General features: G+C 37.6%; 2 protein-coding genes across 3 annotated transcripts; one reads left to right on the top strand and one right to left on the bottom strand.

Moving 5' to 3' along the window:
• Nucleotides 1-37,428: 37,428 nt before the first annotated feature.
• On the bottom strand, nucleotides 37,429-42,452 carry LOC133834850 (2,3-bisphosphoglycerate-independent phosphoglycerate mutase). 2 transcript variants are annotated; one of them, XM_062264618.1, is made up of 10 exons: nucleotides 42,301-42,452; nucleotides 41,939-42,135; nucleotides 41,557-41,684; nucleotides 41,226-41,376; nucleotides 40,893-41,096; nucleotides 39,366-39,790; nucleotides 38,633-38,825; nucleotides 38,451-38,546; nucleotides 38,148-38,303; nucleotides 37,429-37,827 (listed from the first exon to the last, which is right to left on the bottom strand). In XM_062264618.1, exons 2-10 carry the CDS (start codon nucleotides 42,098-42,100, stop codon nucleotides 37,663-37,665), a joined length of 1,680 nt encoding a protein of 559 aa, XP_062120602.1. In that variant the 5' UTR covers nucleotides 42,101-42,135; nucleotides 42,301-42,452; the 3' UTR covers nucleotides 37,429-37,662. The 2 variants fall into 2 exon arrangements, with proteins under 2 accessions (XP_062120602.1, XP_062120603.1); XM_062264619.1 differs by having other exon boundaries at nucleotides 42,297-42,425.
• Nucleotides 42,453-51,666: 9,214 nt separating this feature from the next.
• Nucleotides 51,667-55,609, top strand: LOC133779166 (uncharacterized). Its single transcript, XM_062219158.1, has 2 exons — nucleotides 51,667-51,706; nucleotides 54,555-55,609. Exons 1-2 carry the CDS (start codon nucleotides 51,667-51,669, stop codon nucleotides 55,607-55,609), a joined length of 1,095 nt encoding a protein of 364 aa, XP_062075142.1.
• The last annotated feature ends 16,480 nt before the right edge of the window (nucleotides 55,610-72,089 follow it).

The following is a 72,089-nucleotide window of genomic DNA, read 5'->3' as shown; positions in this document are numbered from 1 at the left end:
CCAGCAGCTTTGAAATCGTTAAAGGACTTAGTCAAGGCTGTTTACTCAATTCAAATTAGGCTGAAAAAGTGTAATTACGTGTATAATATTTCAGCGTATGCCGATATATCACAGCTCTAGGGGGTGATATATCGCCATACTGGGATACGAAAAACACTTAGCTTCGTACGACCATCTCAACGAGCCTCGGGAGCATCAGTACAGGCGATATATCAGCTGTGGTGCATAGTTTTCAAACGATTTTGAAATCGAGCGCATTTTAATCCTTAACCTCTTGATAAGTCCAGAATCTTTCTGACCGAGTCTTCAGCCTCTGCTGAACGATTATTCAAATGTTTTTCAATTAAAAATCCATTATTTTATTCAATCTAAATAAAGATCTTTTCATTCTTGAACTCTATAAATAGGGCCTAGTACCCAGCCATTTCTTCATTCATCAAGCTGAGTTCAGAGTCTACAAGCTGCTAGGTTATTTTAGAGTGTTAAACACTTGTGTTGGGGTTATAAGCTTAATCATTATAAGCTTAATAAACACTTGGGAAGTAAGGTTTATAGTATATTTCGGTTTCGAGGTGTAGTTTGGTCATAGAAGCATTAAAGGTATTCCTATTCTTAGTTCCTTTCTATATTGTTTCCTTAAGATCTTATAGTTTTTCTCTACTCAAATCCTAACTCGTATTCTCTATTCTTGGTTAGGCATCTAAGATCTTGAACATAAGATTCTTGTTGGTAAGTGTCTTTTCGATGGTGTAGTTCGTTCTTTTCATCTCTTTTCCTTAGTATACTCACCTCTCTATTATGGTTTTTAGGAGTGTTCCAAAGTCCCGATCTTGTTCTCACATCCCGGTTTTCGGTAAGGAAAATAGGGTAGATTTGTATGCTTTTATGTTGTTCATATATGTTCATGTTATAAGTATGATATGTTTGTTTTTGAATTGCTTAGATAACAATCACATAATTTGTTTAGATAACAAATATATAACTTGTTTAGACAACAAGTCCCAATAGTAGATTCCTTGGGCATATGATTGTTTAGATAACAGCCCCATAAATTTATATGACTTGTTTAGATAACTAGCCCCGTAAATTTATGGGCATATGATTTCTTAGCTAGCAAGTCCCAAGAAGTATGATGGCCATTATAATAGATGTTGTATTTATATAGTTATATGATTATAGTTTACAGTTTATAGTTTATGCGTATGTATATGTTTCATGCTTGTAGTAGATTTTCCTTGCTGGGCATTAGGCTCATTCCTTTGTGTTTTATATGTGCAGGAAAATAGTTTTGGCGGCGGGAAGGTTCTTGGCAGCTTGGGGATGTGTATTGAGGCAGGATGGAATCGGTGGATTGCGTGTACGATTCTAGGATGAAGTTTTTAAGTCTTTTAGTTATGATTTCTATGTATTATTTTTCCATACTTAATGTTGTAAAAAATTTATTTAAATTATGTTTTGTTTTATTTTCAAAACAATGGGATCCCATATCCTAAGTGAAATATTTATGTATTTAAACCTTTATTTTACAGTTTTAAATAAAGTTATGGTGTTTTCATATGTACGTTTTGTTAAGATTAGTATAGTAGTTATTAATGGTCCAAGGTCTAGAATAGTTAGGTCGTTACAGAGGAAGGGCAGCAAGTTTTATTATTCAATTTTAGACTCAAGTTATTTCCTGGGAAGCTCAAGTCTAGGTGGTCTGGGTCGTTCACTATTACCAAGGTCTATCCTCATGGGGCTGTGGAATTGAGAGGAAATGAAGGAGGTGAATTCAAAACAATGGGCAAAGATTGAAACACTATTGGGGTGGTGAGGTTGAGCGCAGCAAGACTTCGCTCACCTTAGTTGATCCTTGAGAAATCATGTTCTTGAGTTGCTATGCTTAAAGTTACATTTGGAGAGCAGCTAAATTATACATATAATTATATAATATAATATATAGTGTTTCATTTCTTTTGTTCTTGTTTTTTTCACCTCTTGCCTTCATTGTCTATGTTGTGGATTTGAATAAATTCAAGTATGGGGTGGCTGTGAGGATTCAAGTATTCTATGGGTCAGTTGCAGTGTATTTGGACATGTTTCAGGTCGGGACTCAGTGATATTTATGGCTGGTTTGGGAATCATTTGATTTTGGAAGGTCTAGAAGTAATGCTGCAGAAATGCTGCAAAAATGCTGCAGAAATGCTGCAGCATTAGAGATAGGGAAATTCTGGGAAACTTTAAGCTCTGAGACTTTTTAAGAAAATCTGGGAAAATTTAGAAATTACCCCATAATAAAAAATTAATTCTTTTACATATACCTAGTTTCACCATCACTTCCAGACACAACCTGAAACCCACCTCTCAGCTGCACCTCACGGTCGAAGTCCATCACCCAAACCCCCAGCCATCTCATGCCTCCACAGTTCCCACCACCCCTCCCCAACCTAACCCAGTCGAACCCACGGCCATGCCTCCCAGCCACCACAACCCCAAGAAACCAAACCAGAGACCCCCACCCACCATAACCCCTCCCAACAACCCAGCCCCAATCTCCCCCACCACGACTTCCAGCCACCACGAACCCACAGCCCATCTGGTCTCACGACCCAAACCCCATCTCCATCTCACTAGCCCACGAACCCAAACCCTCGACCCCAACCTCCAAGCAGTGACCCAGCCACCACAGAACCCACGCACCACCTAGCACAGACGGCCAGCAACGCCCCACTCAAGCATCCACACCTATCCTTGTTCCAGTTTGCCCACCTCGAGAGACTCACGGCCTCCAGCTTCACCATATATATTTCAGGGTACTCTCTTGTATTTTGACTCACACTAGCCTTCTTGGCCGAATTTATTGTGAAATTTTCATGGAGTTTGGTACTTTGAGCTGCTGATCTTCTGTTATATTATCTTGTGATCTACTGTGAAGAATTTCTCTTTGTGGGGAGGAATTTATTTGGGTAGAGTCTACTTGAGATTATAGGCTGATTTATTACTGATTGGAACGTGGGGTTGAAATTTTGTGGCATTATTGGTAAAGTTCCATAGCTGTGGTGATAATTTCTTGGGGTTTTGTTGTGTTTCATTGTCGTTATCATGCCGAAAACTAAAGGTTCCAAGGCTCGACAGCCCAAGAAATTCCACTGTGATGAAGCTGAGCAACACTTCCATGATTTATTTGCCACTAAACAGTTGATGTGTGAAAGAGATTTTTGGGTTTCTAGCTCTAATTCAGAAGCCTTGCCGGATTATGTCGCCAATGTGATAGCTCAGAAAAATTAGACAGCTTTTTGTCAACAACAATCTAATCCCGATGAAGAAGTGGTTCGCGAGTTCTATGCTAGTCTTATTTCATCAGACCAGGTGACTGTTATGGTGCGCGAACAGCTTGTCCCGTTCTCTGCTACCGCCATTAACCAACTATTCAGATTAGAAGATATGGACGATGACTATTCAGCATTCTTAGATAACGAGGACCAAGGATTGAGATCCCAAGTACTGAAAGTCATCGCTGCTCCTGGCAGCAAGTGAAAAACTCTTCAAGAAGGAGCTCATAAGTGCAAGCATGGAAATTTGATCCCCGTTGCTGCGGTATGGTTCTATTTCATTCGGTACAGCTTCATGCCTACAACCCATACCACCCACTTGTTGTTCCCGCGCTCTCTGCGCATACTTGAGCAACAAATCAGGGAGTGCTCTCAAAAACGTGCTGGAGAGTTATTCTTACCATGCTTGATCTCTAACTTATGTTTGGGAGCAGGGGTGCCCTTGTCTACTTCTGTTGGTCCCAGTCGCCGTAAAGACATTAGTCCTGCTTGCATTCAGAAATTCCTTCATCTGAGTAGTCACTCTACTTCAGCGCCAGCCTCCTCTAGTTCGGCCCCTAGTGTTAGTCCATCGAACACTCACGTGATGGACCTGCTGCATACAGTCTATGCCAATTAGCAGGCCTATTGGAAGTATGCTAAGGTGCGAGATGAATCCTTTTGGGATGCACTAGAGAGACAATTTCCTAACGCCTTGCGCACTTGGTTTCCATTCCCCGAGTACATTCTAGACCCTCTTGAAGAGTTTGGAAGTCAAGAGAGTGATGATTCTAATGAGGGAGCTGCTGTGGGCAGCGACTAGTGTGGGAGGGAGTTTCTCTTTACCCTTTTTTTTAATGCACTTTATGTTGTTTTGCTTTGTTTATTTTGATATTTTTTTCCATTTTTGTTTTGTTTATTGTCATTTTTGTTGTCAGTGTTTGGCAGCAATGAGGACATTGCTTTCCTCTAGGTTGGGGGGGGGGGGGGGAGTGTGTTTGATTTGCTGTTATTTGATTTACTCTCTATTATTTTCTTAATTTCTATGTGTGGTTTAAGTGTAGTTTGTCTAGAGTCTAGGGTTAAATGGAATCAATGAATGTAGTGTTGTGCCAAAGTTTGGGGGTTGCTCGATGATAAAAATTTTTAAAAAAATGATGTAATGTGGTAACTTTTGTGTGTAAATGAGCTATTAGTTCTTAAATTTTTTGATGCTAACTGAATTTTAGTGAGAGTGTGAATTCCATTTAATGCACATATTCAACCATGAAAACTCCAAATTCCTTAGAGAAGAACTAAGCATGCATGAAGGTTCAAGCTTTTAGAATTGGCTTAATAATTCTCTTGAGGCGAAATCCTAGGAGGCTTAGCAAGTTAGATAGGATTTAGGCATTTTCTTGGACCGTTTGAGCTTTTTGAGCCTACCCTATTGAAAATTATCCCTAGTTGAACCACTTTGAGCTTAATGGCCTAAACATTTTGTTGATGAACCGTGAAATTGAATAACACATCCCTTTGTGAATATCCTTTGTTTTTCTTCTCTTCCAAACTGTAAGCTTAGCTTGTCTTGGATATAATCTTGATTAAGTTTGTGGGAGTAAAGGAGTATATTTCTCTCTTGGGGTGTTCATAGTTAATATTCATACACATTTATATGCTCAAGTCTTTATAGTTATGATTTTGTTCTTTTTATTTTAGTGTATTTTTTGTTTTATTCATCAAAAAAAAAGAGAAGAAAAAGAAAAAAAATAATATATATTAGAAATATTCAAAAAAAAACAAAAGAAAAAGAAAGTTGTAAATAAATAAAAGTTTTTATAGTTGCATTTGTAATTGTATTAGTTGAGCATATACTTTGTGTTCAAAGTAAAAAAGAGTGGGACTTGTTGGGTGATTTTAAGGGCTCATTCTAATTGTGCATAAGGGTAAAAAGCGATGTGTTTAGGGGGTCCAAGGCAAGCTAGGTTGAAGGTTTTAGCTTAAAAATATTTACCTCCATCCATACCTTTAGCCTAGCCAATATTACAACCTAAGAAAGACCTATTGATCTAAATTACGTAGCCAACTACATTAGTGAAGAGGGGTTATTAAGTCCAACATATGAGGGCATGAAGAGAACCTTAGGGTTGTGGTTTAGCTTGATCTAGGGAATATGAGTTGATTGGAAAGAATTATTCACACACTCACGGGAATAGCATTCAAATCTTGATTTTGTTAGCATCTTAATACTTGTGGAATTTGGCTTGTGAGCACATTGGAGTTATCATTTGTATAATAAATTTGAGAACTTTGTCCCCCTACTTTGGCATGACCTTTGAAAGAATTGGTTCCATTTGTTTGTTGTGTTTTGTTCTATTGTTGTGTTTGCGTCCGTGTGAATTTTGTTTGTTTGTTGTGTTGTTTGGTTTGTGTTCTTAGGTTTCATTAGTGTCATCACTCGGGACGAGCAATGAAGTAAGTTTGGGGGTGTGATAACTCTAGGAATTAGAGTTATTTTTATGCTTTTAAACTTATAATTTTATCAAGAAAGAGTGGTTTAGGGTGTTTTGTAGTGTCTTTATTTTCGTTTTGTCAAATATTAAATAGAATAAGATAATATTAAATATTAGTATATTGCTGGAAAAATATACCCTACACTGTGAAATTTTGCCTTGGCAGGTGGTTGGTAGAATTTTGGTCATTTGGAAAGAAATTGAAGCCTTAAATGGTCTCAGCAGAAGGGCATGCTGCAGCATTGCAGCAACATTGCGTTTTGCCAGCCAATCTACTTGGATGACCCACGTGGAAGCTACTATTTAATTCTCTAGCTCACTTTGGGGATTATTTAAATTGGGCTGCATGATAAATAGATAAATGATGATTGGGCTTCATTTTTCCTTGGACCCATTTATGGTAAAGAGGACAAAAACAAAAATGAATTAAAAAGAAAAAGAGGCCCACGTGACCCAAGAAGGAGGAAGTGACCTAGAGAAAAGAGTTTTCTTCTTTTCCAATTTGGAGATATACGCCTGGAGAGAAAAGAAAGACCCAGCCGCATGTGCAAGAGAAAAAATACCCATTTTGGCAGCCATTAAAATAGGAAAGAAGGAAAAGAGAGAGGATTCTAAGGAAGAAGACAAAAAGAGAAGGCCTATTTGGGGGACACTCCACAATATTCTTGGCTTGTTTTTCTTCCCCTTCTCTCTTGGAACTTAATTCTTTCTTGCATTTTATTTTGATTTATGGATGATTATAAGTTGGGTTATTTTTTGTTTAAAGCTATGAACTAATTCTCTTAAAGTTAGGATAATTAAGCAACTTTGTTATGCAATTGTGGAACTTTGCTATTGATGCTTAATGCTAATTGAGGTTTATTCATTCAAGTAATTTTCATGCTTAATATTTACTATTTCTTGATCACCTTTAGTAAATGATTGAAATAGTTAAGATTGCTAAAAAAGAATTATAATTATTGGACAAAAGACTTGAATGGTGCAAGATTAATTTCTTTGATTTTAATTTTGTGAGGGTACAGACTTATATCTTTGCCTTGCATAATCTAATAGAATTGGTTCTTGATATGAAATTCTTGAAATTAAATTGGCTTAGACATAAGTAATTTAATTAGAGAGTTAGACTCATTTGACTTCGACAGAAACTTATGGACTTGATTAGAATTCTTGATTAGTAAGCTGTCAGTGTGCCACAGCATTTTCATAGCATTGTTTCCAGTAATTGCATAATAGGTGGAATTAATTATCCTAGCTTACCATTTCATTATCAACTAATTTTCATATTGCATCCCATTAATTTAGATTTTAAATTCAGCTGTTAGTTATTTTTAATTGCATATAAAAATCAACTTCCAATTCAATTTGAGTTTGGTTCTTTTATTTTTAATCATTTTGCTAGACTTTAATTTTACAATTTTTAGCTTAAAAAACAATCCTTGTGGATACGATATTGGGTTCTTATCACCTTATTACTTGTTGACAGTGTACCCTTGCACTTAGCATCTATTTTTCACAACACTTACAAGTTATCTTTGCCACCATCGTTGTCGGGAGTTCATGACGTACTCCATGGTTCTATGCTTCGGAAGTACATCTCAGATACAACTCATGTGCTGAGGTATGAGGAGTTGGAATTGCAGATAGATTTGTCTTATGTAGAACGACCGATTCAGATCTTGGACAGGAAAGATAAGGTTCTACGGAACAAGACGATTCCTCTAGTTAAAGTGTATAGAGAAATAGCAACGTCGAGGAAGCGACCTAGGAGCTTGAGTCAGCAATGCGGGATCAGTATCCCGAGTTATTCAGGTAAATTTTGAGGACGAAATTCTCAATAGGAGGGGATAGTTGTAACGAACCAAAATTTGCTACTAAGGCTTAAGGGCCTTGCTTAGCGTGCCGGGAGGGCATAATTAGTATATATTTATGATTTAATGTTTAAATGCATGATTATATTATTATATGTGAATAAATTATTAAATGCATGTTTATGAATATTAAATATGCATGTGGGCCCTGATTAGTTTAGAAAGGCATATTTGTACTTAGAACCCGTTGAGGGTATGATTTTGAGTTATGTGCGGTATTTCCGGCATGAGAAGATCCTGTCCCACGGTGTTAGCAGGGAGTTACGAAAGTGGTATTTAGTTGTGAAACTGGTAATTACTAGTAACCTAAGAATTAGTGTTGTTACTGAAATAATAAGTAAAAAGTGGTAGTTTTGCAAAGAGTAAAAAGGACTAGGTTGTCCTTGAGGTTTAGGAAGGAAATGTATTTGAAGGAGGGGTAGAAAGGTCATTTAGGTTTTAAATGAGATAAACCACAGCTGAGGTTGATCTTTACGTTCTAGATTTCTTAAGGGTTCCATGGTTGTGTTGGTTCAAGGTTTCAAGAAGGAGAGAGAACTAAAGTTTAGGCAGTTGGATTTTTGAGGAATTGGGAGTAGAATCAAGCTATGGAAGAGGATTTATAACTAGCAAGCCTTAGGAATTTTGAATTTGGGAGGAAGGTAAGAATTTCATTTTCTGGTTTTAGGTTTTCATTTGTTCTTGAGAGTTATGGATTCTGATTTTTGAATTTAGGTTTGGGATGAAGTTGTGAGGAACTTGAGCTTGGGAGTTTGGGTGCTAAAGCTTGGAGTGGCATTGGGGGCAGCCTAGGTTCGAATCCCTCTCCAAGGTAAGGATTTTTAGCCCTTGATTGCTCTAGTTTTTCAGTTACTGTTCTTGATTTTCAAGCTCAATTTTGATGTTTGTGTTTGGTGGGGTTCTTAGATAAGTTTTGATGTTGCTATGTTGTTTTGGGTGTGCTTTAGTGATTTATGGGCTCAATTTTGTGTTTGGTTGATGATTGGGGAGGATTTTTGGAGCTTTGGCTCGGGGAAGTTCGAAGAGAGAAACCCAGAAATTTGCATTTCTGGTACTAGCATTGTAGCGCTAGGTTGGGAGTGCTACAGCGCTAGGCTGTGTTTCTGGGGGGCTAGAGTCTCTGACCTTGGCACTGTAGTGCCCATCTGGTAGTGCTGTAGCGCTGCTCAGCTTTCAAAACCTGATTTTTGGGTACTTTTTAGGGTTGTTGTCCAAGGGCTTAGGGGTCGATTCCACCACCCCGTTTTGTGGAATTAGAGTTCTCGAGAGCTTGGAATTGGTCCTGAAAATGGTTTATGGAATTAAATTTTAATGAGGGTGCTACTTATGGTTTGTCATTAGGTGAGTACTTAGGCTTTGGGGCAAGAACGTACTTGAGGGGTCGTCTCTTGAAATCTAGTGCAAGTGTAAAAGGTCAGAAAACTGCACCCTTTTGTGTGGTTGTGATGGGACTAATGGCTACCTATATTTGAATGCAGATATTGTATGATTATGATATGCCATGTGAGCATGAAAGAAACGACCTAAGAGTGTCGAGATTGATATTTGCGCACAGGACGCGGCTCGGCCACTGAGAGCTGAGGTCAATTAAATAATCACTAAGCTCGACCTAAGTGAGTCGAAGTCAGTGGGTTAAATAGATAGTACCCTGAGTATTGTATAATAAATATGATATGTTTATTAATTTTAATATGATGTTTTTGGCTTGTTGAATACTGAGATGAATGGTTGTGAATCGTTGATTTCCATCACTGTCTAGGTGTCTGTTATAACATGCCAACTGCCTAGTTAACTGCCTGATAAGATCATTTGATTGTCTGTATTGCTTGTGCTATGCTTTATAGTTTTCTTGCTGGGCATTGGCTCACGGGTGCTATGTGGTGCAAGTAAAGGCAAGGGCAAGGTGGACCAATCCTGAGTTGGAGAGGTCTGGGGGCGCGATGTACATAGTCAGCTACTTGTTCGCCACGGCCGAGGGACAGTACAGGGATAGGAAAACCTAAAATGCGTATTTTTCCATTAGAGTGGCTTGTGATTGTATAGAACTTTTTAAAGTTTTTAAATTGTCCTTAAACCCTGTTTTTGGGATCCCATGTACCAAACGTTTAATTAAATGAAAATTTATCTATTTATGACAAAAATCTTTTAATCCTAACTTGATTATGACTTTAGGATCACATTTTCAACTAAATGACTTGATTAGCGAGTCTTTCACGATTAAAAACACATAGGGTAACTATCTTGATTATCCAGGACGTTACAGATGATTTCGACCCTAAGCTAACTCCCCAACACTTCAAGCTTCAAATCCTCAATTCCTAAGCCAATGCGTATTTATTCACATTATATCATAACTCAAGCAATCAAACATAGATACACATATATCATGATTAATCACATAATAATACAATTAAATCAATTATTGCCCTCTGGGCACGCTAATCAAGGCACCAAGCCCTATTAGCAAATTTGGGATGTTACAACTATCCCCTCCTTACATAAATTTTATCCTCGAAATTTACATGAATAGTTCGGGATGTCGATCCCGCATATCATATTCAAGCTCCCAAGTTGCCTCTTTCACTTTGTTGTTTCTCCACAGTATTTTCATTAAGGCAATGATCTTGTTCTGTGAGACTATCCTTCTGGTCTAGGATCTAAATCGGTTTCTCCTCATAAGACGAATCTTGATCCAACTCCAGGTTTTCATAACTCAGCACTTGTGCAGGATCTGATACATACTTCCAGAGCATAGACACATGGAATACGTTGTGAAGCCCTGATAAAGCTGGAGGCATAGCTAATATGTATGCCACCTCTCCAACTCGCTCCAGGATCTCAAATTGGCCAACAAACCTAGGACTTAACTTTTCTTTCACTCCTCTCAAAGGAGAAACTCTGAGAGACACATGATCACCAACTTGAAACTCTATACTCCTACGTTTCAAGTCAGAGCAAATCTTTTTTCTACTCTGCGAGGTGAGCATCTGAGCTCTAATCTTCTCAATTGCCTAGTTAGTCCTCTGAACGGTCTCAGGACCTAAGTACTTTCTCTCACCCGTCTCATCCCAATGAATGGGAAATTTGCACTTTCTCCCATACAACATTTCATACGAAGCCACTCCAATAGTCACCCGATAGCTGTTATTATAAGAAAAATCAATCAAAGGGAGATACTTACTCCAAGATCCCCCAAATTCCAACACACAAGGCTGCAACATATCCTACAGTATTTGAATCATCCTCTCAGAATATCCATTCGTCTGAGGATGATAAGCTGTATTGAATCTCAACTGCATGTCCATAGCCTTCTACATGCTTTCCCAAAACATAGAGGTGAAGGTGGGGTCCCTGTTGGACACTATTGATCTCGGAGCCCCATGGAGATGGACGATCTCCCTCTCATACAACTCAGCATACTGCTCCACCGTATAAGTTGTTCTATCAGGGAAAAAGTGGGTTGATTTGGTGTACCCATCCACAATAACCCACACAGAATCTTGTTGCCCAACTATAATGCCCTGGGTAGCCAAGACCATTAGTGTTGGACTTGCTAATCAAGTCATTTGGACATAAACGTGTTACTAAGGTTAATTAATGGATTAGGGTTAAAAGATTTTGATAGCAGAAAAAACTATTTTCATTAAAATGCTTGAGTCTGTACATGGGATCCCAAAAATAGTATTTACAAGGCAGTTACAACTCTCAAAATAAATACAACTTAAGCCAGCCTAAGCAGCCAAATCAGGTTTGACTCTAGTCCTTATTGATCCCTTGGCTATGGTGGTCGAGCAGTTATAAATGTACACATCGCCTGTAAAGCTCTCCAACTCATGGCTAGTCCAGCTTTCCCTTTCCATTACCTGCACCACATAGCACCCCTGAGCCAAGGCTCAGCAAGAAAACTTAATTCACAAATACAAACAAACAACAATATATAAATCGTACACTTAAATTGTTAAATTCAATAACAACATATCGTATGCAATAAGCTAGGAAATAATAATAATCTGCTCACTTCAACATATAATTCAATCACAACATTCAACACAGTTAGTTAAGAGCAAAAAACACTTCTATTTACTTAGTAACGTTCAGTCCCGACTCCCTTAGGCGAAGTCCTCTGGTTATATAGCTGACTCCGGCTCGCTTAGGCCAGGCTGCGTTCCACACGCTTAATGTCAGCCCCAGCTCCCTTAGGTCAGACGTTCAAATCAAACATAAACAAACAGATAGATTGCAGAACACCCAATAGGTTGCAACATAAACCAGCATGCCTATCAGATATTTTGAACTTTAAATATAATCACAATCAAACATATATATTTATCGATATTCGTTAACAAGGGTCCAAGCCATAATTACAACCCGGGTGTAGTTTTCTTACCTCGAGTCTCGAGCTGAAGTTGTAAGACGGTCGCAAGCACGATCCTCAATCCCGAGCCTTAGCGGTATAACCTAGTCACAACGCAATAATGGATAAACATCAAAACCGATTAAGAGCCTCAAATATATAATACTAGCCTTCAGGACCTCAAATTCTACTAAACCATGTAGTAGAATCCTTCCCAAGCACTTAGGTTTGAGTTCTCAAGCCTAAAAGCCTAGTTTGGCTATTTCTCTCAATTAGAGCCGCGACCCAGACTTTAAGGATCGATGACCTGTTCGATCAGTTGCAGGGAAAGACGATATTCTCGAAGATTGATCTTCGATCTGCTATCACCAGCTAAGGATCAAGGACGAGGATATATCGAAGATGGTCTTCCAAATGAGGTATGGGCATTATGAGTTCTTGGTCATGTTGTTTGGCTTGACCAAATCCCCAAAAACATTCATGGACTTGATGAACAGGGTGTTCAAGAACTTCTTGGATCAATTTGTGATTGTCTTCATCGATGACATATTGGTTTGCTCTAGTTCAGAGTCAGAACATGAACAGCATCTTCGTCAGGTATTGCAGAGATTGAGAGAGCGTCGGTTGTATGCCACGTTTAAGAATTTCGAGTTCTGGTTACCAGATGTGACATTCCTTGGACACATTGTTGGTGAAGATAGGATCAAGGTGGATCCAACTAAGGTAGAGGCAGTGAGAGATTGGCCGAGGCCAAGGAACGCCTCAGAAGTTAGGAGCTTCCTTGGATTAGCAGGGTACTACAGACGATTTGTGGAGAGTTCTCGAAGATTGCTGCACCAATGACAGAATTTACACGAAAGAATCTGAAGTTCACTTGGTCCGACAAGTGTGAGAATAACTTCCAGGAACTGAAGCGGCGACTGATTACTGCTCTTGGGGAAAGCCAGGTTATTGCGTGTTGATGCAGAATGAGAAGGTCATTGGGATATTGTGGTATATTGTGACACATCGAGATTGGGATTGGGATGCGTGTTGATGTAGAATGAGAAGGTTATTGCTTATGCGTCACGACAGCTGAAGGAGTATGAGCAGCGGTATCCTACCCATGATCTGGAGTTAGCAGCGGTGGTATTCGCACTGAAAGTTTGGCGACATTACCTGTATGATATACATTGATCATAAGAGCTTGAAGTATTTCTTCACCCAGAAGGACTTGAATATGAGGCAGAGACATTGGCTGGAGTTGGTAAAGGACTATGATTATGATATCATTTACCACCAGGGGAAAGCCAATGTGGTGTCAGATGCATTTTTGGAGGGGCCCAAGATAGTTATTTAGCTCTGCACGAATATCAAAGGAGTTGGCAGAGGAGATGGCTAGAGCGAGGATAGAGCTGGTGGTGGGCCGGTTGGCCAATATCGCTTTGCAGTTGACCCTTCTAGAGAGGATAAGAGAAGGTCAATTGGAAGATGTACAGTTGCAGGAGGTTATAGGGAATGTCCTAGCTGGAATGGCTAAGTACTATTCCATTTCAGAGACTGGTATACTACGTTATAAGGGTAGGATTTGTGTCTCGAAAAATGTGGGTATTAGACGAGAGATACTAGATGAATCTCATACTACACCAAACTCACTCCATCCAGGCAACACGAAGATGTATCAGGATCTAGGGACATTATATTGGTAGCTTAGGATGAAGAAGGATGTAGTGGAGTACACGGCTAAGTGTTTGACTTGTCAGCTGATGAAGGCTGAGCATCAATGACAAGCGGGGTCGCTACAGCCTTTGGGTATTCCCGAATGGAAATGGGAAGACATTACTATGGATTTTGTGGGAGGTTTACCCAGGACAGTGGGGCTACATGACTCGGTGTGGGTGATAGTAGACAGATACACCAAGTCAGCTCACTTTCTACCAGTGAAGATGACCAATACTATGGATCAATATGCGGAGCTGTATGTGAGGGCAATGGTATGCCTCCATGAGGTTCCCAAGTCTATAGTATCATATCGAGATCCCATATTTACCTCCAAGTTTTGGGGTGGTTTTCAGAAGGCTATGAGGACTTAGTTGAAGTTCAATACAGCCTTTCATCCTCAGACAGATGGACAGTCTGAGAGGACCATTCAGGTATTGGAAGACATGCTTAGAGCATGTGTGTTGCATTTTGAGGGGTCTTGGAGTAAGTACCTCCCGTTGATTGAGTTTTCATATAACAACAGTTATCAATCAACAATTGGAGTAGCTCCATACCAAATGTTATATGGAAGAAGGTGTAGATCACCCATTCAATTGGATGAGATGGGTGAGAGGAAGTATTTGGGACTAGAGTTGGTTCAGAAGACTAATGAAGCTATTGAGAAGATCCAAGCTCGAATGTTCACTTCACAGAGAAAATAGAAGAGCTACACTGATCCTAAGCTTAAGGATGTGGAGTTACAGGTGGGAGACCACGTGTTTCTGCGAGTGTCACCACTGCGAGGGGTGAGGAGGTTTGGGAAAAGGGAAAGCTGAGCCCTAGATTCATAGGACCTTTTGAGATCCTGGAGAGGATCAGGCTAGTGGCCTACAGGTTGGCACTGCCACCATCAATATCAGGGGTTCTCGACTTATTCTACATTTATATGCTTTAGAAGTACATCTCAGATACGACTCATGTGTTGAGGTATGAGGATTTGGAGTTATAGACAGATTTGTCTTATGAGGAGCGACAAGTTCAGGTCCTAGACAAGAAAGACAAGGTTCTACGGAACAAGACGATTCCTCTAGTCAAAGTGTTATGGAGGAATAGCAAGGTCGAGGAAGTGACCTGGGAGCTTGAGTCAGCTATGCGAGATCAGTATCCCGAGTTATTCAGGTAAATTTCGAGGAAGAAATTCTCAATAGGAGAGGATAGTTGTAACGACCCAAAATTGCTACTAGGGCTTAAGGTCTTGATTAGCGTGCCAGGAGGGTATAAATGGTTTATATGTATATTTAATGGGTTAAATGCATGACTATGTGGCATGCATGATTAATATGATTATATGAATATATTATATGCATGTTTATGAGTATTAGATATGCATGTGGGCCCTTTATAGTTTATAAGGGCATATTTGTAATTTTAGCCCGTTGAGGGCATAAATGTGATTTTATGTGATATATGGTTGAGACCACATTATTATGTGGATATATTTGCAGTTTATGGCTTGAGACGGTCCCAGTGAGCGAACTAGTGAAATAGTCACAGTGGGGTTTAATACCCAGTTCGGGGGGAGGCTAGGGGTATTTTTGAGAATTTAGAGAATATTTTGGGATTTATTAGATATTGAATAAGTATTTGGTAATTAATTGGACACAACATAATTAATTGGTAAATATTTGGAACACTTGAGGAATTAACGGGAACTGGGGGAAAAGACAATTTTACCCTTAGAGCAATTAAAGGTTCAGGGGCATTTTGGTCCACTTTGGTTAAGGGAAATAGTTAGTTATACCTTAGGCAAAACTAGAACCCACCAAAAAGCACTAGTGGAATCTCAACACTCATTCTCTCCCTCTCTTTAACATTCACTCCCTCTTGTAATTGAAGCTTTTGTTGCTGAAGAAAAGGCCTGGGGTTTAGAGCTTGAGGATTGAAAATTGAGGCTAGATGGAGGCAAGGAACAGCTAGGGGATCCAAGCTACAATTGAGGTAAGAACCATGTCTTGTTTTGTTGGGAATTCAGGTTGTTGGGGTGAATTGATCTAGGTTCTTGAGAGATAGGTAATTGGTGATTTGGGATTGTAAATTCATAAGGGTTTTTAGTGTGTTTTATGTTTAAAAGATGAGATTAAGAGTCTTACACTCGTAGCTGAGCTTGATTTTGGGTTAGAGTGTTTATTAAATGTCAATTTTGGAGCTAGGAATTGGGGAAAATTGAGGGAGACCCAGGGAATTCTAAGTTCGTAGGGGCGCGCTATGACCTAACACATGGGCGTTGTGACCCACATGCCCAGAATGCCCTGGGAGGGCTCTCTGTCTTGAAGGAGCGCTGCGGCCCTAAGGGGCAAGTCGCGACCCGCCTCCCTCAGATGCATCAGGTTGTGTCTTTGTTTTGAGGGCGCATCGCGACCCTTAGGGCCAGGTCGTGGCCCACCTAGGGAACTTTGGCATAGGTTGGTTTTTAGGATTAGGAAGGCTGGGGGTTCAGACCTAAGCACTCGGGACGATTTCTACTACCCGGTTTAGTAGAAGTCGAGGTCCCGGAGGCTAGCTATTGTTTCCTAAGTATTTATTTGGATTAGAAATTGATGATCACCCATTGACACTGTGACTAGGTTTATCACCAAGGCTCGGGACTAAGGACCGTGCTCGAGACCGTTCAGTATTTTGCACTCGGGATTCAAGGTAAGAAAACTGCACCCTTGTATGGTTGTGTTGGGACTGAAATTCCCTGTATCTGGATATATGTGTTGTGTAATTGTATTATTATTATGTGAAAGTACGTGTAACGCCATGGATAGCCAAGACCGCTACACTGTGTACTTATATAGGTGCAGGACTTGCTAATCAAGTCATTTAGTGAAAAATGTGATACTGAAACCACTAATGAACTAGGGTTAAAAGGTTTTGGTCTCAAAAGGGTACATTTCATATAACAAAACATTTTTACACATGGGATCCCAAAAAGAAATAGCATTCAAAGGTCAGTTTACAAAATTTCCAAAGTGTAAACAACCATTAGCCATTCTAAGGCAAAACAGACGCTTCTAGTTCTCTTGTTCCTGTCTTCCCCCCCCCCCCCCCCAACCGTGGCAGCTGAGCACCTGATCATGTACATTCTGCTCTCGGAGCTCTCCAAATCAAGGTTGATCAAGTTTGCCCTTGCCTTTACCTACACCACGAAGCACCCATGAGCCAAGGCCCAGCAAGAAAACATATCATATTACCAAGCAAGCAATAATAAAATTTGGATAACCCTTTAAGCATGTTCATACACTTAGCATATCACAATAATCACAGAGCATGAAGTTTCAACCAAAGAATCAGCTAATCATCACCCATCTATACAGCATAACAATCCACCAATCAATAATAACAAACAAATCACATAATAATCAGGGTTGACACCTTAGGTCGTACCCCCTATTTACCCCAATGACTTCGGCTCGCTTAAACTGAGCTCAGTGCATAATAAGTTGTCCTCAACTACCAGTGGTCGAGTCGCGCCCTGTGCGCTAGTGTAAACTTCGGCACTCTTAGGCCGTTGGTTTACTGTTTACATGGCATAATACCATCCTTTCAAAGCATACAAGATAGGGAACCCTTAGTCCCATTATAAATCCACAACCTAGTGCAGTTTTCTTACCTTTAGTTCTCAAGTGTACTGACTACGAGCGATGCCCCTTGAGCACGATCCGATCCCCGAGCCCTAGCTTAGCACCTAGTCACAACCAAGATAATGGATTCCATTAATATTCAAAAAAAAGGTTTCCAGGTATTGTTCTAGCTTCCGGGACATTGAATTCCACCAAACACGGTGGTGGAATCGATCCCGAGCACCCTAGGTTAGATTCCCGCGCTTAAAACCTTCATTTAGCCAAAAATGACGCGGCCCTAAAAACTGGCGTCGCGGCCCGCCCCCAAAAATAGAGGCTAGGCCTCTCTAATCACAGACACGCGCCGCGGCCCTACCCTGTGGCGTCGCGGCGCTTCCCTTCGGCAGAGCCTCCCTGGCTCTTCTTTGCTTCGTAGGGCCATGGCACTCAAGAACAGAGTCGCGGCCCAACCCCTCGTGCCCAGAAAAATCACCATTTTTAACATCCTAACCTTGCTCAAAACCACCCAAAACCATCCTAATTCCAATACCCACTGATCACAAAACTTCTAACATGATTCTAGCAACATAATCCAGCAAAAGCCTAGCTTTAAAACTCATTAAAATCCCATTTTAATTTCTAAAACCCAGGAGCTCAAGAACATAAAATCCAGCAATGGAACACCAGAATTCAGCCATTATTTCATGGATTCAAGCTTACCTCCTCAGCAGAACCACTTCTCTAAGAAAATTCTGAGCTAACTCCCAAGCTTTCCACCTTAATTCAACCTTGAAGTTAAGAACCTAAGAACCCTTAGATTTCAACCCATAAACCTCATAATCAACTAATCAAAAAAAAAAATTTAGTGCTTACCTTAGTTTATGGTTGAATTCCCTTGTTGAAACTGAGCTATTTCCTCAAAACTCTAGCTCAAATCATAAAGTTTCCAGATGAGTTTCTTAGATTCTAATGGTTTTCCTTGAAAAAAGAAGAAGATAGAAGGAGAGGGAGAGAAAAGAGTCGGTTCCTCTATTTCCACCAAGTTCTGAGGTTTTTACTTAATCTATCCTTAGGTAATTAAGCCAATCCCGAGGCTCGGGGTGCCGGAAACGTCACCGAGGGCAAAATGGTAAAATTCCCCAATATTCCCGCCTAAGCTTCCTAACCTCAAATATATCTCCAATTATTTATTTTCATAACCCGATAACCCAAATAACCATCTAATACCCAAAATACCCCTTGACTTGCCCCAAGTCAAGTATTAAGCCCCGTTGTGACTTTTCCGCTAACCAGCTCCCCAGGATCGCCTCAAGTCGCATGTTGCAGATTTACCCACATAATAATGTGGTTTCACAAATATAACATTTAACCACATCTACATTCATATAATCATACAAGTATGCTTATCATATAATCACGCATTAAAATAATAAATTCACACGTAAACCAATTATGCCTTCATGGCACACTAATCAAGGCCCTTAAGCCATATTAGTGATTTTGGGTCGTTACAATACGACCTAAGGGTGTCGGGGCTGACGGACTAAATAAACCATGGACTCGGCCTAAGCGAGCCGGGGTTAGTTGAGTAAACAGAGGGCTTGGCCTAAGGGCACCGACCCTGAACACTTGTATTACTGGTTAAGATATATTATTGAAAGTACATATTTACTATTATTAGCTCAATGCTTATAATTTGTTGAATTTATGATGGATTGTTTTAAGATTGATTGGATGCTACTATTGTTTATGTATTTGTTGTTTATGGTTTTTTTGCTGGGCCTTGGCTCACAGGTGCTACGTGGTGCAGGTAAAGGCAAGGGAAAACTTGACCAACCATGAGTTGGAGAGCTCTGGGGGCGGAGTGTACATAGTCAGCTGCTCGTCCACCACAGCCGAGGAAAAATACAGGGACAGAGCCTTAAAATTTGTATTTTTCTATTAGAGTGGCTTTTGGTTGTATAAAACTTTTAAGAGTTGTAAATTGTCTCTTAAACCCTGTTTTTGGGATCCCATCTACCAAACATCTATTTTAATGGAAATTAACCATTTATGATCAAAATCTTTTAACTCTAACCTCATAGTTGACTTCAGAAACACATTATTTTTCAAACGACTTGATTAGCGAGTCTTGCACTATTTCAAAATACACAGTGTAATGGTCTTGGTTACCCAGGGTGTTACACCAAAAGTTCAGAGAATTAGTGTTCCTCTTTAGCTTTCCAAAGTTTCCTCAAGGAGAGTGATAGAGAGGGTAACGTGAGAGAGAGAGAGAACCCTTAGTGGTTTCTGGTGTTTCTGGTCACTTCCTGAAGTCTTTCCCAAGCTTATCTCTTAACACAAAAGACCAAAACTCCCCTAACTTATCCTTAGCCTCTTATTGCCTTTAAGGGCAAACCTTTCATTTACCACATTTCCCATTAATCCTCAAGTGGTCCTATAAATTCCCAATTAATTCAGAGGTGCCCAATTAATCACCAAATAATTACCCGTTACCCGGTAAATCCAAAATATACGCTAAGTTCCCAAAATACCCCTAGGCTCACCCTGAGTCGGGCATTTGACCCTGCTGTGGCTATTCCACTAATCCGCTCCCTAGGATTGGTTTGAGCTGAATATTGCAAATATATCCAGATAATAATGTGGTCTCAATCATTTAATGCATATATTCATATTTATATCCTCAACGGGTCAAAAATTATAAATATGCCCTTATTAAATGATTGAGACCACATTATTATCTGGATATATTTGCAATATTCAGCTCAAACCAATCCTAGGGAGCGGATTAGTGGAATAGCCACAGCAGGGTCAAATGCCCGACTCAGGGTGAGCCTAGGGGTATTTTGGGAACTTAGCGTATATTTTGGATTTACCGGGTAACGGGTAATTATTTGGTGATTAATTGGGCACCTCTGAATTAATTGGGAATTTATAGGACCACTTGAGGATTAATGGGAAATGTGGTAAATGAAAGGTTTGCCCTTAAAGGCAATAAGAGGCTAAGGATAAGTTAGGGGAGTTTTGGTCTTTTGTGTTAAGAGATAAGCTTGGGAAAGACTTCAGGAAGTGACCAGAAACACCAGAAACCACTAAGGGTTCTCTCTCTCTCTCACGTTACCCTCTCTATCACTCTCCTTGAGGAAACTTTGGAAAGCTAAAGAGGAACACTAATTCTCTGAACTTTTGGTGTAACACCCTGGGTAACCAAGACCATTACACTGTGTATTTTGAAATAGTGCAAGACTCGCTTAATTCTCATAAACATGCAACTATATTCATATTACCATATAAATCATGTATGCCACATAGTCACACATTTAATTAATTGATTTCACACACACACACATATCTATATATCCAATTATGCCCTCCCGGCACACTAATCAAGGCACTAAGCCTTATTAGCAATTTGGGACGTTACACCTACTATCCTCGAAAGTCCAACCACAAAGTCCATGGTAATATATTCTCACTTACACTATGGAATCCCTAAAGGTTGCAGCAATCTTGCTGGCCTTTGGTGTTCAGCCTTAATCTGCTGACAATTTAAACACTTGGCCACATAATCCACTACGTCCTTCTTCATTCCTGGCCACCAATACAAAGTCTGTAAATCTTGTCACATTTTCATCGTACCTAGATGTAAGGAATAGGGAGTGGTATCAAACTCATCTAGATTCTCTCGCATGATACCAGACTCCATCAGAATGAAAATCTGACCTTTATACCTCAGTAGATCTACCTCTGAAATAGAAAAGTCTTTAGACAGTCCAGCTAAGACATCCTCCATGTGTTTCCTCAACTGAGGATCCTCCTTCTGTGCTTCTCTAATTCTCTCAAGGAGTGTGGACTAAAAAGTGATGTTGGCTAGCTGACCAACTACCGGTTCAATTCCTGCTCTCGTCATCTCTTCAGCTAGTTTTTATGGCATTTTTCTTTAACTGAACAACTGACCTAGGCCCTTCCGACTCAATGTGTCGGCCACCACGTCGGCCTTTCCTGGATGGTATAGAATCTCACAATCGTATTCATTTACCAACTCCATCCAACGTCTTTGGCGCATATTTAAATCCTTTTGAGTGAAGAAATACTTCAAATGCTTATAGTCAGTGTATATTTCGCACCTTTCTCCATACAGGTAGTGCCTCCATACCTTCAATGCGAATACCACCACTGCTAGTTCCAGATCATGAGTGGGATACCTTTGTTCATACTCCTTCAGCTTTCTAGACCTGTAGGCTATCGCCTTCCCAGCTTGTACCAATACACAACCCAAACCCTACCTCAAAGCATCGCAGTAGACTACAAACTTTTCCCTATCTGATGGAAGACTCAATACCGGAGCGGTGACCAGTCGCCACTTCAACTCCTTGAAATTGCTCTCACATCTATCTCTCCAACACATACTTCGTCTTCTTACGTGTCAGCTCAGTCAGTGGTGTTATTATCCTAGAGAATCCTTCAACAAATTGTCGATAGTATCCTGCTAACCCCAAGAAGCTTCTAACCTCTGGTACACTACTCGGTGTCGAACAATCTCTCACTGCCTCTATCTTAGTTGGGTACTCCAAAATCCCCTCCTCACTCATGATATGACCCAGAAATGTTACTTGGGGTAACTAGAATTCACACTTATTGAACTTGGCGTAAAGCCTAGGCTCTCTCAGCCGCTGTAGTACCAAACGAAGATGTTGCCCATGTTCTACTTCAGATTGGGAGTACACCAATATATCATCAATGAATACGATCACAAACTTTACCAAATAATCCCTGAGGACCCTATTCATCAAATCCATGAAGGCAACTGGGGCACTGGTTAATCTAAAAGATATGACCAGGAATTCATAGTGTCCATACCGTACGGAATGCGATCTTTGGTATATCCTCCTCCTTAATCCTTAACTGATGGTAGCCTGACTGAAGGACTATCTTAGAGAATACCATCTTCCCTTGTAGCTGATTAAACAAATCATCGATCCTGGGCAATGGATACTTATTCTTAATAATCAACTTATTCAGCTCTCTGTAATTGATGCACATTCTTAAGGACCCATCCTTCTTCTTCACGAACAACACTGGAACACCCCACGGTGAAAAGCTAGGTCTAATGAATCCTAGATCTAGTATTTCCTACAATTGAATCATCAATTCCTTTAATTGTGCAGGCGCCATCCTATAAGGTGTCCTCTTTACTGGTCCTGCTCCTAGTGCCAACTCTATTACAAATTTGATTTCTTAGAGTGGTGGCAATCTTGGGAGGTCTACTGGAAATACATCAGGAAATTCACATACCAACTTAGTCTCACGCGGTTAAGCCGAAACGACCTTAGAGGCATCCACTATGTTCGCTAGGGATCCCATGCAACCTTCTTGCAATAGGTCTCTAGCCTTCAATGCACAGATCATAGGTACTCATGGTGTAACACCCCACGTCACTATGACTGCTTCCTGGAATGACGACCGGCCCTACAAAACAACACAAATCTTTTAAGCGTGCTTGACCTGGAGTAATCTCAAGATGGGTGACCTCCTGGGAAGTTTTCCCAAGAAGCGTGCGAGTGAGGACAAAGCACGCTGGAAAGACTCGTGTTGGTTTGTAGGGCTAGTCGCCATTCCAAGAAGCATTCATAGTGACGTAGGCGTTACACATGGTCCACTCACTGTCCCCACAAACACAAAGGGTTCGTCTCCTTCCATCTTGAAAGTCACCACCCTTCACTTGCAATCTATTGTCGCCTCATACTTTGCCAGACAATCCATCCCCAGAATCATATCAAAATAATCCATCACCAGTTTAATCAGATCCACAGACAACTCCCTACTATCTATCATCACTGGTAACCCATCTCCTAGAGACTACCAGTTCCCCAGTTGGCAATAAAGTCCTAAATCCTCTAGCATACAAATCACAAGGTCTACACAGAAGGTTTATCACTCTAGCATATACAAATGAATGAGTAGCTCCTGAATCAATCAATGCAGTAAACGAAGAACCAGCATTAGAAATCTGACCTGTCACGACCGAGGGACTAGCCTCAGCCTTGGTCTGGGTCAAGGTGAACACTCTGGCTGGAGTGAGGCTGTCGCTCCTCTTTGGTTCTTCTTTTCTGGCTTGTGGGCAGTCCTTCCTCAAGTTATCCATACTCCCACAGATGAATCATGCTCTGACTCTACACTCCCTCAGATGCCGTCACCTACACCATGGACACTCTGAGAAGCTTCTCTAGTTCTCTCCCCGGCCTTGACGGCCACCAAAGACACCATGTGGCCTTCTATCTGGACCAGGAGGAAAAAAAGAATATGGGGCCTTTCTCTTCTGTTCACTGGGGCCACTACCTCAACCAGTACCAGTGAAGGGAGGCACCGTCCTCTGAGCATCACGCCTTGTGGTGCCTTCCTTCCATATCTGATCTTCAGCACTATCCGCAGTAAGGGCTTTTTTCCACTACCTGAGCATAAGTGGTAGTCCTAGGATCCAGTGTTATCTTAACATCACGGGATATCATCACATTCAACACCTCGTACAAATCGATTTCTCCTTGCCATGTTAGTAGGCACCAAATCCGGTGCGAACTTAGCCAACCGGTCAAACTTCAAGGAATATTCTGTGACACTCATCCTATTCTGGGTAAAATTGGTGAATTCATCCACCTTTGCAGCTCAAAGTGCAACACTGTAGTACTTCTCATTAAAGATATCCCTGAACTCACCACAAGTCATAGTAGTCACATCTCTCCTCTGAGACACAACCTCCCACCAGATGTGGGCATATTCCCTTAACATATAGTTGGCACAAGCCACCCTCGCATTTCCTTACACCCTCATGAAATCCAGTATGGAATAAATCATGTTCATCCACTGCTCTGCCCACAATGGGTCTGGAGCACCCTTAAAGGTAGGAGGTTGCTACTTTCTAACCTCTCATACGTAGGCTCACATCTATTCTCCATCATAGGCTGGGCTGGCAGTGGTGTCACAGCCTCTGGGACTTGTAGTCCAACATCCCGAGGAGGATCCTGCTGTCTCAACTCTTGGAGTTCATCTTCAGTTTTCTGAAGTCTGGCTTGCATTTCTGCAAACATTTGCTGCCAATTTTGTGGGGCAGGTGTAGGGTCCTAACCCTGGTTGTTATCTTCAACCATATTGCTACGGAATCTAGTTGATCACCGAGGCATAACTTCACTATGCCTGCAATCAATGACGACGCACATCAAGCACGATAACAACATCCAAAGAAACCACCTCTCAATTAAACCAATAAAACACAAACAACAACCAACACAATGCATACACATCATAATCATATAACAATCAAAGAGGCCATGCTCTGGCATTATGTATATTTATCATGCTCTATCTATATTAATCAAGTAAATAGAGCAATTCAGATAAGTAATTAAACAAATAATTCACTTAATACCGACTAACTCTGAGTTGAGCTTGTGTTTGGCAACGAGTGTACATGTTCGGTCAATCGCCAGGAACTATAAATCTTGGCACGCTCTGATACTAAGTTGTAACTGAAGATTGCAACTGAAGACAATCTTACGAATCCGTTTACAAAGACACTACCATAAGCTACATTTGATAATCATATCAAGGAAATGGGATTAGTAGAATTAAGGCATTAGTTTCAATTAGTGCAAGTGAGAGTTTTTTGGGGTTTTATGCCCTAACTAAAACCCAAATTCTTTGTAATCTCATTTTATTATCAATAAAAGAATAGAAATCATTTTTTGACTTGGTCAATCGCTTTGCTCACATGTTTTATTTTCATGATTATTTGTTTAATATAAACTTCTATTAAATCCCGAGCATATAGCTAATCGTATTTATAGTGACGTAATCACAGTGGAATATAAATATGATTATATGTTCAAAATAAGTTAGTCCTAAGATTAGTCAGTGCACAGGATTTACACTGACTTGCCAATCTACGAAATGATCTACTTACACATTGTGGTGTTATGTTCTTTCCAGAACATTAGCAAAGTAGATAAGATCGGATGTATTTGTTACATCGGACTGGACCGATATTGACAGTTGATAAGATAAGTAAACATACTGTTATTATCTATTCTAATCATATCATATAGTTGACCATAGGTCATTTCAATCTCAATTATGAGTGGTTAGTATTCTAACTGATTGTATTATTTGAGTTCTTTGACTTGTTTGTTACCAGCTTACCCTACGGACTAGCCCATACTTAGATCTTGGGAACTCGGTAGTATAATTGAGCGGGACTGTTAATCATAAATATGAACATCTATACCTTCTGATGAAGAAGTGAAATGATAGTTTCCTTTAAGTTTGGTTCAAGGTGTTAAATGATAGAGATCTCATTTCAGTAATTAAATTAGTTTACTGAAATATCATTTACAAGGAACTAAGTGTTTTAATGATAAAATACAATGAGGGGTAAAACGATATTTTAGTCCCATCTCATTGTAGACCGTCTATAGAGGATTGAGTAACAATTATGGTTGTAACAATGGATAATTAATAGCGTATCTATATTTATTATAGAGCGTTCTATAAATTCAAGAATGCAATTCCGAGTCTATAGTGGAGTCACGAGGAATTAATAAGTTAGTAAATTTATTTGTTAGATTTATGATAACTTATTGGAGCTTGATTTCATAGGCCCATGATCCCCATTATACCTTGGATAAAATCATCTAAATAGTCTCAATTAATTGATTTAATTATCAATTAGAATTATCAAAGTTGACCAGGTTAATTTTGGATAGTTTCACAGAGTTATGTAATTTTGAGAAGAAAAGAAAATTATGACAGATTTATTAATTAAGATAAATTGGTATCTAAATTAATAAATAAGTTTAAATCAAGAATCAAATTATAAATAAATAATTTGATAAAATATTTAATTAATTAAATCAATAGAAAATAATGCAGGTCTTGATTTTAAGTCCAATGGGCTTATATTCAAATGAGAAATTTCACGAGCCTAAAGCCCGTGATAATTTCGACTTAGGGCTTTAAATTGGCTATTATTTTATTGATTTTTTTAATTAAATTAAAAGGCCTAATTGAGTCTATAAAAGGACTGCTAAGTGAGAGATGAAAACACAAGTTCTGATAAGTTCATAAGTTCAGAAGTCAGATATTCTAATAGGTTTTAGATTCTCTCTAAACACAAGTCATTTTCTAAGCCTCTTTGTTATTTTCTCTTCTTCTATCTGTATATATCTCATGTGTTGAGAACTACCCACTCTAGTCTAGGTGATTCTAAGGATACTTTGGAAGACTGTGAATAAAATAGAAGATCGGTTCAGTTTCTTGATAATACTCTGTGACAGAAAGGATACAAGGGTTAGAGAAACTGAAAGAATGACACATTCATTCCGTTGCGTATACTGTAAGTATTATTATCATTGTTTCTCTTTGAATTCAATTTTGGAAATATATTCTAGGTTATCTTATATTAATTTGTTTAATATTAGATCTATATGAAAATAAATAAAGATCATGTAAAAATTTCCCAAACAATAGCCATGAAGGATATGATAGGGTCATGCTCTCAAATTAAAATGAAAGTGTGAATCTTCTTCATTTTCATATATGATAAAATCGGTATATGTGTTAACGTGCGACAAAAGTGAATAGTTATATGATAAAAATATATATATAAGACTCATCAATTTCTATGACTTTTTTTGGACCCTTCGTTTACAGCCTAGAACTTAGTCATTCACTTGGTCACGTGTATTTACATATATATGTTCAACTAAAAAAAATATGTATGCATATAATGATGATACATATTTAATCGTGGCAGTGACACCTGAATCTACAAAGTTAAAATATATAAAAGTTATATATCTACATAATGTGTCACTTATATATTATGTATGTGTGCATATAAAATCAGGAAATGAGACTCCAAAGTTGCGAGCATAAATGGCCAAAACAAAAGAGAAAAAAATTGGAGACAATTTAAACAAAAATGGTGCATACAAAACGAAAAGATATGTGCTCTAAAAGAGAAGAATGCATATTTAATTTAATAATAGAAAATTTAAATATAAAACAGGAAGTGAATATTCCAATTGAAATTAAATATGACAAGAAATAGAAACAGTACTTAAAAATATAAGTCATCATATCTTTTTTTTTTTAAATGTTTCTCTCAAAAATTGGATTCTAGTCTACACTATAAAATTCAAATTACTTTCATGATGACGCAAAGTCTCAAGTAATTTTGAATTTTATTTCACAATTCTTATCAAAATAGAAGTGTAAGTCTAATATCTCCAAACTTATTCAAGTGAGAATAAAAATGAGTTTCAATTCAAAACAAACTCAAAGTCTCCAAAGAATACAAATATACAAAATTTATGAACTATGTTCGACTTGATTCCTATAAAGGAGACGTAGGCAACCTAATTGCTAAGGTTAGGTAGAGTAACAAGCTCTCCAAGTTTCTCAATGAGGTCATTTATCTCAAATTTCCCAAACCAAGTCATTCACCTCATGCCCCTACCTCAAATGGTGAGAATTTCCAAGTGAGTTAATTCTTCACAAAATTCTCACAGATTCAAAAATCAATGAACTACGTTTGACTTGATTCCATTAAAGGATACGTAGGCAACTTAGTCGCTAAAGCTAAGTGCAGTCACAAATACCACAAATTCTCAAAGTTCTCAAATATCAAACACAACTCTCAGAATTCCATAAAACATCATTTACCTCGGAACTTTTCCTAACTTTCAAAACATCAAATAATTCCATGATATGGTCATCTCATGTAATTTCATAAATTTCTAAAATTACCATGGATTCCTAAATGCTCATTCACCAGGATTATTCCACACACTTTCCAAAATATCACATCCAGAACTACAAGCGGCTTGATCCCTCAACTGGGGTATGTAGGCAGCTCAGTCAAGCAAATCTACTAAATTCAGCCACAATTCCAAATTCACTCGCATTTTCCCCACAACTACAGAAGTAATTAATCTCATTGCAATTGGAATCAAAAGGTGTTCCTTTAAACAAAGAGGATAGTAATTAAGAGGTTATTCTTATAATCTTGGATAGGTCGAACTCAAATTAATAAACTCTTATGCTATAAATTTGGCATAGGTGAAATTGTGTTTGACATTAATTTTAATATTTGAAATTTGAAATTTTTGTTTAAAACAAGTTTTTTTTATGTCTTGTCATTGACGGCTCACCCTTTTGTTATGTCTAATTTCCTATTTGTGAGGTTGATCTTACTAAGTGTTTCACTTACCTAGTTGTTTCATGTTGTAGGTAAGCTTAAGGGCAAAGTGGACCAGTGAGAGCTTGATTCTGCTTCGCGGGGATGTACATGTGGCTCGACCGTGGGGTGCTAGTCACTTTAAAATTCTGTCGTATTGTATTTTGGAACTTAACATAGCTCATTTTGAACATATAATTTAAGAGGTAAATATTATAAGTGTGTGCATACTTCTGTTTAAAAATATATATTTATATAGACTTTTAAGACATCTTTGAAGTTAAAATTAATGTAAATTTTAAATTCCACGTAAGTTTTGATAAATATTTTTGGTCATCACAACACAGGGGGTATAGAGCTTCTTATATGATATGTATTTCAATGAGAGAATAGTCTCTCTTTTCTATTCTGTTATTGAGATTAGACATAGAATAGAATGATACAGGGGACACAACCCTATTAGATAATTAGTGATTTCTAATTTTTCCCATTATAAAATTAAATATCCACTTTCAAGTTTCTACACATTAAATTCATGACACTGTAATACCCTATGATACTTAAAACATAATTGGTCACTTAATTTTGTATCACACTTTATAATAGAATTATAAACCATACATATGTACCCATAGAATAGGATTTTAATCCAACAATCTCCCACTTGGGAAACATATGTTTCCTTATAAATGTATAATCTTATGACCTCAAAATTTGCTATCATATAAAGGTGTTCTTTAATAATCTCTTCCATCAACCATATCCATATATGATCAAAGCGGTCATTGTCATATTAATCATGACTAAACCCATCAATTGTCACATATATAAATACAGTCAAATGACATAGATCAATCATGGATGGGATGCATAGCATGAAAATTACATGCAATGTGAACAAAAAACATGCCTATTTTCAACTGGTCCTCCTTAAACTTTAGTGAGGTTGGAATCAACCGTAACAAAAACAAAGGGAATAAACTGAATATTTTATTTATGTTCAGAAAATCACCAAATACATAAATGTTTGAAACAAACATAAAGCAAATAAAATACAAACTCCCACTAAATCATGATATCCTCAAACAATACAACATTCATATGGGCAACATGCGCATGAAAGACCTTGACTGGTGATTCCTTTGTGAGCGGATTCGCTATCATTGAGTGTGTCCCAATGTACTCTATGGATATTTGTCCACTCTACACTCTTTCTTTCACAACTAGGAACTTTATGTCAATATGCTTTGACTTGGGTGAGCTCCAATTGTTGTTGGAATACAACACTGCTGAATTATTGTCACAAAATAACTTGACTAGTCTTTCTACATTCTCCAAAATGCTTAGCCTAGTGACAAAGTTTCGTAGCCATACTCCATTATTCAATGCCTTATAGCATGCTACAAATTCTACTGGCATAGTGGAAGAAGCTACAAGTGTCTTTTTAACACTTTTCCATGATATAGCTCCTCCAACTAACAGGTGAATATAGCCTGACGTAGACTTTCTATTATCTTGGCACCCAATGAAATCAAAATCTGAATACCCTACGACCTCCAAATGATATGATTTCTTATATGTAAGCATGTAATCTTTTGTTCTCTGAAGATACCTCATAACCTTCTTGGCTGCTATCCAATGGGTTCATAGCAGTGTTGCTTAAACATTTTCCTAATATCCCAATAATGTATGCAATATCTGGATGCATACAAACTTGAGCAAACATCAGACTCAGTAGCTGATGCATAGGGAATCTTTTGCATTTCTTGAATTTCAAGGTTATTGTTAGGGCACTGACTGTTGGCAATATGGCTATACAAAAAACTTTAAATATTACAATTCAAAAGAATAAACCAAAGATGATCTACTCTTCAATGGAGGATAATACAAGGGAAATAACACAGTTAAGATCAAGTAGTATAGTCGACCTTTGAGTTGTATAATCTTAGTTACATAAAATCATAGGTTTATGATTTTATGTAAATCAATGGATGTTACAAAGACTTGATACAAATTGAGATTTTTTGTCCAAAAATCTTTATTCCTAGCCTCCCTTTTGAGATTACTTGAAACTACTACAATGGAATGAGATTGGGATTTACAAGCCTTGAATCTTCAAACAAGTCAAGCTTTCTTGATGAAGATCTTGGAGAAAGCTAGTAATCTTGAAAGTTGGAGAGAGAGAGAGAGAGGGTTTTTAGAGACAAAGAGGGAGGTGAGTCATCAATTCACCAATAAACTCAAATGACCCCTTTAAATAGTATAGGAACCCTCATTAGACTCAACCAATGAGAATAGAGTATTTTAATTTAAATTTTGGAGCCAAAAACACGTCACAGTACAGTCCTATATGAACTGCCCAGGCAACGCATCGCCTGCACCCAGGCTGATGCATCGCCACCATGAAGTCGCTTGCGTAGTGTTTTAAGAGACTGGCGACCCGCCACCTCCTAGAGACGATGCAACGCAGGTCCCACTGACTTGGCATCCCAAAACTTGCCCCAAAACATCTCCAAATGCCTCCAAACTTTTTGGGTACTCTTATATACTCCAAAGAAACACATTGGACCCAAAACGATAATTTATAGATGCATATACCAAAATTCAACTCATACATGTTGACTTTAGTGAAACCATTATGGCTTTTGTACCTCTTCGTACCTAACTAATTTCACTATATATTTAACCAATCATAACACTGACTATGACTAAATTTGTCTCCTTTAGCAACATGGGTATCACCTGTTCTACAATGTTGCATACCAAATATTTTGAGTACTTTATCGATATAGCTCTTTTGTGATAATCCAATAATACCTCAAGAACAATCTCGAGGTATCTAAATTCCTAATACAAAAGAGGTGTCCCCAAGATCTTTCATCTCAAAATGCTTAGATATAAATATCTTGGTTTCGTGCAATAAGCCTATATCATTAGTGGCAAGCAACATGTCATTGGCATATAAAACTAGGAATATAACCTTACTCCCACTAAACTTGTGATATGCACAATCATTTCAAAACAAAACGAGAAAATTACTTGATGAAATTTCTGATACCATTGACGAGAAGCCTGCTTAGACGGATTTTGTTAATTTGCAAACCATATTGTTTGGGTCTCCTGACATAAATTTTTCTGGTTGCACCATATAAATTGTCTCATCAATGTCACCATTAAGAAACATTGTCTTTACACCCATCTGATTTAGCTCAAGAACAAGATGAGCAACAAGTGCCATAATTGTCCTAAGAGTGTCTTTCGATGAAATTGGAGAGAAAGTCTTTGTATAATCCATGCCTTCTTTTAAGCATAGCCTTTAGCCACAAGACGTGCATTATACCTCTCCCCATTACCATTCGCATCCCTCTTGGTTTTAAATGTCCATTTACAACCAATTGATTTTGCACCTTCTGCTAATGGGACAAGTTCCCAAACTTTATTGTCTTGCATAGACTTGTACTCTTCTTCCATGGCATAAAACCACTTTTCAGAGTTAGAACTTCTCATGGCCTGATGAAAGTTGGTTGGATCATCTTCCATCATTCCATTGTCCTTCTCATGTTCTTGAATAAATACAACATAATTATCTGAAATAGTATTTCTTCTTTCTCTAAGGACCTTCTTAATGGCATTGGTTATTAAGGTTGTTGAGTTTGTCCTTCTAGAACAATTACCTCATCTTGAATTGGGGGTTGATCAACATTATCTTGTTGAAATTCACTTCTTGATCAATAACAGTCGTAGAAACCTGAACATTGTCAAAAGTGGCAGTAGGAACTGAGCCATCATATCTATCGTAGTACTCACCACCACGATAAGATCTAACGTTTTTAATCCTTTTGTTGAGTTGATTCTCAACTTCATATTTATAAGCTTTTTGAACACATCCAAAGACAGATTTCTCATGAATGAGATATAGGTACCCATAACGTGTGTAATCGTCTATGAATGATATGAAATATTGTTGATTATTCAAGGACGATGTAGGGAATGGCCCACAAATATCTATATGAATTAATTCTAAAGACATCTGAAGATTTATTAGCACCTAATCTCTTAGTTTTGGTTTGTTTTCCCCTAATACAATCTACACAGACCTCAAAGTCTGTGAAGTCAAGAGACTCTAAAATGTCATCGGACACAAGGCACTCAAATCTACCTTTTGAGATATGATGACCTAATCACTTATGTCATAATGACACAAAATTTTCCATATTTAATTTGCATTTAGTACCATGTGATTCCACATGCAAGGTTCATTATAGAATGCAATTGTTTATAGCAACTAAATGTTGTCATAAGTATTCAAGTAACCAGTTCCAACAACATTTGAATTTAAAGACAAACTAAACTTATTGTTTCCAAATGAACAACAATATCCAATTTTGTCCAACAAAGAAACATAAACTAAATATTTTCTAAAAGACGGTACAACAAAAGTGTCTTTCAAATCCAAATAAAAACCAGTCCCTAACAATAACCTGAAATTCCCAATTGCTTCTACTTTCGCCGATTGTCCATCACCCACGAAGATGAGTCTTTCACCATCACTTGGCTTTCGGTAGCTTAGGCAACCCTTTCTTTGCACGCCATGCATAATACTTGGTACCTTCTTTCTTCACATGTCCAGAGTTGCTAAAAAAGAAACAACCTTCTAAATTGTTGTTTCTTTTGAGTTGGACTCGTAGCAGCATCATTATCAAAATTTCTTTTCTTGCCCTTATGCTTAGGGGTAGTGGCCAAGTGAGCACTTTCAGTCTTTTCTTGTTTCAACCTTTCTTCCTCTTGAACATAGTGAGCAATGAGCTCATTGAGAGTCCATTCATCATTTTGACATATGTAACTAATTTTAAATTTGTTAAACTGTGCAGGAAGCCATATCAAAACCATAAGCATAAGCACATCATCAGAAAGTGTAATTTTGAGTGCCTTATGTCTTGAAATAATATGGTACATTTCCATAATGTACCCCCTTTACATTTCTTCGATCCTTATACTTCATAGACATCAAAGAGCCTAGAAGTGTAGCCATTTCATCTTTATCGTTTTTAGCAAAATGTTCCTTAATTTGTTAGAGAAAAATTTTCTTCTCCGTAATCCCTTCGGACTCTGTGCCCCAAAAGGCTTCTGGAATGTTGGGCTTCACAATCATTAGACTCATGTGATTTGAACGATCCCACCTCTCAAATTCCCTTTTATCCTCATGGGTGCTTTCTTTGGTGAAAGATGCATGTTGCTCATCCCTTAACGCAAGGTCTAAATCCATACAGCCAAGAACTATAAGTAAGTTCCTTTCTCATTAAGCATTGAAAATCGGTCCCATTAAGCATAGGAATAGAGTTAATATTAGCATATATTATGGCAACAAAAAATGAACTAGCTTAATATATAACAAGACAAACAAACCAAGCTCACATAAGAATTCATATAAAACAATAAATTCAAACAATGGTTAATTTCATCTCAAGATACCAAACAAAACATTAATATCAAGTCTTTGAATAGTAATATTAACCGTAAGCGGTACTCTTGTTGTAACAATCAAACATTGACAATAAATCATGCCAAACAATAATTCAATATTTGCACTACTGTATAATTGTCACACATTTATTATCAAAGGTGTGCATGAAATTCGGGTAGATATTAGCTTACCTTTGGGTTAAATAATGAACACAAGAATTACAAACACACAATAATCTTGATATTTTAAATAAATTAATCTACACAAAAGAGGTCACTTTGGTGACATCTTGTTTCAATTAATCTATTTAAAATAGGGTTTATACTTTTTTGGACCCTGTGTTTTTTTTCATTACCTGTTTGGACCATATTTTTTGACAAATTACTTTTTGGACCATATGTTTTGTAAAATGGTTAAAATAGAACCCTAAACCCGATTTTGTTCAATGTTTTCTCAACTAAAATTACAAATAATTTACCAAACTAACAATCCAGAACAAAAATAAAATCATTCTGCTTAAAAACTGTGTTGTTTATTCAATTTTTTCTTATCAAAATTGAGTTTAAGGTTCTATTTTAACTATTTTACAAAACATAGGGTCCAAAAAATAATTTGTCAAAACACAGGGTCCAAACAGGTAATGAGACAAAACACAGAGTCCAAAAATATATAAACCCTTTAAAATATTAGACATCCTTAAGAAAATCCAAAACAAAAATTTGAATTTAATTACTTCAAATGTATATTTAACAAACTGTATAATGTATATATATAATCACACATTCAAAATTTGTAACTTTCATATTCAATATATTATTTATAAAAGTCAAAATAGTTAACACAATTTAAATACTTAACCAAACTGCATATAACGTGTGATTGATTTCCTTATGTAATAATAATAATAATAATAATAATAATAATAAACTTTATTCGGCACCCAAGACTCAAAACTAGTCATACTGCATTATACAAACAACAAAAAAACTCTTCCACTGTTAATTACAAAATAAAAGGAAACTAAGTCTCACTGTTAATTACAAAAGAAAAGGAAACTAAGTCTCACAAATTCATCCGAATAAATAAATAAAGGCTTCAAAAGATTAACATATCAATAATCTTAAATGTTAAATACAATATTGTTAATGATATGAAGCAAAAATCATAGAATGAAGATAAAAAAAACCCTAATATTATTAAAAATAAAAATAAAAAAAAACTCTTTTGAACAAAATCATCAAATCTTCAATTAATCTAGCAAAGGTGGCTCTGATACCACTTGTTAGGATTATAAAACACTCAAGCAACATGTATAAATATCAGCATTTCAATATACAATCTCATATCATAAGCATGTTACTAAAAGTACTTTAATATAAAATCATAAATCATATTTTTATAGATCATTTGCTAAATCAAATAAGAATATGAACATAAGAGCCGAAGTACTAACCTGAAGTCGCTGTTGGAGATTGCATAGGAAATTAGATCATCTCATATGATATATATTTTTATGAGAGAAGAGTCTCTTTTTTCTTTTATGTTAACAGGATTACAGACAAAATAAAATGATATGTATTTACAGGAGACCACAACCCTAATAAATAATTAGTGATTTCTAATTTAGCCCATAATAAAATTAAAAATTTAATTTCCTGTTTCTACACATTAAATACTTTAATACCATATGATACTTATAACATAATTGGTCACTTAATTTTGTATCATACTTTATAATAACTTATACATTATACATATGTGTCCATAAAATAGGATTTAAATCCAACATTTTGGTCTAAAAAATGCAGGTGTGGCCTATTAGCACTTAGTGAACAAGATGTTGCAAAGAAAAGAGGACACAACATGGAGGTATACATGGAATATATGTTTGTTAACAGTTGATTGAGAAACAACCGGCAAATATGTTTCAAGTCTTTTGAAAATATTAGATGAAACTAAACCCACTCAAATGCACCTTAGAAGTGTCCTTGGGAAAAATATATGGGGCTTATGGTCAATTCGCATGGAATAAAGGATAATTTGTACAAGATAAAAGCACTGATTGAGAAGGGGCCTCCCAAAAACATGAAGGAAGCTCAAAAGCTTACAAGACAAGTAGCAACCTTAAATTGTTTCATCTCATGCTCAACAAACAAGTGATTACTATTTTTTGTCAAACTTTGAAAAAGGCAAGAAGTTCTTGTGGGACGAGAAATGTGACGAGACTTTTGCTTGTATGAAAGAGCATCTCAGTAAATCTCCATCACTCACTAAACTAAGAAGCATTGATAAACTCCAACTTTCTCTCGTTGTATTTGAGTTCTCACTAATTGTTGCGCTTGTGAAAGTTGAAGATAAAGTCTAGAAACCAGTGTATTACATTAGTAAACACCTAGTAGGCACAAAATTGAAGTACCTAGAAATGGAGTAGCTCGTCTATGCATTGATCGCAAGAGTTTCCATGTTTGGTAAGATTAAGGGCTATAAGGTTTCTCTTACACCTCCAAATCAAAAACCCTATTCAAATATTGACTTTGGGAAAATAGACAATAAAAGTCCTATCATATACCTAATAAAAAACAAACTCAAACAATGTAAAAAACTAAGAGATTTAGAAAATGAAAGAAAGAGAGATTCAAGATTATATTGGTACCAATAGAGATACCAAAAGAAAAGGCAAATGTGAGAGAAGAGAGCTGACCTATGAGTGAAATTACCAAAATAGAGTTCGCTAGCGAGATAGATCGAAAAGAGAAAATTGCTTATTTTAAAGAAGAGTTGTTTTAGGGGTACAACCCTTATTCTAGAGAAAGGTTCTACACATCCAAGAAAATACCATATTCATAATCTAATCCCTTCCAAAAATATATATATTTATATATATTCATACTCGAATCTTAGTAAAATTGAGTTGAAAGAAAAAATTGTCATGAATTCATTTATATTAGTGTGTTGTTCAACATCACTACAAATATTAAAGAGTTTATATTATTTTAGACCCTATAATTTATCTCATTACTTATTTGAACCATGTGCTTTAGTAAATTATTTTTTAATCTGTGTTTTGTAAAATGATTTAAATAAACCCCTAAACTCAATTTTAATTAACAAAAAATTAAATATAACAACACAATAGTTAGACAAAATAATGTTACTTTTGTTATAAGTTATTAGTTTGATAAATTATTTGTGATTTTAATTCAAAAAAACTTTAATTAACACTAGGTTTATGATTGTATTTAAACCATTTTACAAAATACGAAATACAAAATTTAATTTGTTAAAACACATTATCCAAACAAATAATAATACAAAATGTGTCCAAAAAAATATAATCCTAATATTTAATTATGTATATTCATTAAATATTTACCACGTCATATTAAAGGTGCATAAAACTTAACATATTCATTGGCAATTATAATATATAAATAAATCCATAAAATAACAAAACAAGGTGAACACATATCGGATTATATTTTATCTTTGTTCTGTCAGTCTCCAAAGACAGCTATGAGAAAGTAACATCATAACAGCAAATAATAAAAGTTTTCTCAACTTATTAAACCAGGCTAGCGTTTTCCATAATCCACAGCCTCCTATGTATGGCTTTAAATTGAGTCAAAATTTGGAAAAAATATTATTAAAACCTCGAGTCATTCTTTCTTTCTTTCTTGCCTTAGTTATCAACCACCTCAATCAAAGTGGGCTCGTAGTCGCTAGGTGCCTCAAATCCATGCAGATTCATGACAGTCGCAGCCACATTAGCTAGCCCCCCATCAGGAACATCATTGCGGAACCTAACACCAGGTGCTAGTCCTGGGCCTCCAATTGCAATTGGCACCTAAAGAAAGGAATTTTTAGAAATCATCAAAATCCTCCATAGCTATTTCGACATTCAGCAGACTACAATCTTAAATCCAACAAATTTAAAAATAATTGGAATTTAAGAAATACGGCTGAAGTCACCCAATACAAGATTTTACAATTTTACCCATGAAAACCATCCAAAAGCCACCTAATTGATCTTTTCAAGGTGCAGATTGAATTTTTACACCATAATGACTCAGCGTTGAAATAGTTTATGTGCACATATTTTCCATATGGCAATGAAAAAAATATATTATCTTTAGTAAACTTCAAAAAGAGTTAAAAAGAACTTACAGGTTCAAGGGTGTGAGAAGTGAGAATTTGGATTTTCCCATTCTTGTCAAGTTGAGGTTTCCCAGACTTATTTCTTTTCACCATGTCTTCAGCATTTCCGTGATCTGCAGTGACAACATAAATTCCACCAACTTGCTCTATTGCATCAAGGATAATCTGCAATCAAGCGTCATAATGTCAAATTTTATAATTGATAATAAATATGTAGATTATACATGTTTAGAATAGCCTTCAATCAGATCAAATTGTCAATTCAATTCTTTTTTAACATACTTCAACAATAAAAGTTTAAAGCTAATGTACCTTAACAGCCTCATCAGCAGCCTTGCAAGCCACAACTGTAGCCGCAATATCACCTGTATGTCCCACCATGTCACCATTTGGCAAGTTGACACGAACCTAATAAATCATGTGAAAGAAGGTACCGAATGAACATTAGTCCAATCTGAAGATTTGTTACGTGAAAGGCAGAAGATATAAAATACCTGTTGGAATTTCCGGCTAAGTATAGCATCCCTTGCCTTCTCAGCAATTTCCACAGCCTTCATGAGTGGTTGGACATTAAATGTGATTCCGCTATCACTTGGAATTTCAACATATTCTTCCATCTCAGGGTTAAAATATCCAGAGCGGTTTCCATTCCAGAAGAAAGTGACATGACCGAATTTAACAGTCTCACTGATCAGGGGAAAAATGGAAGGAAAGAGGTAAGTATTACAAGCAAGGCATAACTAAAAGTCCAGAGAAAAGGCTCAGAACGACAATCAACTTTGTAACTACACCCCAGGTTTGGTTGTCATCTTAAGATTATAAGTGTGCAAAACTTAAAGATTTGTAAAAACGTGGACAGACACATGCATAAACACACGTACCAAGGAAGTTGGATATAAGTGACAGTCGCATTAACAAATCTATTAGGGGAACCAGAAACAATAAACATTGGATTATATATTAAAGCAAATAATGAATCACAAACACAACCATCAAGTTAAGTTATCCTGCACTAGAAGACAGTTAATTTTCATAACCAAAAAAATAAGTCAAAGTTAACTGAAAATACCCCTTAAACTTCAAAATGATTTAAAGAATATCTTAGGAATTAACAGCCAAAAAATGACATTTAACCATAGTGAAACATCCCTGCTGCATGCGACGTGAAAATAATTAAATGGAAAATTGCTAACATATCTGAAGAACACATAAATGATGTGGACTAACCTGCAGGCAAAAGTGCGGACACCATTGTGCACTAGATATTCACCAGATGTTCTCTCTATTTCAGGAGGAGAAACAAGGTAATGGTTCGGAAGCTTCAGCTCACCATCATACTGAAGCATACCAGCATAACGAATTTTAGGGAACCTAACTCTATCAAATTTGTCAAAATCTTCATATTCAAGTGCCTTTGCAATCATAACCATCCGATCAGCTCGGAAGTTGAAAGTAACAACAGCATCACCATCCACTATTGGCCCTACAGGCTTTCCACTCTCATCAACAATTACAAAAGGGGGGAGGTACTGGTCACTGGTATTGGGCTCCTGTCTCAATTTCTTGACAGCTTCAAGAGCATTCGTGAATTTGTAAGGAGCTTCACCAAGAACTTGGGCATCCCACCCTCTTTTAACGACCTCCCAATCATTCTGCAGAATATTTAATCACCATTAGTACAGTAATTAACTTCATTAAAAAATTAGCGTCAGTAGAAACAATTGATCACTAAGGAGTTTGACTACAGAAGGTACAATTTTTCAAACACATGACATTATCATTTCTATGTCCTTAAGAAGAGAACACATAATTTCCATCTTATTTAGAAAATATTAATGGATGGGAGAGGAAAGTTATGCCTTCATTCATCTACCCACCAAGCTGAATTTGAGTCGAGTAATTAATTGATCCGGCTGCATATTACATACTAAACAACAATGGATATACACTATGTTTCAGCTACAAGCAACTTAACAGGGAGTATGGAAATTGCAAATCAACAAAAATTTTGTTGAATAGTATTAATAAAGAGATACATATAGTCAAATTACTAAACAAATAATGTAGAAGCATATACGTAATGGATATACATACTAGACAACAATGGATATACACTATGTTTCAGCTACAAGCAACTTAAAAGGGAGTATGGAAATTGCAAATCAACAGAAACTTTGTTGAATAGTATTAATAAAGAGATACATATAGTTACTAAACAAATAATGCAGAAGCATATACGTAATTTCTAAACCAATATTGCATGCTTCCATCTGTTTATTAACTTAATATGAATTTTGTAAGATACTTTGTTTGGACAACAAATTCAACACTATTGGAAGTTGATAATGTTAACTTCACTTATAAAATTGATGTGAACAGGGCCATCCAACTCCCTTCTCATCATGTCTAGGAAAATACATGCTGATATTTCAATTCAATGGAAACAATAATTTCAGCACTCATTTCATAGAGTGAAACAATAAACATTATCCCACCGACAGTACTAAGCATTGATAAGCAATTTTGCATGTGGACAAGAGAACTACAGAGTATAACAGTGATTGAGTACATGAGGTTCACTATTCATCACATACAATTTAAAAGACATTTATACCATGTATAGAAACAGAAGCCAAGAAAAATACATTGCAATATTATTATAACAAAACAAAGAGGCCAAATTCAAGGTAAGCACCATTAATTAGATCGCGGCTACTGCAGTTTAAAAGACATGAAAACTGTGATATATCATACCTCATAACGATCCATTGTGACATACATACGACCACCACCAGATGCAATCTGTGCATCAACACCTTTCTCACGTAGTTTTGCAAGGTCATCTTCAATAGTTTCCACAAATCCCACACTAGAACCATCCAAGACATCACGACCATCAGTAAGTATGTGGAGGCGAATTTTTTTTGCGCCATTCTCACTAGCACCTTTAAGCAGCAACTGCAAGAAAAGAAAAGAGAAAAATTGAATGGAAGGAAAGGGGAGGGAAGGGAAGAAAAGGGACAGTTATTCAACTTAAGGGAAATCCATGATAAAATAGAAAAGATTGTCCCCATTTAGCAAACCTACCTGCACTTGATCTAGCCTGGAATGAACTCCACCATCACTCAATAACCCAATGAGATGCAATGTGTTAGTTTCAAAAGATTCCTTGATATACTTAAAACCTTCTCCTTCATAAATCTTTCCGGTAGCAAGTGCAGAGTCGACGAGCTTTGCCCTTAATTTGGAAAAGAAAAATGTACGTATTTTTATTAAAAAGGCAAACATCTTAGATATAAAAAACCAAATACAAAAATACGATGTATTCTTGCTATGAGAAAGTGCTCTCATATATTCAGCATGCTTTAATAAACTCTTAAGACACAGAAAATTGGTCAAAAATAACAGAAATACTCACCCCTGAGCGAAAATTCGCCCAGCACCAAGTGCGTTATGACCAACTTCACTGTTGCCCATATCATCCTCGGTTGGGAGTCCTACTGCAGTACCATGAGCTCTGACTAACCTCCATCTTTCAGGAGCACCCTTATCCAAATCATGACCAGTAAAGATATTAGACAAAGCACACACCCACTAGTGTATAATCTAGCTTAGAATTTTCTCATTTATCACAACACGTATTTTAAAATTTCCCAGCTCATAAAACTACGAAAGAAGGTATAATACAATCTAGGAATTAACTAGAACCATCCCACATGCACGGATCCAGATCAATATACATATAAAAATAAAAACCCATTTGCATAAATCCATCCAAAAAGGAAAAGAAAGCTTAGTACCTTCTTGAGGGAATCCATGGTGGGCGTCTCGGCGACATGGATGCAGTTGTATTCATCAGGACTGGCTTCACCCCAGCCGTCCAAAACAACCATAGCCACGATCTTATCCTTAGAGAGCTTTGGATGATCCGTCAACTTGAAGTTAACGCCTGAACTCCCCATTCTCTTTACTTTCTGCTCGCTAACTCTAAAAATGACTGGAAAAAAAAACAAATATACATCGCTTGTTTCCAATCCACCAATAAGAAAGGAAAAAAACTTTTTTTTTAATACAGAAAATAAAGAATTTGAATGAAAAAATAAAATCAGATAGCGATAGAGACCGAAAACACCAAAAAAAAAAAAAAAAGAGACGTACTTACACAGTAAGAAGAAACCTCTGCAAGTTTCGAATCAATGGAAGAAAATGGAACAGACTCCTCCAGACTATCAACTACCCATGTAAATATATAGGCGACGGAAAGCAAAACTCTCCCATAGATTATCAGATCTCACGCCGTTGAATTGCCTTTCTTAGGGTACACGTGGCTTGTGCTTATTGCGTCTTTGTGGAGCCCGCTTTGTGATCTTGTGTTCCGGGTTCTACTGTATTAGAATGCACTTATCCAGTTACAACGTCGAACACTGGTATCGAGAATGGTCCAGGACGGTTGAGCCGCATGAGTCGAGCGATTCGGTACGCACGTGAATGTAGATTTTATTTAATTTTTAATATTTGTTTTAAAGAGCGAATTAAAAGTATTTCATTCGAATAAAAGTTTGCTCGCTAAAGAATATGCCGGGGATCTTTTGCTAAATTTCCTCCTAGTTAATTTTTTACTAGTGCCTTTAATTAAGATTGAGCATTGGTTGGCTAGGGCGGTTTTTTTTCTATTCTAAAATTTAAATTTCGGTTTTTGATTCGGATTGGTGCAATTCAAAAACTGACCGACCTACTTACAACACCAAAAAAATCGACTGATTTAGACCGCGGTTTGATCGGTTAAAACCACCTGAACCAAACTTGATTTTTTTTATTTATTTTTTTATTTTTTAAATAATTTTTAAGGAAATTTAATTTTAAAAAATATAGATTATTGGAATCCATTTTTTTAGCTTTTTTTTTAATATGAAATTGATTTATTTAATTTGTTAACTTACAGATTTTAACTTTATGATTTGAAAACATAAACACATGGTTACAATGTTATATCTACAAATTTGGAACCTAACCATATTCAGTCGGTTTCGGTTTGTACGGTCGGTTTGCGACCAACTTATAAACCGACCGATTTAATGTTGGTTTTTGCCAAGGCAGTTTCAGCAGTTTTCGGTTTCGTCAATTTCAATTTTTTCGGTGTTCGGGCAGTCGGCTTGAGCAGTTTATTCAGGTTTTTGAATTTGTTGCTCAGCCCTATCGTTCATTAGAAGGGTTTTCAATGCATCAATCCATAGTATGAAATGATATACTTTTAGGGCTAGGATTATATTGTATTGGATTGGACTATTAGTTAGGATTGAACTGGGCTAAACTAAATTATTTTCGTACTATATTGTATGAGACTAAATTATCTTAGTACTATATTGTATTGGCTTAGTATGGGACTAAATAATTTTTTTAATATATTTTTATATATGTAATAATATTTTAATACAAAAAATCATTATTTAAAATTTCACAAATATTGTATAAATTTTTTTAAATATAATATATAAATAAATAAAAAGGTGGCATCGTGGACTATTATAATATAACAGTCCCTAAATATTGAGACTAAATTGGTAGGTGGACATATTTGTCTAAAAACTTGGAATATGTCAAATGTAGAATTGTGTTTGGGAAATTTGAGTTTTTATGTTTAATGATGTGTACTATATCAAAAAATTGATAGGTCTTCTAATTATTTCAAAAAAATATCAAATCTTTTGACAATACCCAAAATACTCCTCCCATAATTTTTCTATCTACTTCCTCTTCTCTCCCTCAACCCATTCTTCTCAACTCTCTCTAGAAAAATATTCATGGGTAATGTAAAATATAAGAGAACTCAATGTAATAGCAAGTATTATTTACTTAGGGCGCTAAAATATTGCATTCGAACAAATCTGGGCATAATTTTTGAGTTTTTTTTGCGATTTTTTTTTTCAGATCTCAAACTTTGAAATCTGTAGAAAATCGACGTGTTTGATGGTGCTCGATGCCAACTCGATGGGGCCTTCAAAATCAAGATTTTCATGAAAAAATCGATGTTGCTCGATGGTGGTTCGATGGAGGTTCGATGGTGGTTCAATGGTGTTCGATGCGATTCTTGCAAGAAATGTAATTTTTCACTCGGGCATCCGTTTGGGGTGATTTTTTTTTTATTTTGGGTATTTTTTTCAAGATCTACACGTTTGAGATGTGTATATACACATTTTGGAAATATAAATCTTGAAAAAAAATGACAAATGCAAAACATACCTCATGTTCAAGATATATTTTGGTATGTTTTCAAGTTCTAAACTTTGAAAATGTGTATGTGAACATATAAAACATGTAGATCTCAAAAAAATACCCAAAATAAAAAAAAATCATCTCAAACGGACACCCGAGTGAAAAATTATGTCTCTTACAAGAATTGCATCGAACCACCATCGAGCAACCATCGAACCACCATCGAACCACCATGTGTAGATCTTGAAAAAATTATACACATCTCAAATGTGTAGATCTTGAAAAAATACCCGAAATAAAAAAAATCACCCCAAACGGACACCCGAGTGAAAAATTACGTATCTTGCAAGAATTGCATCGAACACAATCAAACCACCATCAAACCTTCATCGAACCACCATCGAGCAACATCGATTTTTTCATGAAAATCTTGATTTTGAAGGCCCCATCGAGCTGGCATCGAGCACCATTGAACCACGTCGATTTTCTGCAGATTTCAAAGTTTCAGATCTGAAAAAAAATCGCAATAAAAACCCAAAAATCATGCCCAGATATGTTCGAAATGCAGTATGTTAGTGTCCTAAGTGAGGAATACTTGCTGTTACATTGATTTCTATGATATTTTACCTTACCCATGAATTTTTTTTCTAGAGAAGGAGTTGAGAGGAATGGGTTGAAGGAGAGAAAGGGAAGAGAGAAGGGGAAGGGATGAGAAAAATTATGAGAGGGGTATTTTGGGTATTGTAAAAAAAATTAGCATTTTTTTGAAATGATTGAAATGCCTAGCATTTTTTTGATTATAACCCCTCATTAAGCATAAAAACTAAATTTTCCCTTGTGTTTTATTGTACAGTCCAAATCAGTTGTCCCTAGTAACAAAACAGGCCCTAAAGAGGTTTGAGATAAGTTGGCCCACTCTCATTTTATTTACATCTGATTGGTGCAAAAAGTTTTTCAACATTAATCTGACAAGCAGAAAGGAGAAGAGACATCTTGGGGCTAAAAATAACTAGTAATGCAGATGACTAGTAATACTTCTCTCTAAATACCTCAGATGGGGTACGCACCCTTTATGCATCTTCTCTCAATATGCAGATGACTGAAGCCATAAAAACATATCTGGGTTTACCTATGTTGGGAGGCAAAAATAAAAAAGTGTTATATAGTTTAATCAATGACAAAGTATGGATGTGATTACATACATGGGATTCAAAGCTCTTCTCTTAAGCTGGAAAAGAAATCTTTCTGAACGTAGTGGTGCAAGCTATGCCAACATACCTCACGTGTTGCTTTAGAATTTCAAACGGTTTGTGCTAAGAAAATGACAGATTAATAGCTCAATATCAGTGGGGATCTATAACTTCAATTAGGAAAATTCATTTAAGGGTATGGCATAAGATTTGTAGACCTAAGAGCGACGAAGGGTCAAGTTTTAGAAGTTTTTTCCAATATAACCAAGCCTTACTAGCAAAACAAGATTGGCATATATTGATGAATTCACTTCCCTTATTGCTCAAGTGATAAAGGGTAGATACTTCCAAAATTCAAGTATCCTAGATGCTAGAAAAGGTCAGCACCCATCATTGACTTGGGGCAGTATCTTGTGGGGAAGAGACCTATCAAGAAAGGGAAGGTGCATAGGTAATGGAGATGAAAAATCACCTTCAATGATCCTTGGATACCGAGACCTCCATCGTTTCTTCCAAGTTCAAACAACCTAATAGGAACACTAAGAGTATCTGACCTCATTCAATCACTTGGAACATTGTACATGACTTTAGTTCAGTAGTTATTTAACACGCTAGATGCCCAACATATTTTGTCAATACCATTATGCCCTCACAACAAGAAAAAAAGGATTTACTTCTGTTTTCGCTAAAATTCGCAATCGCAGTAGTTCGGAGCGAAGTAAAAAGTAGTTAAAAACTGAAATGAAAAATAGGCTTTTTACTTCGGTTATTATGTAAAAACCGAAGTAGAAAGTGGGGATTCTACTTCGGTTTTTACATAATAACCGAAGTAGAAAGTGGGGTACGCTTCCTTGCAGGACACTTTCTACTTCGGTTATTATGTAAAAACCGAAGTAGAATCCCCACTTTCTACTTCAGTTTTTACATAATAACCGAAGTGGGGATTCTACTTCAGTTTTTACATAATAACCGAAGTAGAAAGCCTCCCCCCCCCTCCCATTTTTTAATAATTATTTCTAATTATTTTTAAATGGCCCAATTCTATTTTTTTTTTTTTTTGCCCTAATTTTTTTTAAATAGTCTAATTATATGAATTTATAGTTATATATATTTTTATAATTGGAATTGGTTTATTTTCATTTAATTTGTAACAGAAATAAAAATCACAAAATTTATACACTTAGAATTAAAATTCTTATAAAATTAAATATTTATACATTCACATAATTGTTAAGTAGAATAATTGTTAGGAGTATGTCCTAAAAGCATGTAAAGACATTTGTTTTTTCTATGAATAAATAAATACAATGGTTTATTATTATTGTCATATTTAGATTGTTAAATTATTGTTTGAATAATTTTGTAAATATCAGAAAAATTCCATATTCATTATTGAGGATGTGATCTTGTATTAGTACGAGAGAATTAAGATTACATGAATGAATAAAAATAGTCAACAACAACAAATTAAAGTTATGGAATTCTTTAATTGGAGTTGTAATTCTGGTTTAATGAGTATCATAATGATACAAATAATCTAGATTCTGATTATTGATGTGGAAAGACATCTCGGTAAATGTGCTTTATATAATATGATTATATATGACATGGACCGATATGAATTAGAGTCTTTATCCAAAAACTATTTAATAATAAAGACTTGTAATTCATATCATAACTGATGATCATTTATAGATCAACCTAAATCCTTAGTGTTCATGAACTCCTATTCATGTTTATTAAATCTTTTGATTCATTCGTTAAGGTCTCTTCAAAGAATGAGGCTAATGACTTTTGTTTTGGAGATTTAATATCATGGATGGCTGGGAACATGTATCAACAATACAGAATCTAATCTTTCCTAACGGATCGTATATTAGTTCCCTTAAGGGTTAATTCTGGAACTGAATGATTTTGAGCTCAAATCTATAATTAGATTGTAGATTAATTATTCACTAGTGAATTAATGGTACTTAAGGAATAAGAAGTAAATTAGAAAGGTTAAATGGTAATTCTCCCATTCTAATTTATGAAATAATTAATTAAAGGGTTGAACTATTGTAAGATGGTTATATCAATGGACGACTTAAGAAAAAGATTTCTGTAAAAGTATATCTATAACATAAAGAGTGCAATTATGAATTTATAGTGGAGTAATATCATAATTAATAAATTAACTATTATAATTAAAGAGTTTAATTATTTAGTTTCAATTTATTGGAGCTTAATGTTATAGGTCCATGGTCCCCGAAATGGCTCAAACAATCACTGTCAAAGGCAAATACAAAAAATAGGCAAAAAGGACTTATGTGATAAGTAAAATATTTTTCTATGTATCAAACATAATTATTGTTTAATTATGTGTAATTAATTAATTAAGAATTAATTAATTATTTGATTTAACAAAAATATAATTAATTTTGAATTAATTTATTTTTGGGATTTTTGGTATTTAAATAATAATAAAAATTGGGAAAAATCACATGTCTGCACAGCCATGTGGTGCACGTGTGGCACAGTGCACAGGCACTGTGCTACATGCATAAGAGATGGACTGAGTCTCTTGATTCCACAATTTTAGTTATTTAAATATTAAATAAATAATGAGATATTTTAATATGATTAAAATATTATTATTTAAACAAAAATCTGATAACTGATCAGTTATTTTGAATTTGTTTAAAATAACAAATATTTTAATATATTGGATATTATTAAATATTGAATATCGGTTTTCACAGAACGTAATTTTTCAGGAATAGAAAAATATCTAGGATTCTCTCAGAGAAAAGAGAACAGTGACAAAAACAAAGGTCATTATTCTTCACAAAACCTAGGTCCAAAACTTTATCAGATCTCATGTGTTGAGAACATCTGATAAATAGTTATTGCCTATTATTTGTATAGCGAGCCCACACTCGTTCTTTGTGTGCCTGAGAACATTTTGGAAGATCTTGGTGTGAGATCTCAAGGATTCAGCCATACGAAAAGATAGCAGCAAGGAAGGACCTGAGATAATTTTTCTATTCTTGTCCTTGATTCAATATATATATGAGTGTGAAGAAGTAGATCTAGAAATCTTATGGGATTAATCTGACAATTTGATTGTTGTTCCACTGCGTATAATCTCTTATTTGATCAATAAAAACCAACAAATGGTACCAGAGCCATCCTCACATATATATGTATTGAATCTGTGTGGGTTTAATTTTATGCATTTATTTATTTTGATGAATGAATGGATGGCTTAATGTGATTGAATGCGTGAGAATGTTGAATCGTTAATTGTATGGTGTTTTTGGGTTAGGATTTGTTTATGATTAGATCATTGTGTAAGCCATTAAAGGGCATAGGATTTATGTAATTTTATTTGGTTTTCGACACCATAAAATTGTAATTCCGATCACACAAAAGTCAGAACGGAGCCTGGGATTCAGAACTCAGCCACCGCACCTCCGTGGCCAACCTCCGAGCCGCTGCCGGACATCGTACGGACAGCCGTACAGATGTGTCCATACGGATCCATACGGTCCAGCCCCGGCGGCCCCGTTTTGACGCCGTGTGTCCCCGCCTGACAGTCTAGAATTTTTTTTTATTTTTTTATTTTTTCTGAAATTAATCTATTATTTTTTTTTAAATTTTAAAATGTTTAAATATCCTATTTTTGAAATTTGATATTTAAATAATGAGATATTTTTGTTGTCTTAACAAACTTTTTTGAATATCTTATTTAAAATTTATTTTTTCAAAATAACAGATTTTAATTTAAATTCACTACAGTTTTAATTAAAAGTTGTTTTAATTAAAAAGAAAAACAAAAATAATGATTATTTAAAAGTTTGTTTTAATTAATCAAAATAATTTGAAAATTGTTTTCTTATTATTATTCTGGACCAACAATGCCACAAATCCTACCGACAGTAAAGTAAAGAAGCCCGATGGAGATCAAGGCAGTTTTATTTTATTTATTTTAATTTTATAAAGTGGTTGTAAAATTAGAAATACCCAAAAGCACCCGGTTCAACATTTATTGTTTATTTATTTATTTAAATAATTATATTTTAATGTGATTGATAACATGTTCATGCATTGTATGCCATACAAGAAAACCCACACAATTATAATCATGCATCTCATTAGTAGAAACATGATTATTATGATTGTCCTATATGTTTATATGAATTGTTTTGTGAAATCAATTGCATGTAAATTACTTAGTTTTATTTTGAAAACTTGGTAAAATATCACACCAAATTTTAAGTCTTTATGACTTAATTTCTTTATAAACCAACTTTATTTTAAAAGGTGTTTTTTTTAGTAAAGTTTAGATGAACATGATTGGTAATTTAAAATTGGATATGCACCTAGAAACTTGCTTTCTTTCCAATTTTAATTATGTTCATAAAGTTTAAAGAAACTGTAATTAATTAGGTTAAAAACACTTATTTCAAAATAGTGAGTGGGAGAGGGTTGATATCTCAAACATAACCCATGATCTCCATTATTAATACAACACTGTGAGATATGAATAGCGCCTCGCGACGACTTTGTTCTCGTCCCCCTAAGGAAGGTGTCTGGATATATCAATAGCAAGGTTATATTTCTTACATAGAGAGGAACTAATGATGTATTTTAGGCTTGACCGACCCTAAGGCAGCATGTCCTAAGTTAAGTCATGAACTCCGAAATAATGGGTTACACTCACAAAGTTATGATTAAGCTCGTGCAATGGATAATCATAACTTGACCAAACTAAGCGGTACTTTAATGTTTAAAAGAGAAAATAAAGAGTTATTTTAAGTATTAAACAATAAAGATAAGAATGTCTTATAAATTCTCTAAAATTAATTTGATCGACCCTAAGGCGGCACTTTAATTGTTAGAAAATTTTATCGTGAAAATTAATCTTTATTTTATGTGTTTTAATTGTGCTCATGCATCACGTTTAATTTCCGAAACTTTGATATTTATTTTTCTAAATATAATAATAATATTTATTTGTACTTATTGATTACCAGCAAAATGTCTATTGGTGAATCACACACCGATGCATTTCTCAAATCCTTGGTTTTTGAACCTGGAAATATGCAACACTGGTTTCGAGGCATGTTGACTATTTTTTCTTATAAAAAGATGATGTCAACTGTCTGTGAAAAACCTCCAACAGAACCACCTCTGGCTACTAGCTATGAAGCAGAAGAAAAATATGCAGATTGGATGAAATCCGATCGTATGGCACGTTATTGCATGCTTTCAACCATGCCTGACGAAACAAAGGAAAAATATATACACTATGACTTAGCCCATGAGATGTGGCGAGCAATGACAGAGGAAGTCTATGCTGAGAGTCATCGTTTATATCAAACGAAAAAGGTAAATAAGATTTACATATATTTTTCAACTTTGAATAATAGATTCAAAGATTATGAATATCAGATTCAAATTTTTGGATAGTAGATTCAAAAATATATGCCACTAATCTATTTTTCTTTTGTCTTTCCTTTTACAGAATCAGAACCCTGAAAAGGAGGAAGAGGCTGATGAGGATTTTGGTAGCAAGTAAGGAGCTAGAGAAGTTGGAGAGCAGTAGTTTTTATTTAGTAATTTTATTGTTAGTTGAACAATTTAAATTTCTTTATTTTGTTTTAGAAATTTTAGATTTCTTTAAACAAAGAAAACTACAGTCTAGAAATTTAGTTTATTGTTAATAATTTTGATTATTAATGTTTGGAAACTTATTTCTATTTTGCATAAACATTTATTTCTTTTATTAATAAAGTAGTTATTATTTTAAAGAAATTATCTATTTACTTGTTATGCAAATGCATTGGGATAAACAAAGTATACATACTCAAAATGAATGATAATTTTTTATAATTTTGAATTATTTAAAAACAACTAATCCTATATCTATTAAACTGATTCCGATAGTGAAACATCTGTGACGCTTGAGATTGGACCATATTGGTCTAGACAGAATAAATAGGCTTGTAAAGGATAGTCCTTTAAGAGAACCATTTATTGGATCTCTCCCTGTTTATAAATCCTATCTAGAAAACAAAATGACCAAGATACCTTTCTTTGCTAAATGTTCAAGAGCCACAGAACCCCTTCAGCTAGTACACATGGATGTTAGCAATCCACCTAATGTACAAGCAAGAGGAGGTTGTGAATATTTCGTCACTTTCATTGACGATTATTCTAGATATGATTACCTATACTTAATGCAAAGAAAATCTGAGACTTTTGGAAAGTTCAAAGAATTTCAAGCAAAGGCTAAAAAGCAATTAGGTAAATCACTAAAAAGCACTTCGATCTGATCGAGGAAGAGAGTACTTGGACTGTGAATTCAAGAACCATCAACGTGAGCATGGCATTCAATTCCAACTCACTACACCTGAAACAACACAGTAAAATGATGTTTCAGAAAGTTGGAATAGAACGTTATTAGATATGGTTAGATATATGATGAGTTTCTCATCATTACTATTGTCATTCTGGGGCTATGCGATTCAATGTGTTCCATGCATATTGAATTATGTTCCACCTAAGTCTATCCAAAAGACATCCATAGAATTATGGAATGGTTGTAAGCTTAGTTTACACCATTTTAGAATTTGGGGGTGTCATGCATACGTGCTCAAAAGGAAGACCGAGAAGATGGAAACACGCTGTGAAGTGTGTATGTTTGTGGGATATTCCAAAGAGACTGGAGGTGGAATTTTCTATAGTCCAAAAGAAAATAAAACATTTGTATTGACAAATGCAACTGTTCTTGAATATGACTATGTTAATAACCACAAACCTCGCAATAAGATTGTATTAGAGGAGATGGTCTCAAATAAAGTCGCAAAGTCACCAGTAATAACCAATGAAAAACGGCAAGAGGAAACTGCTAGTTCTAGTCAGAATAGTAGAGAACTTCATCGTAGTGGGAGGGTTAGTAAGTAACCCACGTACTGTGAAAACGAGGTTCAAATGCTTGTGTTTGACACAAACAAAGACGATCCATTGACATTTGAAAATGCAATGAATCATTCTGACAAGGAAAAATGGCAAGAAGCCATGAACCAAGAAATGGAATCGATGTATTCCAATTCTGTCTGGGTTCTTGAAGATCCACCTGAGAATAACAAACCCATTGGTTGCAAGTGTATATTCAAGAAGAAAAGAGGAGCGAATGGGAAAGTAGAGACTTTCAAAGCAAGGCTTGTAGCCAAAAGGTTACAAACAGAAAGAAGGGGTTGACTATGAAGAAACCTTTTCTCCATTAGCCATGCTAAAATCCATTTGTATACTCTTGTCCATAGCTGTGTGCATGGATTAAGAGATCTGGCAAATGGATGTCAAAGCAGCTTTTCTGAATGACTGCCTTGACAAAACCATTTACATGTCTCAACCAGAAGGGTTCGAATTAAAAGATCAAGGGCAAAAGGTTTGCAAGCTTCTTAGGTCCATTCATGGACTCAAACAAGCTTCTAGATCTTGGAATCTTATTTTTGATGACACAAGAAAAACATTTGGTTGTTGAACAAAATGTTGACGATCTTTGTGTCTATAAACAAATCAAAGATGGTATAGTAGTATTCCTCGTTCTTTATGTTGATGATATCCTACTCATTGAGAATGATGTAGAGACATTATCAAATGTAAAGAACTGGTTAGCTGAACAATTCCAAATGTAAGATTTGGGAGAAGCCAAGTATGTTCTGGGCATTAAGATTCTTAGAGATAGACAGAACAAAACTTTGGCACTGTCTCGAGCAACTTATATTGATAAGCTACTAGAATGCTTTAATATGCAAAACTCCAAGAAGGGTGATATGCCAACCCATTCTGGAGTATTCCTTTCCAAGGAGCAGTGTCCCAAGACACCTCAGGAAAAGGAAAACATGAGACAGTATCCCTATGCCTTAGCAGTAGGCAGTCTAATGTACACCATGTGTGTACAAGACCTGACATTTGTTATGCAGTAGGGATAGTCAGCCGTTATCAATCCAATCCTGGATTGAGTCATTGGATTGTAGTGAAGAATATTCTCAAGTATCTTAGAAATACTAGAGATTATATGCTTGTATATTCAGGTGGAGACCTAAACCCCACTGATTACACTGATTCTGATTTTAAATCAGAAAGAGATAGTCAGAAATTGACTTTTGGATCAGTGTTCATTCTTGGAGGAGGAGCATTAGTCTGGAAAAGCATTAAGCAAACCAGCATTGCAGACTCCACCATAGAAGCCGAGTATATAGCGGCTTGTGAAGCAGCTAAGGAGGCTCTGTGACTCAAAAGGTTTTACTCCGATCTGAAAGTTGTTCCAGAAGTGGAGAAACCACTTGTTCTTAACTGTGACAACAGTGGAGCAGTGGCTAATTCTAAAGAACCAAGAAGCCACAAAAGGGGAAAGCATATAGAACGCAAATACCACTAACTCAAAGAAATCGTACATAAAGGAGGTGTGTCCATTCTGAAGTCGTATCAGAACACAACCTCGCAGACCCGTTTACGAAGACGCTTCCAGCAAAGCAATTCGAGGGTCATGTACGTAATATGGGATTGAGATAAATGCCTCACTTGCTTTAAGTACAAGTGGGAGATTGTTAGGAGTATGTCCTAAAAGCATGTAAAGACATTTGTTTTTTCTATGAATAAATAAATACAATGGTTTATTATTATTGTCATATTTAGATTGTTAAATTATTATTTGAATAATTTTGTAAATATCAGAAAAATTCCATATTCATTATTGAGGATGTGATCTTGTATTAGTACGAGAGAATTAAGATCACATGAATAAAAATAGTCAACAACAACAAATTAAAGTTATGGAATTCTTTAATTGGAGTTGTAAGTACAGTTTACTGAGTATCATAATGATACAAATAATCTAGATTCAGATTATTGATGTGGAAAGACATCTCGGTAAATGTGCTTTATATAATATGATTATATATGACATGGACCGATATGAATTAGAGTCTTTATCCAAAAACCATTTAACATCTCGGTAAAGGTGCTTTATATAACATCTCTGCTCAGTCGCATTGGGCTAAGCTTAAGGACAAGCAGTCGATTAGTGAGGCAGCTAAGCTACACTATGAGGAGCCTATCGTTAAAGACGGGAAGAAGGTGGCTCAGCTTGATTTGAATGAGGTTGCTGCACAGGCTCAATCTTGGAATTCAGTTGTGATCTGTATGGTGATGGGAGCCAACCCCCCATTTGCAGTCTTTGAAGGGTTTGTGAAATGTGTATGGGGCCATTTGGGAATCGAGCGTATTGTGAGGATGCATATAGGCCTGACTATAGTAAAATTCAATGATGAGGCTACCAGGGACTTTATTCTAGAAACGGGCATGGTGCAATTTGACAAGAAACCGATGATTGTGAGACCTTGGACCCAAGATCTTGATACCATCAGATTGGTTCGGTCGGTTCCCTTATGGATCAGATTACCTAATCTTGGTCTTCAGTATTGGGGCCAAAAATGTCTCAGTGCATTGGTAAGTACTATAGGGAAACCTATAATGGTGGATAAATTCACTAAGGAGCGATCGATGATTAGATATGCGAGAATCCTAGTTGAAATGGAAATATCTGATAACTCGCCTTTTATCATATATTTTGTTAATGAAAGAGGTCAAGTTCAAGAGCAATTTTTTGAGTATGAGTGGCTGCCCATTAAATGCAATAACTGTAAAGGGTACGACCATAATATGGCTGAATGCAAGAAAACTGGTTCAAACAATTGGGTTAAGAAGGAGGTAGCTGCTCTGGGAAAGGATGGAGTTCCTACTGTTCCAGGTGTTATTGCAGCTGAAATAACCACAGGGAGTTCAGCCAAAGATCCTGATCCAGCTAAGGAAGACTTGGGGAAAAATGAAGTGGCTAGTATAGATCACAGTAAGGATACTGTTGGTGCTACTCAGGTTATGACTTTGTCTCCTAACTCTAATAATAAGGAGATTTGGGAAGTGCCCAAGAAGACAGGGAATTCACGAGGGAAAGGGAAGATGTATAGACCTGGGATAGATAAGAAGCAGAATGCATTTAAAGTTCTTCAAGAATAGGGGAAAGGTGGAACAAGTGGGAATTTAGAAGACTTGAATATAGATGGATTGCTCCAATTTACTTAGTTGGAATGTTAGGGGTATGAATAAAAGAGGGAAGCAATTAGCTATCTTGAATGTGTTAAGGATTAATAAAGTGGGTATTGGAGTTTTGTTGGAAAATAAGCTGAAGAAGGAAAAAATTGATGAAATGATGGTTAATTTGTATTGTGGGTGGGATTACTACAGCAGTAGGAACTCGGAAGGTAGGATTTTAGTGTTATGGAGGAAATCATATGCTAAGATTCAGGTGCTATTTGATCACTACCAAATGATACACTGTTCTATTAAATTCTTAGGCATGTCGATGGAGCATTTGGTTACATTTTTTTATGGTCTTAACACGGTTCAAGAGAGATCGGAGCTATGGAGGGGGCTATCTAGCATACATGTTATGCATAGACCTTGGTTGATTATGGGAGACTTTAATGCGGTGTTCAATTTTGATGATAGGGTAGGAGGGAGGCCTATTAGCACAGCTGAATTAGTTGATTCTAATGCCTGGCTTGCCATGTCTCATCTGGTTTCTATTAAGAGAATAGGATCCAATTTTACTTGGTCCAATAAACAAGATGGTGAGGATAGGATCTACTCAAGGATAGATCATGCCTTCATTAATGAAGACTGGATTGATGAGCTGCCTAATTCAATAGCAGAATTTCACTGGGAGACTTGTTCGGATCATTGCTTCTGCCTCATTAAATCTCTCAAGTTGGGATCGCTGGGTACAAAACCTTTCAGGTTCTTTAATTTTTGGACAACTCACAAGGGGTTTAAGGAGATGGTGCGAGAGAATTGGAATAAACCTTTGGTAACGAGGGGTTTGTTGGGTGTGACTAGGAAACTTCTCAGATTAAAGCATGTGTTGAAAATGTTCAATAGAAGGGAATTTGGAGATATTGAATAGAGATTTCACCAAGCTAAAGGTGATTATCAGCTGGCTCTCACTAGAGCTCAAGCTGCTCCGTCAGATTTGGTAGCTCAAGAGGCTGAAAAATCAGCAGCTCTTCTTTATCAAGAGAATGCTGAAAGGTACAGAAGTTTTTTAATACAAAGGAGCAAAATAACTTGGTTACAGAAGGGGGATGATAATAATGCTTATTTCCATGCTTGCATTAAAAAACGAAGGGAGGAGAATCGTATAGTCTCCTTTATGAACGAGCAAGGGGAAATAGTTGAAGATTATGGGGCAGTGGTTCAACATTTTTTGAATCATTTCCGTGGCTATATGGGCAGTGCTAGTTCAGCTAATGGATATTTTAATGCTAAGTGTATGGAGTATGGGTCTTATCTGAATATAGAACAGCAGCTGCAGTTGACTAGGAGTTTTGGAAAAACTGATGTTAAAAAGGCTCTCCTTAGTATTCCAGGTGTTAAAAGCCCAGGGCTGGATGGTTTTGGGGCTGAGTTTTTTAAAACTATGTGGCTGGATATTGGAGATGAAATTTGTAACGCCCTGGTTACCCCAGAACAGTTACGGTGAACAGTGAACCGAAAATTTGACTCGCTACCCGAGTCCTTTGGTTAAAAAACGTGATCTAGGTACTATTAACAGGTTAAGGTGGAAAACCAATGAAAAGGAAATGATACATTTCATTAAGTAAATAAACTGCTCATGAGCCTTTCAAAATGTTTACAAGTAGTTCGTAATACAAAAGAGTCGCTACAGTTTCAAATTTACAACCCCCGCCGGCCTAAGCGGCAAAAATAGGGTAAACCCTTAGTCCCTCCGAGAACTCATTGACTGTGGCGGTCAAGCGGCCCTGTATGTACATCACATCGCCCAAGCTCTCCACTCAAGGTTGGCCAAGCTTTTCCTTCCCTTTACCTGCACCACATAGCACCCATGAGCCAAGGCCCAGCAAGAAAACACCATAAAGCATGGTATAACATCAACAACGGCCATAATAGCCATACATGACTAACAGTCCAACAAATAGGTGACAATGGCCAAAAGTCACAATAGTGAGCATCGCTCCCTCTAGCCATGTGACGATAGGGTCACCAGGGCCTAACTGATAAGTGGTTCTTTCATAAGTTTGCTCAGGGCAGGTGTATGGTGATTAGTCACCAACATAACCTTCCTCACGACTCTAGAGTCGTAACTATGGACAACGTCCCTTAGCCATGTGACAAAGGGTCACCGGGGTCATATACCTTGGCTATAGTCATCTGGTCGTAGACCAGGCAAGCGCTTATAAGTTCTTCGACCCTAGGGTCGGTCTAGCATTAATGCCATAGAGCCATTCAATGCGAGATTCTCGACTTTAGAGTCGGTCCCTGACTAGTCAGTGTCTTAAACAGGTAATCAGCGTACACCGGCATTTAATATGCAATCCATGTCCACATATATTAACCAACATGCTCCAATATCAAACCATGCATGTCATATACCTATACAGGGTGCAACTGTATTCATACACTGTTTTCTTACCTCTGGTTCGAGTGAGAATAATTATATGAACGACCCCTGAGAACGATCAACCTTTAAATTCCTTGACGGTCACCTGGTCATAACCAAATTATAGGGTTTATCAATAAAAATGATAACCGAGGGTTCCCAAACCAAAACCCAGCCCCCGAGACATCAAATACTACCCAATCGGGTACTAGGTCTAACCCCGAGGCCTATGGTTTGAATCCCCAAGCTAAAAACCACATTTTGACAAAATTGGCCTTAAGGGCCGCGGCCCTTCCCTGCTGCGCCGCGGCGCGCCCTTCAGACAGAAGGGCTCCCTCCTGATAGACACCAAGGGCCGCAGCGCACCCCTGCTGCGCCGCGGCGCCCAGCCCAGACCAGCTAGAACGCCCACGCACGAACCAGATTTTCCCCTGTGCGATTCCCTCTCAAACCAGTCCTTCAAACCTTCATATAACCTCTTCCTAACCCACAATTAAACCCCCAAACAACACCCTTAGCTCACTCACATCAAACCCCAATCAAACTAACACTAAAACCCCCTTTGATTCTCACTTCCCATATCAAAAACTCTAAGGCTGAAACTAACAATCAAAACAGAGCATGTATAAAAACCAGTGGCTAAAGCTCACCTTGGAACCGGTTTTGGACCTCCCTCACCAGCTAAAACAAGTCTCCAATCCAGCCCTTAAGTTTCCCTAGCTTGAATCTCCACCAAGAACTCAAAACCCTCAAAGGAGAAGTGAAGAAGATGATGTACGGGGAAGGAAGAAGCAAACCCCTGTTTTTGTTCTGTTTATTTTACCACCTTCTACAGTCATAAAAGTCTCATATATCCACCCCTAAAATGACCAAATTTCCCTTGTGTCATCTAAAGCCTTCCAAGCTACTCTAGGGGTAAAGTTGGTACTTTTAGCTTAACCCGTTAATCATAATTAACGCTTCCCAATTCCCGCTAATCTCAATATCCTCAAACACCAATAATTCATATCCCGTTACCCTAAAATCCCCGGTAACGCCATAACCATAAATATCACCCCGAGACTTACCCCGAGCCCCGATCTCAAACCTGTTATGACCAAACCGTTAAATCACGTTTAAAGATCGTCTCATGTCGAAATACTCGAACCAATCCACATTATAATGTGGCCTCACAATATATCATTAACGCACATACAAATATACAATTATACCCTCAACGGGCCAAATTACCAAAACACCCCTGTAAACAAATGTGAACCCACATGCATGCATTTAACATCATATTATAATATAATTCTCATAAACATGCATAAACACATTTAATGGCATAATTAAACAGTTATGGCCCTCCCGGCCTACTAATCCAGCCATTAACCACAATAGGGAATCCGGGGCATTACAACTATCCCCTCCTTACAGAAATTTCGTCTTCGAAATTTACCTGAACAGCTCGGGATACTGACTCCGCATATCAGACTCCAGCTCCCAGGTCGCCTCCTCGACCTTGCTGTTCCTCCACAATACCTTAACCAAAGGTATTGTCTTGTTCCTGAGGACTTTATCCTTCTGATCAAGTATCTGAACAGGCTGTTCCTCAAAGGAGAGATCTGGCTCAAGCTCCAGATCTTCATAACTCAAAACATGTCTCTCATCAGATACATACCTCCGAAGAGCGGATACATGGAATACATTATGCATGGCCGACAACGCCGGAGGCAAAGCCAGCCTGTAAGCCACTTGACCAATCCTCTCCAGGATCTCAAATGGACCTACAAACCTGGGACTCAGCTTGCCTTTCTTCCCAAACCTTCTCACCCCTTTCCATGGCGAGACTCTAAGGAAGACATAGTCTCCTACCTGGAACTCCACGTTCCTGCGTTTGGGATCTGCATAGCTCTTCTGTCTACTCTGAGAAGTAAGCATCCAAGCTCTAATATTATCAATAGCCTCGCTGGTCCTTTGAACCGCCTCAGGACCTAAGTATCTCCTTTCACCTGTCTCATCCCAATGAATGGGAGATCTACACTTCCTACCATATAGCATCTCATAAGGTGCAACACCAATGGTAGAATGATAATTGTTATTATAGGAGAATTCTATCAACGGTAGATACTTACTCCATGACCCACCAAAATCCAGCACACATGCCCGCAGCATGTCCTCCAATATCTGGATCGTCCTCTCAGATTGCCCATCTGTCTGAGGATGATAAGCTGTACTGAACTTCAGTCGTGTACCCATGGCTGTCTGTAAACTCTTCCAAAACTTGGAAGTGAACGTAGGGTCCCGATCTGACACGATCGACCTAGGAGCTCCATGGAGGCGCACGATCTCTCTCTCACATAGAGATCTGCATACTGGTCAACAATATAAGTAGTCCTCACTGGCAGAAAATGAGCCGACTTGGTATAGCGATCCACTATCACCCAAATGGAATCATGCTGACCAACTGTCCTGGGCAAACCCACCACAAAGTCCATCGTGATGTCTTCCCACTTCCACTCTGGGATATCCAGAGGCTGCAGTAACCCTGCCGGCCTCTGATGCTCAGCCTTGACCTGTTGACATGTCAAGCACTTAGCCACATATTCTACTACATCTCTCTTCATCCCTGGCCACCAGTACAATGATCTTACATCCTGATACATCTTCGTGGTGCCTGGATGCAAAGAGTAAGGTGTAGTATGAGATTCATCCAGAATCTCCCGTCTCAATGCAGTGTCTAACGGAACACATATCCGTCCTTTGTATCTCAACAACCCCAAATCAGACACTGTATAATCCCTGGATGCTCCAGCCAAGACATCCTCTCTAATCTTGATCAGCTGTGGATCATTCGACTAACCCTCTTTAATCCTCTCTAGCAGCGTAGACTGTAGCATAATATTGGCCAACTGGCCCACCAGTAACTCTATACCAGCTCTGGTCATGTCATCAGCTAACTCTCTGGCTATCAGCCTAATACCATGAATCTGTCCCGGACCCTTCCGACTTAAAGCATCAGCTACCACGTTGGCTTTCCCTGGGTGATACAGAATCTCACAATCATAATCTTTCACTAATTCTAGCTAACGCCTTTGTCTCATGTTCAAGTCCTTTTGGGTGAAGAAATACTTCAGGCTCTTGTGGTCTGTATAAATCTCACACTTCTCTCCATAGAGATAGTGCCTCCATATCTTTAAAGCAAAAACCACCGCTGCCAACTCTAAGTCATGAGTAGGATACCTCTTCTCATACTCCTTCAACTGACAAGAAGCATAAGCTATAACTCTCTCTGATTGCATCAAAACACAGCCCAAACCCTGATGAGAAGCATCGCAGTATATCACAAACTTCTCTTGGTCTGTAGGAAGACTCAGAACTGGAGCTGTAATCAACCTCTGTTTCAACTCTTGGAAGCTGTTCTCACATTTGTCTGACCACACAAACTTCTGACCCTTGCGTGTCAGCTCAGTCAACGAAGTAGTAATCTTTGAGAACCCCTCCACAAAACGCCTGTAATACCCTGCTAATCCAAGGAAACTTCTAACCTCAGAAGCATTCTTTGGCCTTGGCCAATCTCTGACCGCTTCAATCTTTGATGGATCCACTTTAATCCCCTCCTTACTGACAATGTGCCCAAGGAAGGACACCTGAGACAACCAGAATTCACACTTCTTGAACTTTGCAAACAATCTGTGTTCTCTCAATCTCTGCAGAACCAACCTCAGATGATGCTCATGCTCTGACTCAGTCTGAGAATATACCAGAATATCATCGATAAAGACGATCACAAACTGGTCTAAATAATCCTTGAACACCCTGTTCATCATATCCATGAAAGCGGCAGGGGCATTAGTCAACCCAAACGACATAACTAGAAACTCATAATGCCCATACTTAGTGCGAAAAGCGGTCTTCGGTATGTCTCCCTCCTTGACCCTCAACTAATGATAACCAAAACGAAGGTCGATCTTAGAGAATACCGTCTTACCCTGTAATTGATCAAACAAATCGTCTATCCTTGGCAAAGGATACCGGTTCTTAATTGTCAGCTTATTCAGTTCTCTATAATCTATACACATCCTCAGAGAACCATCTTTCTTCTTCACAAACAGAACTGGCTCACCCCAAGGTGAAAAGCTAGGTCTAATAAAACCCAAATCCAACAGCTCTTGCAGCTGTACCTTTAATTCTTTCAACTCAGCTGGGGCCATTCTATATGGTGCTCTAGACACTGGCTCCGTCCCTGGGGCCAGTTCTATAATGAACTCAATCTCTCTGTGTGGTGGCAACCCTGGCAGATCTTCTGGAAACTCACATACAAGTCTAGTATCCTCTGGTCTCACTGGCACGACCTGGGTGGTATCCACCACACTGGCTAAGAATCCAATGCAACGCCTTTGCAATAAATCCCTAGCCCTCAATGCAGAAATCATAGGAATACGGGGTCCATGCACAGTACCAACAAATACAAAAGGATCCTCACCCTCAGGCTCAAAGGTGACCATCTTCCTTCTGCAGTCAATGGTTGCCCCATACTTGGCTAACCAGTCCATACCCAGTATCATATCGAAGTCAGTCATAACCAACTCTATAAGATCCACTGACAACTCTCTGCCCTCTACTATCACTGGCAAAGATTTGACCCACCTCCTGGATACAACCAACTCCCCAGTGGGTAACAAAGTACCAAACCCCACAGCATAGAAATCACAAGGCCTACACAATCTATCAATAACACTACTAGCAACAAAGGAATGTGTAGCACCAGCGTCAATCAATACATTATAAGCAGTTCCTGCACTAAGAAGCTGACCTGTAACAACTGAGGGGGAAGCCTCAGCTTCTGCCTGAGTCAATGCAAACACTCGCGCTGGGGCCGAGCTGTCTGCCCTCCTGGGTTCTTCCTTTCTTGCCTTAGGGCAATCCTTTTTGAGATGACCCACTGCTCCATAAGAGAAGCATGCCCTTGCTTTACACTCTCCCAAGTGATGCCTCTTGCATCTAGGACACTCGGGATAGGACTTCCAGGCTTCACTGCCCCCAGGACGACCTATTGTAATACCACGAGGTCTCCTGTCAGGACCTGGAACTGGGAAGGTATCAGGAACCTTCCTCTTCTAATCACTGGGGCCAACACCCCTACCAGAACCCATAAATGGAGGACCTGGCCTCCTGAAATCCCTTCTGGCTGCATTGTCACGCCAGATCTTAATCTCCGCAGTTTCAGCTGTAAGTGCCTTCTCCACCACCTGTGCATAAGTAGTCACTCCTGCCACATTGGTGATGCGTACATCTCGGGCTAACCTGGGCTGTAGCCCCTGTAAGAAACGCTCTCTCCTGGTCCCATCAGTGGCACCAACTCCTTGGAAAACTTTGCCAAACGGTCAAACTTTAGGGCATACTCAGTTACTGATAAGCTTCCCTGAATTAGCCTCATAAATTCATCAGCCTTCGCCGCTCTAATAGCGTCATTGTAATACTTTTCATTGAACAAGGTCTAAAATTCCTCCCAACTCAGGAAATTAACATCCTTGGTCTGGCCAACCACTTCCCACCAAATCCGGACATCTTCCCGAAACATATAGGCAGCGCAGGCCACCCTCTCAGTACCAACTACCTTCATAAAGTCAAGAACAGTGGTAATCATGCTCATCCATTGTTCAGCTTTGGTGGGATCAGCACTGCCTTCGAACATAAGAGGTTGCTGTTTCCTGAACCGCTCATAAAGAGGTTCCAATCTGTTTTCAACCCCAGGCAGTTGCCCAACAACTGGCACCGACATAGAAGGTGCCTCTGCAACACTGGCCACCACAGGCACTTGCTGCTGTCTTAGGAGACGAAGCTCCTCTCCCTGTTTTACCACTATAGCCTGCAAATCATTAAACATCTGCTGCCAGTTTGCAGGTGCTGGCTATGGAACCTGAGATTGGTCATTCACTTGACCCTAACTATTGTCATTATTCTGACCCTGACCACTCTGGCCAGCTGAGGTGCCTGCCTGTTCTGGGTTCATTCTGCCACTGATACCTTACTGAAACAACAATCAACACGGCCAGTCAGGTAGTAATAACTAAACCTCTTGCCGCCTTACGGTCCAAGAACAAATAGATAATAATCATATTCCACAATCATTCAATATTCACAATCAGATACATGTTCATGGTATTCTGCACTCAGCATGTATCACATAATAACTCATAAACAACCATACTAATAAGCAGGTGCCAGCAATCTCAGTACTAATTAGTACACATTTGCTGAAGATATGATATTTCAGGGCACAGGCTCAACACAGTATCTCATGCACATAGGTAAAGCATATATATTACATTTAAACAATTATACATGTTATCCCATAGATAGTTACCAAACCATGAGTCGAGCTTGTCTTCGGTGATGTGTGTACATACCCAGCCAGTCTACAGGAACCCTAACCTTGGCATTGCCCTGATACCAAGTTGTAACGCCTTGGTTACCCCAGAACAGTTACGGTGAACAGTGAACCGAAAATTTGACTCGCTACCCGAGTCCTTTGGTTAAAAAACGTGATCTAGGTACTATTAACAGGTTAAGGTGGAAAACCAATGAAAAGGAAATGATACATTTCATTAAGTAAATAAACTGCTCATGAGCCTTTCAAAATGTTTACAAGTAGTTCGTAATACAAAAGAGTCGCTACAGTTTCAAATTTACAACCCCCGCCGGCCTAAGCGGCAAAAATAGGGTAAACCCTTAGTCCCTCCGAGAACTCATTGACTGTGGCGGTCAAGCGGCCCTGTATGTACATCACATCGCCCAAGCTCTCCACTCAAGGTTGGCCAAGCTTTTCCTTCCCTTTACCTGCACCACATAGCACCCATGAGCCAAGGCCCAGCAAGAAAACACCATAAAGCATGGTATAACATCAACAACGGCCATAATAGCCATACATGACTAACAGTCCAACAAATAGGTGACAATGGCCAAAAGTCACAATAGTGAGCATCGCTCCCTCTAGCCATGTGACGATAGGGTCACCAGGGCCTAACTGATAAGTGGTTCTTTCATAAGTTTGCTCAGGGCAGGTGTATGGTGATTAGTCACCAACATAACCTTCCTCACGACTCTAGAGTCGTAACTATGGACAACGTCCCTTAGCCATGTGACAAAGGGTCACCGGGGTCATATACCTTGGCTATAGTCATCTGGTCGTAGACCAGGCAAGCGCTTATAAGTTCTTCGACCCTAGGGTCGGTCTAGCATTAATGCCATAGAGCCATTCAATGCGAGATTCTCGACTTTAGAGTCGGTCCCTGACTAGTCAGTGTCTTAAACAGGTAATCAGCGTACACCGGCATTTAATATGCAATCCATGTCCACATATATTAACCAACATGCTCCAATATCAAACCATGCATGTCATATACCTATACAGGGTGCAACTGTATTCATACACTGTTTTCTTACCTCTGGTTCGAGTGAGAATAATTATATGAACGACCCCTGAGAACGATCAACCTTTAAATTCCTTGACGGTCACCTGGTCATAACCAAATTATAGGGTTTATCAATAAAAATGATAACCGAGGGTTCCCAAACCAAAACCCAGCCCCCGAGACATCAAATACTACCCAATCGGGTACTAGGTCTAACCCCGAGGCCTATGGTTTGAATCCCCAAGCTAAAAACCACATTTTGACAAAATTGGCCTTAAGGGCCGCGACCCTTCCCTGCTGCGCCGCGGCGCGCCCTTCAGACAGAAGGGCTCCCTCCTGATAGACACCAAGGGCCGCGGCGCACCCCTGCTGCGCCGCGGCGCCCAGCCCAGACCAGCTAGAACGCCCACGCACGAACCAGATTTTCCCCTGTGCGATTCCCTCTCAAACCAGTCCTTCAAACCTTCATATAACCTCTTCCTAACCCACAATTAAACCCCCAAACAACACCCTTAGCTCACTCACATCAAACCCCAATCAAACTAACACTAAAACCCCCTTTGATTCTCACTTCCCATATCAAAAACTCTAAGGCTGAAACTAACAATCAAAACAGAGCATGTATAAAAACCAGTGGCTAAAGCTCACCTTGGAACCGGTTTTGGACCTCCCTCACCAGCTAAAACAAGTCTCCAATCCAGCCCTTAAGTTTCCCTAGCTTGAATCTCCACCAAGAACTCAAAACCCTCAAAGGAGAAGTGAAGAAGATGATGTACGGGGAAGGAAGAAGCAAACCCCTGTTTTTGTTCTGTTTATTTTACCACCTTCTACAGTCATAAAAGTCTCATATATCCACCCCTAAAATGACCAAATTTCCCTTGTGTCATCTAAAGCCTTCCAAGCTACTCTAGGGGTAAAGTTGGTACTTTTAGCTTAACCCGTTAATCATAATTAACGCTTCCCAATTCCCGCTAATCTCAATATCCTCAAACACCAATAATTCATATCCCGTTACCCTAAAATCCCCGGTAACGCCATAACCATAAATATCACCCCGAGACTTACCCCGAGCCCCGATCTCAAACCTGTTATGACCAAACCGTTAAATCACGTTTAAAGATCGTCTCATGTCGAAATACTCGAACCAATCCACATTATAATGTGGCCTCACAATATATCATTAACGCACATACAAATATACAATTATACCCTCAACGGGCCAAATTACCAAAACACCCCTGTAAACAAATGTGAACCCACATGCATGCATTTAACATCATATTATAATATAATTCTCATAAACATGCATAAACACATTTAATGGCATAATTAAACAGTTATGGCCCTCCCGGCCTACTAATCCAGCCATTAACCACAATAGGGAATCCGGGGCATTACAAAATTTCTGCTGCGGTTCTGGGGTTCTTTCGAGATGGGAAGATTCCTGAATCTCTCAATGAAACTATGCTTGCTTTGGTTCCAAAAATAGGTACTCCTAGCCGAGCAGTTGATTACAGGCCTATAGCTTGCTGCAACACTCTCTATAATTGTATCTCCAAAATGATATGCAGCAGGCTATCGGAGGTTCTTCCTCATTTGATAAGTCAAAATCAAGGTGCTTTTGTTAGAGGGAGATCGTTAGCTCATAATATTCTCATATTTCAAGACTTGATAAAAAACTATAATAGGAAGAACTCTTCTCCTAGATGTGCTCTGAAGATTGATCTGAGCAAGGCCTATGATATAGTTGACTGGTGCTTCCTTGAGAGATTATTAATTGGGTATCGTTTTCCCATCTGATTCGTTCAATGGGTGATGGTCTGTCTGCGAGGTACTTCTTATGTTCTGATGATGAATGGTAGATTGCAGGGAGGTTTTAAGGGAGTTAAAGGCCTTCGTCAGGGGGACCCTATTTCTCCTTTACTATTTGTTTTGATAATGGAATATCTTACTAGGTTGCTTCAGGTGGGTGCTCATCAACAACAAGAGTTTCATTATCACCCTTTGTGTAAAGGCCTCAAGATTATTAATCTTTGTTTTGCTGATGACTTAGTTATTTTCTGTAAAGCTAATAGTGGCTTGGTTCAAGTGCTTAAGCAGGTGTTTGAGGAGTTTTGCAACAGCACTGGTTTGAAGGCTAATTCTAGTAAGTCCCAGGTGTTTTTTGGAGGGGTTTCGGTGGCTGATAGAAACCAGCTTCTGAAGTTAGTGCAGCTGGAAGAGGGAACCTTCCATCTTAAGTATCTGGGGGTTCCAATGCATCCAACTAAATGGAGAATGGATGACTGTGATGAAATCCTTAAAAAGATCAAGTTAAGACTTCATACATGGGCAAGCAGGCATCTTTCTTATGCAAGGAGGGTTCAACTGATTACTTCTGTTTTGTTGGGGCTGCGGAATTATTGGATGAACATTTTCCTTCTCCCTCAAAGCATTGTTAAAGAAGTTGATAAGCTGTGTATGTGGTTTCTTTGGGGCAATAATGGTACTAGAAGCAATTTCCACCTCACTTCTTGGACCACTGTTTGTTTGCCGAAAAGGTTTGGGGGGTTGGGTTTCGGTGAGGGATCTAAGTGGAACAAAGCTATGTTAGCCAAGTATGTCTGGGAGATCAGTAACAAGCGTGATACGCTCTGGGTAAAATGGATCAATTCAGTTTATTTAAAGGGTCAAAAGTTCTGGCAGTACAAGCTTAAGATTGACACCAGCTGGTATTGGCAAAAAATTTGTATGCTGAGGGATGTCTTTTCTCAAACAGACATTGAAGCAGCTGTTAGACAGGGAAGGTTTAAAGCTGGTGTGCTGTATCTGAATTGTATACAGCAGGATCCGATTAACTACCATAAGTTTGTCTGGAACAGAACTAGCGTGCCAAAACACAGATTTATCACTTGGCAAGCGGTGAATGGCAGGTTGTTAACTTGTGATCATCTGAACAGAGTGCTTGGCCAGCTTGATAGCATTCTCTGCCTAGTTTGTGAGATTGTTGCAGAAAACCATGAGCAACTTTTCTTTGGTTGCAAATTTTCTCAGAAGGTTACCCGGCTGGTGCACAGTTGGCTGGGTTGCATTTGTCCTTTGATTTTCAGTGATTGATCTCAGTGGATTGGGAATATGAGAAGAGATGTTATAGCTATGATTGTGGCGGCTGTCTTCTCAGCAACAGTGTATTATATTTGGTTTAATCGAAATTCTTGTTATGTTAATCACTGTTCTTATAGTGTTGAGTGTATAGTTGATAGGATAAAGAAAGACATTAGTTACAGATGTAATTTCTTTTCTCAAAGGAAACTAACTGGCAAAGAGTTGGTCTTTGTGAGGAATATTTCTTCTGTTTAATGTGTTGATCCCTTCTATTTGAGGGGTTTGGGTTGTATTTTGTCTGTGATTAATGAAGATTCTATTTCTTGATCAAAAAAAAAAAAAAACAATATGAAAATAATATAGAAAATAAAAAAAATCATACAAACAAAGATTTAGTGATTCATACCTTTTTTGAAGCTCAAGAACTTATTTTAATGTAAGAAAACCATTTTCGAACTCTAAAAATACCCACACCCAAAGTCTTCATTTTCTCCCCCAAAAATAAAAATGGAACTAATATTTTTGTTTTTAAGTAAGAAAAATGGTTTCAAATGGTAAAAAAAAACATAAAAAAAGGTATATTTAGTGAAACCCTCGTGGGAGTACGACAACAATGGAGGTTTTCTGGGTTTGGCGTTTGGGATTTTTGCTTCAGAGAGTTGAATGAGGGGCGGGAGCTATATATTAAGGGTATTAAAACTCTTTTACTTCGGTTTTTATATAAAAACCGAAGTAGAAAGTACCATTTCTACTTTGGTTTTTATATAAGAACCGAAGTAAAAGCCTTCAGGGCCATGTTTTGTTTGCTCCACTTTTCACTTCGGTTTTTTCATAAAAACCGAAGTGAAAAGCCCCAATATAGTGTGCAAACCAAACATGACCCTTGTCTATTTTCTATTTTAACTTTGTTTTTTTAAGAAACCGAAGTAATAGCCTTTTTTATGTACTACCATTCCCAAAAGCGAAGTAAAAACCCATTAAAAGGCTTTTACTTCAGTTTTTTTATATTCTATGTGTAAAAAATGAAGTAAAAGCCTATATTTCTAGTAGTGCTTTTTTCACATGTTTATTCTTGACTCTGGCACATTTCAAATTATGGCGGATACTCAGTCAAAAGTGGATACGTTCTTGCTATGACCATAGATAGCTCATTACCATCGTCGTCTAGTGAAGTGCTCTTAATATGGTGGAGATCTTTTTGGGGAATAAAAATTCCACGCAAAATATTGTACTTTACTTGGAGAGGTTTCCATGAGATCCTTTTCACTCTTATTGGCTTACATCATTGCAATATCTCCTCACATAGCTCATGTCCATTGTGTGGTTTTGGGGATGACTTCAATACACATGTTGTGTTTCTGGTGCCCTGTTTTCCAAGAGATATGGAATCATTTGGACTATCATTTTCTTTCACATAGAAAAATAAGACATTTCTTTTAAGGAAGTGATAGTTTTTGCCTTTGAAATTATTGAAAAAGAAACTTTTCAAAAGATGTTAATTGTTGCTTAGGCTATGTGGTTTGAAATGAATAAAAGAACTCATGGAGAATTGGCAAGTCAGTCACAACAGTTGATCTATTGGCTAGATCATTATTGTAATTATATTAAGCATTCACAAAGGACTCTTGAACATCCACTCTCTCGCAATATTTTAATCAAGGAAGAGGAACAAGAAATCATAATCTCACTTTGTTTGTAGTAGCTGCAATATCTACTTATACATATACAATAAGGTTTGGAGTAATCGTCTGATCTTCCAATCAATAAGATCATATCATTTTTAAATTTATATAAAAAAAATGGTACCTCATTTCATTTTATTCAATAATAAACTCAAAGATTGTATGTATTTTTGTTTGTAATCTCATGTGGTGGAATGAGTTTGGGGGAGAAAAAAGAGAAAAAAAATAAGAATGAAGAGTCCAAACTATTTGTTTGGATTGGTCAAATATAAAGCCTAAATGGGTTTACACAAGGTGGTGTAAAATCCTTAACAATTTCACATAATGGATGTGTGAAATTTGAGTTTGAGTTGTAGGCATTCAAAAATTTTGTTTTTGGGTCTAAAGTGATACAATGAGGTATCCAAGCATGACAAAAAAATTGGGAGCAATTGAAGCAGTCTAAGGTCAATTTTGAGCACCTTGATTAGAGGTTAGGCGATATGTGGCATGTCACAAGGCGTCACATTGCCTGTCTCATGCATAAAATACATGTAACGCCAAAAAGCAACAAACAATATGTCGCTTGTTGCTAGGCGATATCCAACGCCCTACTAATCAAGGACAGTTATACTGGGTAATTAAAATAGTGCTTAACTAGCTAATTTAGCTATTTGGACTTAAAATGTGTAATTAAAAACTAACTCAAGGATTAAGTATTAAAGATTTTGGTCAGACAGTAATCATTAAAAAGGGTTAACTCTGAACACGGGATTCCAAAAAGACTTTATAAACTGATACATAAGAAACATAGATACAAAATGGTCAGCCTAGGCAGAAAAATCAAGGTTCAACCCTAGTTCCAGCAAGTAATCCCGAGTGTGGCGGTTGAGCAGGCCGCATATGTCCACTCCGCCCCTGAAGCCCTCCAACTCATGGCTGGTCCAGTTTTTCCTTGCCTTTACCTGCACCACTAACACCAGTGAGCCAAGGCTTAGCAAGAAAACATAAACAGATTCATAAAGGAGTTATTCAACATATTACTGATCATAAATATCATGCTTAGCAGTTATAATCGATACTCATGCATGCATTCAGTCCATCTAAGCTGTCATAGAGCCACACAGATACCCATCGCACTATTTCCCTTAGAAATGACTATAGAGTCGGTCAAGCGTGTACCACACTCCATGTTCTAAGCAGCTATAGGGTTGTTCAAGCCTATATCACACTTCTGGGTTCGTTTAACCACATTGGCCTGCGTTCAACACGATGTTTCCACCCTCGAATTATAAGTCGAGCCTTTTAATAAGATGTGACAAATAACATCACCGACCTGCGTTCAACACGTTGTTACCGCCCTCGACTTATAAGCCAAACTTTTTAATCAAATATATCAGATGAACATTCATCATTTAACATAGGTATGCAAAGTGCAATTAACATGTTTGACAAAACATTCTAAGCACAATTAAACCGATGTTCGATAACCGGGGCTCAAGCCCTAACCATAGTCCAGGTGCAGCTTTCTTACCTCAAGTCCTGAGTGAAATAGAGTATAGCGACCCTGAGTACGATCCTTTCCCCCCGAGCCTAGCAGTATACCCTAGTCATAACCATAACAAGGAACAACCATCAAGAAACGAGCCAATAAAGGCTTCCGGACAAAGTCCTAGCCTTCAAGAGCTTGAGTTCTACTAATCTGGATAGTATAACCATTCTTGAGCCCATAGATTTAGGTTCCCATAACCCAAAACCTGATTTTGACCTTTTCCCCAATTTGAGTCGCGGTGCCTGACTAGGCAGAGAGCCTGACCCAAAAAGCCCCTACATTTGTGTTGTGTCGCAGTCCGCCAAGCGTTGCAGCTCTAAGGCGGTTCAAGGCAAGGGAGTTC

The sequence above is a fragment of the Humulus lupulus genome, chromosome 5 (genome assembly GCF_963169125.1).
Source record: "Humulus lupulus chromosome 5, drHumLupu1.1, whole genome shotgun sequence".
Taxonomy (NCBI): domain Eukaryota; kingdom Viridiplantae; phylum Streptophyta; class Magnoliopsida; order Rosales; family Cannabaceae; genus Humulus; species Humulus lupulus.
The sequence above is the reverse complement of the archived record's forward strand: the minus strand, read 5'-3'. Positions and strand labels throughout refer to the sequence as shown.

Excerpts from the sequence above, each read along its gene's own strand:
- LOC133834850 (XM_062264618.1), bottom strand. The coding sequence starts at position 42,100 with ATGGGGAGTTCAGGCGTTAACTTCAAGTTGACGGATCATCCAAAGCTC. Across the intron at positions 41,685-41,938 it reads CCATGGATTCCCTCAAGAAG|GGTGCTCCTGAAAGATGGAG; the intron begins GTACTAAGCTTT and ends GATTTGGATAAG. Across the intron at positions 38,826-39,365 it reads GTCCGCACTTTTGCCTGCAG|TGAGACTGTTAAATTCGGTC; the intron begins GTTAGTCCACAT and ends TCCCCTGATCAG.
- LOC133779166 (XM_062219158.1), top strand. The coding sequence starts at position 51,667 with ATGGATGTTAGCAATCCACCTAATGTACAAGCAAGAGGAG. Across the intron at positions 51,707-54,554 it reads TAATGTACAAGCAAGAGGAG|GTGCTTTATATAACATCTCT; the intron begins GTTGTGAATATT and ends ATCTCGGTAAAG.